Source organism: Lactuca virosa, chromosome 4, assembly GCF_052849685.1.
Source record: "Lactuca virosa cultivar CGN04683 chromosome 4, Lactuca_virosa_CGN04683_v6, whole genome shotgun sequence".
Lineage (NCBI taxonomy): Eukaryota > Viridiplantae > Streptophyta > Magnoliopsida > Asterales > Asteraceae > Lactuca > Lactuca virosa.
Window position 1 is genome coordinate 68792815 of NC_136429.1, and position 72089 is coordinate 68864903.

The following is a 72089-nucleotide window of genomic DNA, read 5'->3' on the forward strand; positions in this document are numbered from 1 at the left end:
TATAGATTCATTATACTTTTAATGAGGAAAGGTTTTCCCGATCCTACCCGTTCGGTTAACGACCCTCCACCAATCAAGGAAGCGGTGGGTGAGAATGGACACCCATTAAACGGCCATTTTATAGGCCATAACCTTATACCCCCCTTATAGATTGGCTTCGTGAATGAGGCCTACTAACGGTAAGACTAGCATTTAAGTTATACATATATATATATATATATATATATATATATATATATAAATCTTATAATATTATAAGTATAGGGTTGCATTTTAAAACTTGTAAAATTCTAAGGTTTGAAATTTAAATTATTCAAATTAAACTTTTAATCACAAAACTTAAATTTCAAAAACTTGAGGACAAGTTTTGAACTTTTCAAAACATAAAGGATCAAATAGCAAATAATATAAGTTAACTAATTAATTTAATGATTATCTAGATTTGACCTAGTCAATATTACTTGCAAGACAATTTACCAATCAATTCAAATAATCAATTATTATCATATAAGGAAATTATTATTTAATCAAATGGTAATAATCTTTTGTTTTGACAAGGATATATTCAAATATATGATAAAATTCGGATTTAATTGACCCAAAACAATTAAGGCAAGTATCCTCAAGCAAAACAGCAAGAAATCCCGAAATCTACTCTGACAGACGCTTGGACTCGCCGAGTTCATACGACTCGCCAAGTTCCACAATGGGACTCGCCGAGTCTGTCAGTCAGAAGGCAAAAAAAACGAATTTTCAATGCAAGAACAATCAAACAAAGCATCAATTCAATAGAAATCAATCTAAGCTCTGATACCACTGATGGGTTTGAGCCATAAGAACTTTCCTATGTGCACATGCAAACCCTAATGCTTGGATCTAGGTTTCTCTAATTGAACATGCAATGTTTCCAAGGCTTATAATGCTAGATCTAGTGTAAACAATTGAGTCATAACATTATGAAATCAGATCTAGAAGAATACCTTAAGTTGCTTGTTTGAATCTTCTTGTTCTTGGAGCTTAGAGTCACAATTGTCACTCCTCTAATGGCTTACAAACACCAACTAGCAAGAGGATGATTTGGAGAGAGGAGAGAGGTGAGGAAATCGGCTCTAGGGTTCCCAAGGAAGCAAGGTTGGCCGATTTCCCCAACCCATAGGGTCTATTTATACCATGAGCTACTAGGGTTACATCCTTAACCCTAATTGAATAACTTAGGCCCTAAGCAATCCAAGGATCCTTCTAGATTAAGGCTTGGACGAATTCAAGGTGTCCATAACCCTAAATTCGGCCACCCTTAGATCTATAAGGATTCATAGCCCAAAACTCAACTATCACACATTTGACAGTTTAAGCCCTTTTATTCAATTAATCTCTTTTAGTCATTTAATTCTTAATTAATCTATGACTAATATTAATCAAATAATATTATTATTCCTTTAATATATCATTCTCATAATATATTAATATAATAATATTTCTTCTCTCTTTATAAATCACCCTGTCAAGTTGCTATGGTGAAGGCAACCCAAAAGGACCATGCAGAACCGGGTCAAGTACTTACCAAATATAGTTACGGGCTTAGACACTAATCCAACATCTAGCACCTCCCTCAGGTGCTTCTCGTGCTACTCCTCAGTCTTGGAATAAACCAAGATGACGCTGTACTCTCCCAATCCCGTAATTTGGGGAATTGCTCTATCACTATTCGCTAATGCTTCTCGGTATGCAATTGGCATATGACATCTCTTGAAAATATAATTCTGACACAAACCGAGGATAACTCAGGGTTACACTTACTGAACCCTTGGAACAAAAGGCTCCCTTGTGCAGTTTTCTGCAAGTGCTGCACCGAATCTGGTCCTGCTGGTCTCTCGAAAGCTAATCCTAAATCTAGGGTCTCCTCTCGAGTCCCTTCAATATAAGCAAATGATCTGGTTCCCTCTTACCAATGTGCTCCAAGTCCATATCCCGTTCTCAAGCTCTAGAAGTCATATCATTCAGGGTCTTGCACCCCGAGATACTCACGATCTCCCTGCTATCATTCTACAGTATGTTCTGATAATTTACCTTCTTCATTTCCTCATCTGATGCATACTGTGGCACCATATAAGCTCTTTCCCGAGACTTGGCAGTGATCTCTTCCACAGTCTCAGTCGTCTGGTGGAGGTCTAACAACTCTTGCGCCAACTGCTGCGCCTCAATCGCCTGGGCACCCTCTGCCCAAAATCTGGTCTAAAAGTCATCCCATGACAGTCTGAAGCCTCACAAACTCTGAATTCCCGAACATCAACATATGGGTCCCTATCATGACTGCTATCTCAGTGCAGATTGCACTCGGCCTCTCATCACAAATATCTATAATACCCTCCTTGATCATACTGAGGATCACAAGAGTCTGGTCAATGATACTGCGCGTAATCTCATATGGAATGAACTCCCTCATCTGATTATCGAGCTGCCCGACTACAGAGTCCGAGCCTGATCCCTTGTCGACACCAGAACTACCATCTGGTCTACCACGTAGCGTCACTATACTCAGTAATATACCATCACTAACATCACAATACTCATCAAAACTCGAGGGATCTCACACACTACCAGATCCCTGGTCTTATCTCAGCCTTCCTTGATTCGAGTACGGATCCTCTACTTTCAGTAGTACGGGCCCATACTACCTTTTACATCTATCCGTACTTTCCTCAAGTACTGCCTCGACTCCACCAAGTCCCTTCTACTACTACTGTTGATCTCATGCTAATCTCATCCTAGGCTTGCCCTGGGTAATCACCAACCCACTCTCTACCATCAGCTGCATAAGAAGTCCCTGCTTTCTTCCCCTAACTAGCTCACAAATACTGTTACATATTACTCAGACTAGATAATTCTTCGAATGAGAGATCCTACTTTATAATGGTTGGACTCAAACAAGAGCTGCGAAATAGAGCTAGAACTCCTAAAAGTACAAAGCAAGCAGCATTTGAGCATTGAGTACACATAATCAAGCATATACTACTCTAGCTATCATACTGACTAATCTGTACTAGCATGCAGTTCTCAATAAGCTGGTACACATATAACAGGCACATAAGGCATCCTTCTTAGATCCTTAGCCCTAAACTAGCATGCAGTTCTCATAAAGCGCACATAAGGAATCCTTCCTAGATCCTTAGTCCTAATCTAGCATGCAGTTCTCATAAAGTTGTTAACCATATCATAACATGAACTTGTATGGGTAATTTGGGAGTACTTACTTGAGCTCGGCTGATTGCATGCACCACACCCTTTTCTCTTTTCAAAGTTCTTTTCTTTCTAAAAATTTGTTTCGCTTTTTCTAAAACACTTTTCTTTCCTCAAAATCCTTCTTACAAAAATTGATTTTCCTTTTGAAAAATTGTATACCAATTCCTTAGTTTGAGTTCAGACACACCCGAAAGTGTGCCCGAATCCCTCAAACCAACGCTCAGATACCAACTTGAAACATCCACAAATACAGTCTAAAAATTTCGTTTTAATTTAATAATAAAAACCATAAATAAGTTCTTCACATAAAAATCATAAGTCATGTATCAAGTCTCATGTCAAAATATATCAGAGTATAAACATCCCAAGCTAAACAAATGGTGTGTGCACTGCAATCTTCCCGAGCTCCTATTTTGAAAACTGAAGTACCTGAAACCAAAACTGAAAACTGTAAGCACGAAGCTTAGTGAGTCTCCCCATACTACCAAATACCGTACACATAATCTCATAACTTGGGCCTAGCCCACTGCATCGGGACCTGCCCGGCATCAGACCGTAATCTGGTACACATATAAACATATCAACAATGTATATAACATAAACACATAATATAACTCTGGGACTACTCCCAACTGCATCGGGACGAATCCCAGCATTGGCTTACCCGGCATCGGACTCCTGCCCGACATCGGGCTCACCCCGGCATCCGACCGCATCGGGCATCGGGCTCACCCCGTCATCGGGCTTACCCCGGCACATACACAGCATAACACATATCGGAAACACATAACATAATCACATGATCTGCATCGGGCTTTCCCCGGTATCGGACCGAAGCCCGGAACATATAGTCATAACATATAAACTAACATACATCAGGCTTGCCCAGATCATATAATGCATGGCAAAATAACTAACATACATCGGGCTTGCCCCGACATCGGTCTTACCCCGGAACACTTAACACATAACATATAACATAATCGCATATACTGCATCGGGCTTGCCCGACATCAGACCGAAGCCCGGGACACATAACACATAACACATATACATGCATGAATCACAAAGACATAAAGCATACTTAGCTACTTCTCGGGACCGCCCCGGCATCGGACTGAAGTCCGAAAAACATATAAACTGCATCGGGCTTACCCCGATATACTACAACTACTTAAACGGGCCGGCCTTGGTGCCTTAGACCCGTTCCTACTGGAAGAGGACTCACCTCACACTGCTGAAGTCCCGCTGACCAAACCATAGCTGCTGGATGACAGATTCCCGATCTGTCAATATCAAAATAACACCCAATTAATAATTGGGATCCAACTCATAACCATAAGTCCATACTTGGGTAAAAGACTACTTTATCCCTATCTTAGCTTGACTCAATCCCAAGGCCCAATCTAAAGGCCCAAAAGTCCAATAATTGACCGAGGCCCAACTATGGCCCAATTTTCTAAATTGGGCCCAACCTCCACATGGTCTTGTCTTAAGGCCTAATCATTCATTCTTGGTCCAACACTTGACATTCTCATGGTCCAACATCTCATAATCATCAAGGCCCAAACTATGGCCTTTCTATGGCCCAATTTTCCAAATTGGGCCCAAACCCTCACATGGGTCTTACCCTAGGCCCATTAAATTATTCTATCCCAATTGCTTGTTCTTGGATGGCCCATTATCATCCCATTCATCAAATCCCAATAGAAAGCCCAACTCAAGGTCCAAGTGAAACTAGGGTTTCACATAAAATGACAATTAGGGTTAAGTGTTTCTCACTTAACCCATTAAGGACTTAATCCATTAAGTCCATCTCTCTACTAGATAAATCATATGGTGTAGTTGGGCTTAATACACAATCCAATCCCCAAGGCCCAAAAGTGGGTCCAAATAAGTCTAAGGCCTAATTACTCACAATTAGGGTTTTCTAAACCCTAATTAGGGTTTCCACCCAACCATGGCCCAATAGGCCCAAAATTAATCTTTAAGCCCATTAGGGTTTTGCTAAGTCCATTAGGGTTTATTGGTGGGGCACCATCCACTACCACCTCGGGTAGTGGTGGTCAATGGCGGCTCACGGCGGCGGCCATCACCTTACGGTGGTGGTTATTATTATCTTTTTCATTACTCAATGCTAATTACAGTTACAAAGCTTTAATCCAAAATAACACACACACACACCCTCACTAACACACACACACACTAACTAACACACACACAGCCACACCGTGGTGGCCGGTGGTGGCGCTTGGCGGCAGCCACCACCTCACGGTGGTGATGGTGGCCTTTTCTGTGAACTCCGGCTAAACACAACACCCAAACACACATATTGCTAATGGAAATACAACTACACAAACCTAAACACGAAGTAAAACACGCACACAGCCACCTCCCACGGTGGATGGTGGCAGCGAGAGGTGGCAGCAACCGGCGGCGCAACAAAAAACCCAATGAAACAGTTGCAGCGGCGGCGGCGGTGGCTTGGCAAAAGGGACGGAGGAACACGTCCGAGGGTGGCAGCATACCGACATGGCGTCGTCTACAGCACCCTTGGCCTCGTCAACAGCACCAGCGACGACGATAGCGGTGGTTTACGACCACCATAGCAACAACATCCACCCGATGGCGGAACATCGAGTCCTTCACGATGCAAGAAGGCAGAAGGAGAAGAATAAGAAGATACGGAGGGACGGAGGGACGGTGGCGGCGGCACTGCCGTGCTTAATGTCCGGCGACGATTCTCGGCCTCACCACCCGCCGGAAAAAGGCAACATCAAGGCGGCAATGGCTCGTATGGCGGTCACAGCTGACCGGAAAACGGGCATGGTGGTCGACTTCGGCGGTTTCCGGATTTACGGCGGCTAAGAGGTTACGATGGCTGGAAAGGGAGGTGAGGTGAGGGTGGCTGACGGAGGGCTTCCGATTATGGCGGCTGTATAAATGGTCCGTAGGGTTAGAGTTTCACAAGGGTTTTATACCCGCCTGCAAATAACAACTTTCCCATAATTACAGTTTTGGACCCTCCCCATGGAATCTTTTCAAATTACATCCAAAACATACCAAACAGACCCTGCCCTCAGAAATCTTTATAAACTGAATCCAAAACTTACCTTTGAAACCATGATCCCATAAATTTCTTTCATAATAGATCCCTAAATTACCAATAAACCCCTAAGCCTTCAAAACTTTTCAATTTAAGTCCATTAATTACCAAACGCACCCTGACTTCTGTAATGATGACTTTTAACTCCTTGAAACTAACGCCTTGCTCAATTATTATTCATTTTAGGGCTTCTATACATTTATTGATTTATTTTATAAACGGGGTGTTACATCTCTCTCTCTCTCCAACACACCACATACCACTCCTTTAAACATGGAAAGAGCATAACAATATAATGTGGAGCTAGGTGAAGTGGTTGCCATTGGTACCACTCTGCTTAGCCTAAGGGCTTGTTCGGCAAAACTAGCTAGTAGCGAGTAGTGAGTAGCTGGTAACGGGTAGCGGGTAACTAATAGCGTTTTGTTAAACGTTATATGAAGTAGATTTTGGATTTGGAGCGTTTTGTTTAAACTGAACGCTAGAGACTTGTAGTGTCAAACGATGTGTTTTGTTTAAAATGGAGCGCTTTGTCAAACGTTAAAAGGTAGAAGCTCCCAAACGTTCTATGTCGAACACGCCCTAAAGGTTGTAACTTTTTAAAAGCTAACATTTATTTCTCTCTCCCATTTTTCCTTCATCGTTTCATCCCATGATTCCTTCATTAACTCCTCGTTCTTCAAAACCTTCTACCGAAAACTAAGAATGAAATGTTTTAATGGGAAGAGACTATAATCATCACCATATCTTTTAAAACTAGGACCTATGTCCAACACTTTTTTACCGAGACAATAGCCACAAGATTAGGGAACATCTCCAACATATCCTCCTTGAGCAAAATGATTGTAAAAACAACAGTTTTTAGTCATACACAATAATTTGTGTTTTATATATGTTTGTATTGTACAACTCCATAAAGCATAAATTGTTGTATATGGCAAAAAATTGTTGTGTACAGATCACTACCCATTGTAAAATGTTAAATATATCATTTACCATACATATATAATGTGTTTATGAAAGATTCATGCAATATGAAATACAATTACCTATGTATTACTAAACAATAAATATTTTTTTAGAAAAAGAGAATTTTGTGTATATCTTTCTTAAACATCAAAATATCATATTTGTCCAGTTTAGTTTAATTTCAGAATATCATATTTATCCTTCATTAACTTTCAAAATGTCATATTTACCCAAATTTAATTTTTTTTAACATATATAAACATTTTGTAACGATTTTAAATCTTATTTTTACATATTGACTATTATACCCATCCAATATAAATTTAAAATATCGTTTATATCCTTTACAAACTTTCGTAATATCATATTTACCCAAACAAACATACAAATATTAAGTTCTTATACTTTAGTTTTCTATATTTTATAAATTATTGTTTCTAAATTACTCTCATCGGAATAAAATATATTCCACTGTGCCGGAGGATTCATCGTGCGCGAAATGTAGCAATTGTTTTCAACATATCTTTGGCCTTCTTTGTCTTCACCATGGCTTGTTTTTCTTTTTTGCTTATGACCTAAAATTTATTCAACAACAGTCATTGTATTGGCCTTTGGAAAAATCTATTAATAATTAAATAATCGACCTAAAAATTTCAATTTTATCCAACAAATACATCTTAACTATCACCGACCTAAAAATCTTTGTAATCAAAAGTTTAATAAAAAATCACGCATCATGCGAATTTACATGCATAGACTGCATACTTGCAATATCATAAATCAATATACCAAACGACCAGTTTCTAGAAGATGGTTTTTACGATATCAGTTTTTCCCACAAAAGTGGGTCAGTAAAAACGTCATAAAACCTTGTTCGCCCAAAGAAAGATGAAGGTTCGATGTTAAACTGTATTCGCACAACTACAAAGGGATATAATAGCCAATATATAAAAAGAAGAATTTAAAAGCATTATAAAATATTAAAAATAAGAATTTAGACAAATATGATATTTAAAAATTTTATTAAGGATAAATATGATATTTAAAAATTAGGTTGTACAAATAGGATATTTTAATATGATATTTACGAAACTATTCCAAAAAAAAAGGAGAAAAGTATGATGATGATGGTCTCATGATCCTATGAAATTATGCAAAAAGAGTTGTTGCAGTGTTCATTAGATGGAATGATGGATGATTAACAATTAAAACTTATGTATATGTATCGATTCTATATTGGGTATAAGTTATAACGATTTCGTAAAGACGAAATAATTTACGAAATAATTTATTTCAGACATGATCAAATGGACATACACAATAATTTAAGTAATGGGCTAAAAGATGCTAGTTTTTAAATACATCAGCATATTCAAATTTAGCAATTCAAGAAAACATGGACGAAATGGCTTCGTGTCGGAAATTATTTTCATTTGACTATCGTATTTTTAGTATGTATATATATATATATATATATATATATATATATATATATATATATATATATATATATATATATATGAAACCGAACTGAAAAAAACTGAATAAGTAATTTAAGATCGTATCAATAAATTTTATCAAATTATTCTTTCTATTAAAGAAATCTAAGAAAACAACCAATTTTCCAATCAATATCATTTAAAATAACCAAAAATATTACGATATTCTTGGTCCTTTTTTCAAAAATTAAAGAGTTAAATAGATATCTTTCCATTAAAAGCCTTTGGTTTTATTTTCTTCATTAGCATTATTGGCATTTGACATGCATGCAACTTCTTAAAGTAATAAAATCTATATGGATCCAAAGTCATGAGATAGACGTACACGGAAACTAGGATATACGTACACACACTTAAAACATGTTGTAAAAAAATACAAACTTTGTTTGAAAAATAAAAAATACATATTATTGTAGTACTACATACCTAATCGAAACTTTTTATAACATAAACATTTCATGTATTGATATTTGATATTTGAGTCCGACTCTTTAGATGAGTATAATTAAAGGCCATGAATCTGAAGTATTATCATCTTTTTTTTTTTTTGTGAAAAACCTAAAAGATTACATAAACCATATAAAGAAAAAGGCAGCATATGAACATATGCAAACATGACAAGTAACCCAATGTGATATTAAAAGCAGACCCATGTTAACATTTAGACACCATATAAGTATCCACATGTTTTGTTACACTAATTTAGCAATTAGCATCATTTCCACATTTTATACATAAAAAAAGTTTACCATAATAAAAAAAAAATGAAATCACAAGATGATTACGATTTCATGACATGGGTCCCACAAGACATGATTAAGGAGCAATGTGGATAAACTTATACTTATTTCCTACTTAAGTATTTTGTTACATATAACGTATCACAAACAAATACACTAACTTTATAAATTATCTAAACAGACATTACCATTTACCACTAGCCATTTTTTCATACATTTTCTTCTCGTTTCTAACATATAACACTATTACCAAACAAAAAAAACAAGAAAAAAGGTTGTGAATTGAAGCATATAAAAAAAAGAAGATTGAATTTTAAAGAGAATTAATAATACCTATAATATCTCACAAAATACGTGTCAATGTGAAGATGAAGTTAATGTCCAAAGAGGTTTTGTAGCCACCAAGATTCTGTCTCTTCCTTGTGATTCCGGTTCTTTATTATGGATAGTTGATTTCCATCTTACGGAATCAGCAATTCTATTGATTTTTGTGAGCAATTCCGGGGAATCACGGATTACAACGCTTCCTTGGGGTCGTAGTAATCGGTCCATTTCCACCATTACATCCACAAGATTACATCTGCATCAAAAACCATCATCCATAACAACTAGATTGATAAATAAATAAATAAATAAATAAATAAATAATGAATTTCAAGTTACCTGTGCTTTCCAGTAACAGGATCTTTAATGAGGGATTCAATGGCAACCACATGGATGAAGTCATAAGTTCTAGGGTAACTTGAAAAAGGTTCACACCTGATGACATTACAAGAAAATAATAGTTTTAATCAAAAGATAAACTACAATAATCATTTTATCCAAAACTAAAAAACAACAACTTACCAATCATGATAAACACCAATTAGGCCTCGATCATAAATCACACCTAAAGTTGAAGGCTTTTTATCTGCAACAACATTCATCACCCACAAAGGATCAGAAGTCAATCCAGCAGCAAACCCTCCAAAAAACGCGTTCATATCCATCACATTTCGCACTGCAGGAGTCCCAATTTTTAGGTTTAATGAGTTTTTATAATAAAAAATCCTCCTTTCCCATCTTCGTGTATCAGCTTCAAATATATCATATCCATTTTTAATCAAAGTAGCCCTTGATGGAGCTTGTTTTAGCCTTTGTGGCCACTTTGGAATTGTCCCAACAGCAATTTCTTCTCTTATAACAGTCGTTTGACTCACACATTTTTTCAGCTTCACATACCTGCATTAAAAAAATACATTGTTTCAAGTTTCAACACATTGTTCAAGCTTTCAAGAAAGGGCAAAAAGTTTCAAGTTAATAACAAGATTACCATGCAGAACTTGGGTCATCAGACTCATCACAAGATTCAAGTCCTAATTCATTTTGATTCTGTAGACATGAATCACCAATGGGTTTTTTCCAGATAACAGTATTCCCATCTACAACAATTAACTCATAGCATAATGCTCTAGCAACTGCTTGAAGATCAGCCCATTCTTTATCTTGTTTGGGCCACTGGACAGGTGGGCCAGAGATGACTAGGTACCCACCAGGGCGTAGTAAGCGGTCAACCTCCATAAAATATGTTGCATCTGTGAAATAAAATGTTGTTTCTTTTAGTAAAAAGTACAAGTATTCAAGTACATGATATGGGAAATATTATAAAAAGGTAAAAGTAGACTCACTATATGCAGTGAAAGGGATCAAACAACGAGAGCAGTGCATTAAGTCAAATGAAGCTGCAGGAAAAGGGAGTCTACGAGTGCCAAGCATCAAAACAAATGCGGGAATTCCTCTTTCTAAAGCAAATTGTATTTGTGATTTGTGTGAATCTCTTGGAGCAAAAGAGAGTGTCAAGATGCCTTCTTCTAGTAGGTGACCTCCAAAACTAGCAACCTGAAAAAAAAAATGGTTTTTTTGATCAAAACTTGAAGGGTTTTGGTGACAGAAGGAAAGAGATGATACAAGGTTTTTTAGTTGTTGGTTCTTACCCCACATCCCATATCAAGAGCTGTTCTTAGGACCCCACCAGAAATAGGAATGTATTGTTTGAGTTTTGCAATGTATTGTGTGGCTCCATCTGGAAACATAGTGCCACCACCTGGAAAGATGAAGTATGGACCATCTTTTTTCATCCATCCTTGATGGCCTTTCCTGTCTGCTATTTTGTTATATGGCATGTTTTCATGCCAAATCTGCACAAGAAAGATAAAGGGTTCTTTATTATAGGTCATGTATATGTACAAATTTGAACTATATGAAACTACTCCACAAAACCACAACATGTGCTCTCCAATGCAGCTTGAGAAGACAAAGAGGAACAAAGAACTTTTCAAAAGATCATATCAAATGGGACATGAAAGCATGATCAAATTATTATGCAATAGTTTTGCATCACACTATGGTTACAAGGATTCATTCAAACATTGCTCCTTTTTCATTCTGGCACTTCATTGTCCACGATAACTCATTCAGACAATGTATGCATCTCTTAACATGATCAAATCTATATCAAAACCCTAACTTATTAGATATTCATAGACGATGTGTGGCATCTTATGACTACTGGTATATATACATGTTCAGGATAAGAACAGAAAATGTAGCTACTCAGGCAACAGTTTGACAAAACTATCTTAGTGAATTTGCTAACTCTGATGTTCAAATCTGAGATACTAGAAAATCTCTAATATGATGCTACAGCAACCCTAATTAGAATCAGATAAGCAGAAATCGTAGATATGCTAACTAAATTCACCTTGTGTAAGCTCTCAGGCCATTGAATCGGGACATGATAACCTTGAGGCGCAGGGATCAAGCACAACGACGTCTCATCCGGCGACGGACAATGCCTTTCCCGGTAGAAATTCATCTCCCTGCTAAGCTGACTGTTCCTGGTCGGATCTTCACAGGGCATGTAATCCACAGTGTCGGCAGGGCATGATTCAATTTGCGGATGTTTACCGGCTTCAACCAGAGCAATGAGTCGGTGGCGTTGCTTTGGATCGGCGGTGTTGGAACGGATCAAAGCTTGGCTACCAGAGGCGGCAAGGGAGTCACCGAGAGGGGTGAATATGAGGAGAAAGAAGAGGATTACGACGGCGAAGAAGACCATGGATACGAAGTCGAGAAGTTGCCATTTTCGGGTGGGAATGTTGCGTTGCTTGGGTGAAGTGAGATTGATATGCCCCATTGATTTTGAGAGGATTGTGATAAAGCAGAAATTGAAGATTGGGAAGTATAGAATCAAGATCTGATCATAGATTTGTGAGTAGATTTAGTGTGTGAAGCGAGTGTGAAAGGGGACAGAAAGGGAGAGAGGAAGAAGGAGAAGCGTTTCTTAAGCAAATGTCCATATTTTCATCTTCATGTGATCTAGGGAAATAAATGTAAATACTAATCACTTTTTTTAATGATAAAATCTCACACCAAATTTAATATTTAATTTGATTTATTTTTTGAACTTTGACGTGATTAATTATCTAATAAATGTTTAATTATACAATTAAATGTTTAAATACGTACAAAAGTTTCAAGAACAGTGATTAAAGCTTAATTTATAATTTCAAGTAATGATTTCTATTGGTGAAGAGAAAAACTAATGTTGATCGAAGAAAAACAGAAAATGTTAAATTTACCAAAACTTATCATCTTATTATTACTAAGGTAGGTAAGAAATGGTTTATGGGAATTAGCCTAATTTAGGTATATATCAACAGATATCGAAAAAAAGTACCACTTTATATTAAATAAAACAATATTTGACTTATAATAATGATATTTACTAATAATATATATTAATTAAACATACAAAAATATAAAAAAGAAGCGTATGACCAAAACAATCAAATTCAAGTAATGATACTATTAAAATAAAATAAAAACTAAACTAATATTCAAAGTTATTTTCTTGAATATCACTATATAATGTTTACCTTATTTAGCATTAGGAGTATTTGACAAAATATCATTATCAATGATCTTTTCTCATTAAAGGTAATCGCAATATTACATGTATTGGCCGAGAATGACATGAGCCAATATACAAATTACATAAGCGGCTAATACTATATATTAATTTGCTACACTAACATCCCCCGCTCGCAAGTTTGCTACCATTAGATATTATGTGGCCTTCTAAATATCCAACAATCTTCAATTGTTGGCCTTCCAAATCTTCTATTATGAATACATGTAAATATATAATAGGCTTGGAAATCCAAGTGAATTAACTTAGAGTTATCTTTTGAAGGATATTGAATGAAGGCAACAATCCAAGTCCAAAGTAAAACGCCGAAAATGCCACAAATAATGGGTAAGAAACATTTAAATAGTAACCATTTCAAACCAAACTAAACTACATCACATAGATATATAATATTTATGCTTCTAGATTCCCAAATTCCAAGTCTCTACAATTAAGCAAAGTCTTTTTTCTTTCTAAGGGTAAGGAGTTGTTTGGCAATATCTGAATTTTTAAGATCTGAATTTTTAAGAGGTCTAAATTTCTAAGAGAGTCTGGATTTTTAAGATCTGAATTTTTAAATGTTGTTTGGTTGGAACCTCTGAATTGTTGTGTTGAATGATAAAAATGATCATTTTACCCTTTGTATCATTTTCTTTCAATTACAACATCATACCTTTGAAAAAATTAGATTTCCTCAAACTAGGATGCTACAAATGAACATCATACATGTGAAATATATTTTTTCATCAAAGTAGGATGCTAAATATAAACATTACACCCATGTAAACAATGTACCCATCAAGGATTCAATCACATCCTATGTGTTTATACATAACTTTCATATTAACAGCAAAATGATGGATGGATATCAACACTGAAGTTACCAAATATCAATAAACCCGTCATTTTAGTCTTCCAAAAGCTCTGGCAACGGATATCTGCCATTAGCCTTGCAATCTTCTCATCTTCTTCATCCACCATTTATGTTAATTAAGTTCTTCATACATACCTTGAAATCATCTCTATAAAAATGATTGATTACAGATGCTTAAAACAGTTGGAAGGACGTAAGCACACATTCAAACTATAAATCAATAACCAATTTGGAAGCTTACCTGCGATCGTGAGAACCTAGAGCTACAAATTGATTAAAAAAGGAGGAAGTGTGATTTGGGGTGGGTGTCGATCGGATTCTGGGAACAGGAAAGAACTAAACGCAAAAAGGGGAGGCATCAATTTCGTACCTAAACAATAGAGGAGATCGGAGGACGCATGGTGGAGACTAGCGTTGTCGAGGGCGGCGCTGTCGGAGCTAGGCGTCGGAGGTCTGACCTTGGTGGTATGATTCGATTGATATCAGAACGTGGGGTCGACGATGCGAGGCGGTGATGTCGACGATGGGGGCGGCGATGCAGTATGGGTTCGACGATGTGAGGAGGTGTTGGAGGGTAGCGACGGCCGGAAAAGGGTTTGTGACTGGATTCGGAAGTAGAGGCGATTGTGGGAGGCGAGGAAGAGATGAACAAGTATGGGAGGACACGAGGATAAGCGCGTCTTTTTTTCAGATGCCCTTTTAGATCTTACCAAATCAGATGCATTTTTAATTTTCAGATCGTTTTTTAAGAGCTAAACAAACAATCTGAATCTTTAAGATTCAAACATAGCCTCTTTTAAGAGGCATTAAGTGGTAAACAAATAGCCCCTAAGATGGTTCACCTGAAGTCTAAACAAGATAATAGCATCACACCTAAAACCTTTCTTAGAACTTCTAGTACAAAATTTAGGATCAAACCTACAAATAGCTTGGCAGGAGGGAAAGTGCTCATATTTATCATACAATAAATATCAAGCATTCTTAGGAACAATAACAAGTATTGAGCCTAGCCAAACCACTTTTCCTTTGGTTGGCTGGTTTGGAGCCCTGTCTTCTGTTCAAGCTGGCTTGGGTTTTTGGAGTTGCGGCTACAGTTAGCCTTGTCATCGGCTAACCCCATTTTATGGCTAAAAGTATTGTCTCCTTCTCATACGTGTCTCGCATTTGCCTTATTTCTTCTACACACCGTCATTATCCTCCATTCAATTTCTTCCACATGTTGTTATGTTTCCCACCGCCTTGCTCTCATTTGTACCTCCTCCTAATCAACATGTTCCGATCAAGAAATGGTAAATTCAATCACTTGAATGTGACCGCTATGGATATGATTCATCGTACCTTGGCTTATATTCAAGTCGACTTGGGTTTTTGAAGTTGCGACTACAATTGGCTTGTCATCGGCTAACCCCTTTCATGGCTAAAAGTATTGTCACCTTCTCATACGTGTCTCGCATTTGCCTTATTGCTTCTACACACCGTCATTATACTCCATTCAATTTCTTCCACCTATTGCGATGTTTCCCACCGCCTTGCTCTCATATGTACCTCCTCCTAATCAACATGTTTCGATCAAGAAATGGTAATTCCAATCACTGGAATGTGACCGCCATGGATATGATTCACTGTGCCTCTCCTTCAATTCCATTAGTCGACTGTGTCAAATAAACGATTATCCCAAAATGATTTCCACCTTCTACCTCTGACGACGGGATTGACGAGGTGACTCCTTCAAATCCATGATGCTATTTCTGATCAAAAAGCCCTAATAGCCCATACCTTCAGCTTCATTTTTGTCTCCTTCTCTCTCTCTCTCTCTCTCTCTCTCTCTTAGAGATGAACGTGTCTCAAGATCAGCTCCTGTTCGTGTGGATATTGACTCACGTAATACATATGTACTCTCTACATGTCCATTCTATTAATGCTTAGAAGCAATTCCCTGTTTCGATTTTTGATGAATTGAATGGTCGAATTTCAAGTACTTTACCAGCTTTAGGTTTGTATTACGCCGTCAACACGCAATATCACGATACGATCTCGAAGTCGTTGTCCATGTTTGTCTTCTTCTTCTTCCGTCTCTTCATTTTCACTCACTGTCTCCGAATCCGATTTATCTCTTTCGTTTGACAATCCTCATGCCATATTCTGCCAATGTATTCCTCTTTTTTAACTTAATTCCAATTGGATGTCGATTACTTAATTTTTGGATTGATTTTGCTTGAGTTTCAATTACAAACTGTTAAACCACACTTATTTCACCTTGATTTGCTATGATTTCAATCTCAGTTATAAATTCAAAGATATTTCAACCAATTTTTCCCCAATTTTGACATGATAACATGATATTCAACCATGAACTTCTTTATCTCACCGATTATTTTGGGGATTTTTACCTTATTTGTCAATTGAGTTCAAAATTCTAATTCTTGATTGTTGTTTATTCATGAATGTGATAATCCAGAGACAATGAAGATAAAATTTACTTGAAAATATTTAGGTATCTAAAGTTTACCTAAAAAATTCAAAACCGTTAAAATTAGTGTTTAAACCTCTTTTTTTTGCCGAATTTGAAATATTGTTAAGCTTGAAATGGGCTTCTTATGTCAAGGATGCAACAAGGCAAAAAAATACTCAGAAGGATGCAATCTTCAGGACCTAAACCTTCTGTTGTAACATATGAAATAATTCTCAAGATATTTGTTGAGGTATGATATTCTTCTGTTATTTTTTTTCTTTTTATTCGTGACTTGGATTTTTAACTTCATCTATGGCTTTATGGATTTTACAGGCATATAAGTTTCACGAGGCTAAAGAAGTTTTTGAAACCATTTTAACAGATGAGGTTTCATCTTCGAAACCGGATCAATAGATGTTTCGCATCATGATTTATATGTACAAAAAGGAAGGGAGCAATGATAAGGCTCGAATGCTACTTTCAATGATGAATGAAAGAGGAATCCAGCAAACCTCAGTGACTTATAATATCTTGATGTCATACGAATCTAATTATAAGGAGGTTGCCAAAGTTTATGATCACGTAATATAAAAGGAAGTTAATGCATTTTTGAAGTATTGTATATTTATAACTAGAATTACACTTATCATGTAGATGCATAGAGCTCTGGTCCGCCCTCATGTAGTGACCTATGCCCTACTCGTTAGTGCATATGGAAAAGCCGGAAGCGAAGAAGAAGCAATAGTTGTTTCTGAAGAAATGCAAGGTATGCTCATGAGCTCATCTTCCTTCATTAACTCTTTTAATATAGACTTATTTTTTATATCTTATTGCATACATTTTATAAAATCAATTTGATTCCATAGGTGCTTATCAAATTAGTCTTTTTGATCAATTTGGTTAAAAAAATTAATGTAATTTAAAATTTATTTCTTATTTGCTAATTGGAGATCGTAGGTTTCGTAATATGCTTATCGAATTGGTTAAAAACTTAAAGTGAATTATAATTTATTTTTTATCTGTTAATTGGAGATTGTAAGTTTGATACATATGTTTTATTTCGGAAATTTGAAGTTTTTGAGTTTTGATTGCAGGTACCATCTCTAGCAATTAGCCATTAAGAACCACAAAGGTGAAAAAAGAACTTTTTGCATGTTGTAGTATATGATGTATTAAGGTATTAGTATTTTCAATGGGATTTGTAGTCCAAATTTACATAGTTCTTATATGAAGAAAGTTGTTGGAAGACATGTCAATTTCTTACACATAATTTTTTTGCAGACAATGACGACTCAACAAAAATTGGAAAAATAGAGAGGCTACATGCTTCTAGATACCGTGTCTTTTAAGTTTATCAATTGTCTAACCTCATTTTTTTTAATAGAAAGTAAAATAAGTTGCATTGTGATATGGTATTAAGTTTATGGATTGTTTTGCATCATTTTTTGTAATAGAAAGTAAAATAAGTTTATATGTTAAATTAATAGAAAAACTTCATCTTCAAAAATATGCATTCTTTCAAAAAAAACTACACCTCTAAAACACCTCCACCCCATGCATAGCATGGGTTACATTTCTAGTTGTCAGATAAGCCCGCTTTCACCTTATTAAAATGGAAAGTGTTCCCATTGTCCAATACACTCACATCTAGCTTATAAAATGGGAAACTATTTTCATTATCCAATAAGCTTACATCTACCTTATGAAAAAGAAAAGTAGTCTCATTGTCTAATAAACTCGCATCTAGCTTATTAAAATGGAAAGTGTTCCCATTGTCAAATAAGCTCACGTATAAATTATTAAAAAGGGAAAATATGTTCATTGTTCAATAAGTCCACATCTAGCTTATAAAAAATGAAAGTATTCTTATTGTCCAATAAGCTTGCATCTAGCTTATAAAAAGGAAACTGGTTTTATTGCCAAATATGTCTACATCTAGCTTATTAAAAAGGAAAATATTCACATTGTCAAATGTTCGGACAACACACACCTCTTAACCTATTCTAGTATGAATTCATATGTTCGTGATAGATATCATTTGCAAATAAACGTTTTATTTCCCCATACTTCAAACATTTTTGAAAAATAAATCTTCATGTACGCATAAAATTTACATATAGTATCCCAAGTAATAGCACAAATATACTATCATATAGTGATTTGATTTTAGATCACAAAAAATATGGTTAAAGACATGTACTTGTGGTATTTACTCGCATCCATGTTGATTGAGGAATCAACATAATTACTACATCTCAAATCCATGAAAACATCACCACTTAACACCTTCTTTCATTCTTAAAGTGTCTTTGATCACATAAGTCAATACAAACGAATATAAGACATACATCCTTCATAAGTAAACTTCACTTGAAAGTCACTTCTCTACAGCATTTGTATGGTTGTGAAATGAATTTGTAAGGTCATGTAATATTTTATAAGGTGTAACATTCCCTAAGAAACATACAACAATATTGTCTATTTTGGGCTACACGGCACAAAAACTTCCCACATGCCACTCATCCTGAAATTGATATCGTCTGAGCACTCTTAACTGTAGAGTTATCATGGGATATGTTGCCCTCACGACTTTAAATCGCATTGTAATAGGGAAAGTATCCACACCCCTTATAAAACAATGCTTATTCTCCTTCCCAAATGATATGTGATCAGATATCCCTCCCTCATTCACCCCTCACTACAAGTCTACAAGGTTCAACCTCCCCATCAAGCACATCCCGTTCTCAGTCTCTAATACAATTTGTAACATCCCTAAGGCACTTACTATAATATTGTCCATTTTGGCCACTCGACACGAAAAAATTCATGAGGGGTCACCATCCTGAAATTTCTCTCCCTAATGGATTATCAACATGATTGGTTTGATTGTGCTGATTTTGAACCATATTCAATCTTTGTTCTTCAAGGAGAAATACGGATCTGGTTTCCAAGAATGTTGGAAGTGAAGAATAATGACAAAGGAGACTCGCAACTAGGGTTGTTCACTATTTGGATAAAACCGAATAGACCAATTGGACAATTTTGATTAGACTATCTGGTTAGATTTTTGGATTGGTTTTCAACAAAACCAATTATTATTTTGGATTTCGGATTGGTTTTGGTTTATAAAATAAGAACCGAATAGCCCTAAAAAAACCAAATAACATTTTATTATTTATTTATTTTTAATATATCTATAATTATTTTTTAATTTTATAATTTATTTTTTCAAATAAGCTAAAAAAGTTTCACCTAATAAAAAACATTAATATGCATTTTTTCTCAAAATATTTTTATCTATTAAATATTAAACTGTAATATATCTTCTTAATAGTTGTTTATAAATTTTAAATCACAACTAAATAATTTGTTTTTACTTCTTCTATAAAAAAATGATAATATTATAATTATATGTCGTTTAAAATGTTTTGGTTTTTGAAAACCGAATTATAAAAACCGATCCCATCGAATTATAATTGGGTCGGATCGGATTTGAATTTAGTTTGGACTACTCTGATCCATATTTTGAAAACTGAAATTAATCTGGATTTACTTAATTGGATCGGATCAAACCGATCCATCCAAACAAACATCCTTACTCACAACATAACTGAATTTTGGAGAGAGACCATTGATTGTTATGTAACCATTTACAAACAAGTGTATCGATGTTGTTTAGGAGATATGTAATCGTTTTAAAGTATGGTACATTAGTTTGTGATTATATAATCACCAATGACTGTTGTGGAGTTCTTTGTGAAGTTGAATCTTTATGGCATCTATATCAATTCTTAAGAGTGTTTCAAGATGTTTTAAAATGTGTCTAGCAGTGACTTTCTTTTTTCAAGATCATCTAAAGAAGGGTTAGGATATTATACCACAGGTCCATATTTTTACAATGGAATTGATATGCTTCCATTCGACATTGTCAGAAGTTACAAGAGCTTTTTCGTTTGGTTCTTCAAGTTGATCGGATACGTCAAAACCATTTCAATGTGTTTTGATTAATTCTCGTCATGTATCATAGTTTAATTGTAATAACAAGAATACAAGGGATGAACAATTTAATGTTGGTGACATATGGTTTTACAATATTGGTAGCATCCATGAAGATACAAAATGTGTAGATTTAAGAGTAGGATTAAATGGTTGTGTGTTTTATCCATTCTAAAAAAAGATAGAATTGAGATAAGAAGAATGAGAAGAAGTAGAGTCGAGATTGATGATGATCGATGGTATTGCTATAACACCCGGTCCTTCAAGTAAACTTCTTTCCTTATTTAAAATCTAAATTATGGGATTTTGGCCATTACGCAGGGCGTAATGTGGCCTCCTACGCATCGCGTAGGAGGAACTTCGGATTTAGGTATTTAATGAGCTACGACCTGCGTAGCTCAAGCTACACAACACGTAGCAGCCTAGAGCACAAACCCTAATTTCAGGGTTTTGAGCCCTATTTAAGAACTCTAATGTAACACCCATAAAAATCAAGCCAATTTAAAACTTTTTCAAACATCCAAAAGCCATTAGTTATTACAAAATGTTTTCAACATAGTTTCATATCAGAGTATCCCAGAAACCATAAGTCCAAAACGCGAGGATGTGTACGGTCATGCCTTCGCCTTGCCGAGACATCTGAAGCACCTGAAACAGTAAACTGAAACCGTATGCATAAAGCTTAGTGAGTTCCCCCAAAATACTCATACACACAACAATACACATATAATCACAAACAACATACTATGGGTCCAATCAACCATCAATTTGGAATACCCCAGGCCCTCAACCATCGGGTTGGAATGCCAACATACTTTGGGTCCAGTCATCCTCGGGATGGTATACCCTCGGCCCACAACCATCGGGTTGGAATGCCCACACACTATGAGTCTGATCATCCTCGGGATGGAATACTCTCGGCCCACAACCATCGGGTTGGAATGCCCACACACTATGAGTTCAATCATCCTCAGGATGGAATACTCTCGGCCCACAACCATCAGTTTGGAATGCCCACACAATATGAGTCCAATCATCCTCAGGATGGAATACTCACGGCCCACAACCATCGAGTTGGAATGCCCAGGTCTGTTGGCTCTCGCACAAAGCAGATGAGCCTCAACCACCAATCAAACATGTGCACATATATCAGATAATCACATAGCAGTCTATAGACAAACAAATCGATCTAACAGATCATACTAGCATAACATCATCATATCTATCAGGATACTGATCTAACATAGCATAACAACATAATACCATCCTATCTGCCAGGATACTAATCTAACAGCTCATACTAGCGTAACATATTAGGATAACAATCCAAAAGGGTCGGCCTTGGTGCCTTAGACCCTTGATTATAGTGAGGAAAACTCACCTCACACTACTGAAGTCCCGCGGACAAAACCCTAGCTATTGGATGACAAATTTCCCGAACTATCAACATCAAACAACACCCAATTAATAATTGGGTTCCAAGCCCAAGGTCCAACTCACACTCCAAAAGCCCAAAAGTCAATCAATGGACCAAATCCCAACATATGTGTAACATCCCAATTTTCACGACCAAAAATTTTGTTTTTAATTAAGTAATTTATAAAATTGTTTACTGAAAAACATCATCGAATCATATCAGTTCATAAAACCATAGTCATATGTCCCAACCATATCATCAAAATAGTAATAATTTCAGAGTACAATCTCATGGATCTCAAAATGCGAAAATCATATGTGTGCGATGCGCTGCTACGGTGCCGGCTCCCTCCCCTTTGCAGAATAGGTACCTGAAACAAAACTAAAAACTGTAAGCACAAAGCTTAGTGAGTTCCCCCGTCATACCACATACCATAAACATATACTGCCTATCCCTCGGTATCTTTCAACCGGTATCTGACTGGCATAACCGGAAGTTGGACTTCCCCTTGGTATCTTTCAACCGGTAGCTGGGAGCTCCCCTTTGGTATCTTTCAACCGGTATACGGGGACTATTTCACCCCTACCACTACCATATAATAACATATCATGAACATACTGACAGGCATGTATGGGTGCTGTCTACCCCTTCGGTATCTTTCAACCGGTATCTGGGGGCTATTCCACCCCTCCTACTACTAACACATCTAACAGAGCATCATAGCACATAAGGCATATCAGATAGAGGCAACCCAGACAATTATCACAAAAACAATCATCTAAATCAAACAACTCCTACTAGCGGGCCATCATTGTGGCCGTAGACCCACTCGTACTGGAAGGTAACTCACCTCAATGACGTGAAGTGTCCGAACTGTCCTCGATGCTGGGATCAACTCCTCTCAACTCCTACACATAACAACCTTCCTTAATTACCATTTCATACTCTTAACCCTTTCAAGGGTCAACTCAAATCAAGTCAAAGTCAAGGTCAACACCCTGGTCAAAGTCAACTTTTGGTCAAAGTCAACATCTGGTTTACTCAACTCGTCGAGTTGGTCCACCAACTCGTCGAGTTCCATAATCCACTAACATCTAGGAACTTCGCTCCTACTCGTCGAGCCTTTCAAGAACTCGTCGGGTTCTTCTTTATACGGAAATGGGACCTTTAGTCAACGACTTGCCGAGTTCGTCCTTGAACTCGTCGAGTCCTTATTCATGCAAGTTGGAACGTAAGTCCTTGACTCACCGAGTCTTTCCTTGACTCGTCGAGTTCTTCTTCATGTTCATTGGTACATTGCCTTGAACTCGCCGAGTTCATCCTTGAACTCGTAGAGTTCCTCGATCTTCAAGTCCATATTCCAGTCCATCTTGTTGAGTCCTATTCTATACTCAACTAGATCGATCAGAAACAGAAAAGGTTGGGGAACTATAACCCGACTCGCCGAGTCCTAGAAGCGACTCGCCGAGTCCCCCAAAGTCCAAGTCTACCAAGTCGATTTCAGTCGGGCTTAATGCATCCAGAACATAGATCTGACCTCCTAGGGTCGATATCACACGTAAAGTCACGAACTTTATGTCCATGCATGGGTCTTCAAGCTCAAAAGACCCAAAAATGAAGTCTACAAGATCCATGGGGCTCTCATGGTCATAAAGTTGGCACCTTTATGCCATGAGAACCCTCCAAGGTTCAAGATCTGAAGTCATCACTTTACTATACACACTACACTCGAATGTGACTTAAAAATGCCCCAAAATGACAAGATTCAAGCCCTAAAGAGGATCTAACAAATGGGAAGTCAAGGTTGAATCTTTTTACCTCAAACAAGCTGGAAATGCAACCAAGACTCTAGATCTACTGCCTTCTTCTTGAACCTCCAAGCCTTTCCTTCCTTCTCCAAGCTTCAACTCACAAAAATGGCACCAAAATAGCTCAAGAACACTCACAACTGATTAGGGTTTCGAGAATGGGGTCTGAGGGTGATGGAGGCTGGAGTGGAGGCCAGTTAAAGTGTTTAAATAGGGTGCAAACCCTCAAATTTAGGGTTTCCTCCAGACAGGTCTGCTCGTCGAGTCGGGGCTTCCGACTCGGCGAGTAGATACTTCCAACCTCATCCAATCAGTCGTACCTACTCGACGAGTTGGGCCTCCAACTCATCGAGTCCCTGTGTAAATATGCAAAAACTTGTAATAAAAATACGTATCGGGAACCGGGTGTTACAATATGGCCCAATTTTCCAAATTGGGCCCATACCTCTACATGGTCTTACCCTAAGGCCCAACCATTTAGTCCAGTCTAAACATTCGGCATTTGAGTTGGTCCAACCTCTCATAATCCTCAAGGCCCAATTATGGCCCATCTATGGCCCAATTTTCCAAATTGGGCCCAAACCCTCACATGGGCCTTACCCTAAAGCCCATCCAAATATTTTAGTCCATTTACTTATTCTTGGATAGCCCATCAGTAACCCAATCACCAAAACCCAATAGAAAGGCCCAACTCAAGGTCCAAGTGAAATTAGGGTTTTCACATGAAATGACGATTAGGGTTAAGTGTTCATACTTAACCCATTAAGGACTTAATCCATTAAGTCCAATATTTCCCTAGGTTAATTTCCCAATAATTATTAATTAATATTTTAAGTTTATTAAATAGTTCCAGTACGGGTCCCGATAATTTCCCAAAATTAGGGTTTCATGACATTAGAGTTTTCCAAACCCTAATTAGGGTTTCCAACCCAAATACTAGCCCATTAGTCAAGTGGTTAGGATTTTAGGTTAATTAGGGCTTCATTAGGCCCATTAGGGTTAAACAAGTCGGGCACCACCCACTACCACCTCGGGTAGTGGTGGTTAATGGCGGCTCACGGTGGTGGTTATGGTTCTAGTCCATTTTGTCCAAGCATCCCAAAAGCAACTAAATGCAAGCAAAAGCACACCGCCACCCAACACGGCGGCTGGTGGCGGCAGGAAGCGGCAGCCACCACCTCACGGTGGTGGTTATGAGTTTTCTTTTTATTATTCCTTTGCCGATTACAACATACAACACAAAAACCCGATTAAACACACACACATACTAAGATAAACACACACACACACACAGCCGCCCTGTGGCGGCAGGCGGTGGTCGGAGGAGCTAGCCACCACCTCACGGTGGTGGTGGTGGCTTTTCCGTGAATTCCAGTTACACAACACACACACGCTTAACTCAATGCAGCAACAGTACCCACACACACCTAGATACATAGCAAAACACACATACATCCACCTTCCACGGTGGCTGGTGGCGATGGAAAGAATGGCAGCAGGCGGCAGCCACCATGGCTGGCGGCCATGGTGGTTCTTTTCCTCGGTTTCCGGCCAGCAACACTCGCACAACGTATCTCGGGTTCACAGCAACACACATCCATATTTTTGCTCGGACAAATGAACACAATCACCCATCTCACGGTGGCGTACAGAGACGGCGACGATTTGGAGTGGCGGGCAGCAGCAACAGTTCACATCGTAGGCGGCGAAGTTCCTTGGAAAAGCAACGGCCATGCTAGACGATCCCGACGGCCCACAGATTCAACCTCAACGTGAGGTTCTTCATCGTTTCCGGCTGAAGATGGAGAAGGAGAAGGACGGCGGACGTCCGGTGGTCATTGTCATCGTCTGCCGATCGAAAACGGGAGTGAAGGGGGGTGTTGGCTGCTGGAGGGAGGTCACATGTAGAAGGTGGCGGCTGCAACATATTATTAGGGTTAGGGTTTGAACGAGGGGGTGACGGTTATATACTTGATCCCTTCAAACTTCGACCCATAATGACAGAAATGGCTCTTCATTCTCCTTTTTCTTTCAATTTAAAACCTTAATTTACCATTTAAACCCCTCCTTCTGAAAACCCTTACAAATCAAGTCTGAAACTTTACCAAGTAGCCCCTGGTTGACAAATTCTTTTCAACTTAGGTACATAATTTACCCTTTTAGCCCCATCCATCCAAAATCCTTTCATATTAAGTCCAAATGATACAAAACACCCCCTGACTACTGAAAATCTTTACAAAATAAGTCCCGAAACTACACTTTAACCCCCGAAACTCTAAATCATGTCATTTGACTCCCCGAAACTAACACCCCGATAAATATTATGGATTTTAGGCTACAATGCATTCACCAATTTTATCTATTTATTTTTTTAACAAACGGGATGTTACATCTAACTCTCTTCAGGCCTTCTATTGTCATCCTCCATTCCCTTTAAGCAGCCACCTCGAAACCCTAATCTCCATCTGTGAGTTTTTGAGCTATTTGAGTGTTTTGTGTTCATCTTTGAAGGAAGGATTCCATTGGAGATCACTTGGGAAGCTTCGAGCCTTGTGGATCTAGAACTTGCATCTTATAAGCATTCTCCAGAAGGTATAAAGTTTGTACCTTTATACTTATTTCATTAGATCTAGCTAGGATGTCAAGTTTATGCCTTTTTGGTCCCATTATTTTGGTTCATTTGAGTATGAGCTACTCTAGACCTTGTAGAGTGCATTTCCAGATGTATTTGAGTGTATTAAGTCATAAAAATAGTATCTTGGCCATATCCAACCATCCATGCATGATTTTGAGATCCTTAGAAGATGTTATAAGGTTAGGGTTTGTTCTTGAGCCTTGATAAGACATGCCAAGGCATTAAGTTTGGAGCTTTATCACTTAGGAAGTTTATTAAGAGTAGATATGAGAGTTGGACTTGGTATATTTTTGTATTAAGCACTTAATGATTAAGCTGAAGTTCCTGGGAGCAGGGTGTAACTGAAGGGTTTTAAGCACTATAACACTCATATGGTGCACATGCAACCCTAGATGCTTTGGATCTAAGTTTTCTCTAATTATACATGCAATTTCAATTTTCCAAAGCATACATCCTAACTAGCATATAATTGAGGGTATACAACATAAAAAACAAGTTAGATGAATACCTCTTGATGTAGCATGTAGTTCTTGGCCTTTGAAAGCTTTAGCACCTCAAGTGTGATGCCTCTAATGTGTCACAAACACCAAATACAAGAGAAGGCTTATGAGAAGAGGCTAGATAGCTCAAAATTGGTTATGATTCTTCTTAGAATGCATGGGGGCCGATTTTAGGGGTTAAGGGGTTGCTTTTATAGTGTGGCAAAGACTAGGGGTTCATCCATGCAAACCCTAATACACCATGACCCTTCATATTTCTTAGGCCCCATGGGTTAAACCTTCATGGACTATCATATAAGTTTAGCCCATCCTAATCAACCATGGATCATTAGCCTATACTATAAGTATCATTGATTTACTTAATCAGTCCTTGTAAATTTATAGTCTCTTTTGATCACTAAATTAATTCCAAATTAATTCTTGATCAATACTAATTAAATAATATGATTTCTCAATTAATATATTATACTTATAATATATTAATAAATCACAAATAACCTCTTTCTCAAAAGTCCATCCTATCAAATTGCTCTGGTGAAGGCAACCCAAAAGGACCATGCTACTATCGAGTCAAGTACATACCAGTTATAGTTATGGGCTTAGAAACCTAATCCAATAGTTTCCCACTTGGATAAGTCTAATAACTATAACTGCCAATGCAACTTCAAAATCCGATTAGCAATCGTAGCTCTCAAAAGCCGTTGTCGAACTCTGACCTAGTCAGTGATGCGTCCTTTAGATAAAGGATCATATAATCCTCTGTTCTTCAAGATATCATGCGGACAAATATATGGAACATGGTCGTACTTATTGTCCTGCAGTTTGTTTCCCGATTTCTGATTTTTCTGACATAGAACATAATTGAACACATCAATTGAGTCCTGACCGGGCCCGACACATAAGCCAAAACAAAATCATCGAGGGGCTCAAGATATCACTTTTAATCCTCTTAGGATAAAAGGAACAGATAAACTTCGACTTATATGCTTGTACTAACTACTCGTTAAATCATGCACAACGATACGTTTTATAACATCAAGTTACTGATGCGTTTTCATACCATCAATGCACAACCAACTCGTAGTCAACAACTCATATATCTTGGTTTGAAGACTATATGATATTATCGTCTCATAATCACTCGTGATAAATTCCATGAAGTGATTCATGTGATCGTGGGTTTAATCCAATACTCAAATCTTATTTCAAGAGCACTCATGAATGTTGTAGCAACCTTTTGTTATGTCTAACACCTTAGACAATCTACAAGCCAATTCACGACAATCTAACCTCATAACCTACTTCCAAAGTATGATCAACTGTGGATAGTTTGAATAATCTTATTATTCCAGAAGTCAAAACATGCAAAAGTGAAACAATAGTAAACAATTGACACAAGAGAGTAACTTTACTTATAAATAAAACTCCTTTTATTCAATCATCAAATGTCAATTACATTTTAGCTATTACAAGTTTCTAAATATTTATCTAATCACTAAAACTAATATCGTCCTTCAGCCCGATACTCTTAGCATGCTGCAAGTGCTTAAACCTACGCAGTCCCTTCGTAAGGGGATCTGCTGGGTTATCCTCTAACGATACCCTCCTAACTACGAGGAGTCCTTCTTCTACTCGATGTCTTATGAAGTGGTACTTTTTGTCGATATGCCTGGATCTTCCATGATCTCTCGGTTCCTTGGTTAAGGCGACCGCCCCTTCATTATCGCAGAAAATCTCCACAGGCTCCTTTATGGATGGTACAACTCCAAGGTCTCCGATGAAGTTTTTCAACCATATCGCCTCTTTCGATGCTTTGCTCGCTGCTATGTACTCTAATCCACATGTTGAATCAGCTACAGTCTCCCGCTTGGAACTTTTCTATGTTACTGCTCCTCCATTTAGGGTAAACACCCAGCCCGACTGAGAGCGCAAATGATCTCTGTCGGTCTGAAAACCGACGTCACAATACCCTGTCACTCTCAAGTCATCACTCCCACCGAGGGTAAGTACCCAGTCCTTAGTCCTCCACAGGTACTTAAGAATGTTCTTTACTGCAGTCCAGTGAGCTCTACAAGGGTTCCCTTGATATCGACTAACCATGCTCAAAGCAAAAGCCACATCATGGTGAGTACACGTCATAGCGTACATGATTGAGCCAACAATGGAGGCATATGGTACTTGACTCATACCCACTATCTTCTCATCAGTTCTCAGACTCTGAGCCTTGCTCAGTTTGGTATTGCTCTAGATAGGTAAGTCGTCTTTCTTGGAATTCTCCATGTTGAAACGTTTCAACACCTTATCCAAGTAGGTACTTTGACTAAGTCATATTAGTCTTTTACTCCTGTTTCTCAATATCCTTATCCCTAGAATGTAAGTAGCTTCCCCAAGGTCCTTCATAGCAAAACACTTCCCAAGCCAGGACTTAACCTCCTACAAGGTTGGGATGTCATTTCCTATGAGCAGTATGTCATCCACATACAACACCAGAAAGCTAACTATACTCCCACTAGCTTTGACATATACGCAGGACTCATCTTCGCTTCTTGAAAAACCAAACTCTTTGACTTTCTCATCAAAACAAAGATTCCATCTGCGAGATGCTTGTTTCAATCCATAGATGGATTTCTCAAGCTTACACACTCTATTAGGGTACTTTGCATTGACAAAACCGTCTGGCTGACACATGTAAACAAATTCAGCCAACTTTCCATTAAGGAAAGCGGTTTTGACATCCATTTGCCATATTTCATAATCATGAAATGCAGCTATGGCTAACATAATCCTTATATATTTAATCTTCGCTACTGGTGAGAAGGTCTCATCATAGTCAACTCCCTGAGTTTGAGTAAAGCCCTTCGCAACCAGCCGTGCGTTTTATGTGTGTACTTTCCCATCCATGTCGGTCTTCTTCTTGAAAATCCATTTGCACCCGACTGTCTTGCGACATGGTACATTGTCAACCAAGTTCCAAACTTAATTGTCATACATGGACTGAATCTCGTTGTCCATCGCCTCTTTCCATTTAGCAGACTCGGGGCCTGCCATGGCTTCCTTGTAGTTAGATGGCTCATACAAATTTACGAGTGTGTTATCACTAATAAACGTATCACCTTCAGTAGTAATATGGAAGCCATAAAACTCACGTGTCATCCTAACTCGAGAGGAACGTCGAAGAGGTAATGACTCGTCAATAGGTTCATCAGGAGTTTCCTCCTCGGGTTGAGTGCTAGTGTTTGTGGTTCCTTCATCACTTAACTCTTGAAGCTCTTCAAGGTCAATTTGCCTCCCACTGTCCTCTTGGCATATGAGTTCTCTATCTCGGAAAACCCTCTCCTCGCAACGAAGACAACATTGTCACTCGGTCTGTAGAAGAGATACCCAAAGGACTTCTGTGGGTAGCCGATGAAAATACATCGCTCACTACGAGGTTCGAGCTTGTCGTGAGTCTCTCATCTTATGAAAGCCTCACAACCCCAAACCTTGATGTGTGCTAACGAGGGACCCTTCCCTGACCACATCTCGTGAGGTGTTTTGGCAACCTTCTTAGTAGGGACTAGATTAAGGATATGGGCGGTAGTCGCTAAGGAATACCCCCAGAATGAGATAGGTAACGAAGCTCGACTCATCATGGAACGAACCATGTCCAACAAGGTTCGGTTGCGCCTCTCAGCCACACATTCAACTGCGGTGTCCTAGGTGTCGTCAACTGTGAAAAAAATTCCACATTCCTTAAGATAGTCGTGAAACTCGATACTAAGATACTCACCACCTCGATCGGATCGGAGCATCTTTATCTTCCTGCCCAATTGATTCTCCACTTCTTGCTTAAACTCTATGAAATTTTCAAAGGTTTCTGACTTATGCTTGATTAAGTAGATATAGCCATATCTGTTGTAATCATCAGTAAAAGTCACATAGAAGCGGTTAGCATCCCTTGTAGCAGATCTGAAGGGTCCACACACATCGGTGTGTATAAGATCCAACAGACCTTCACCCCTTTCACAAGAATCAGTGAAGGGTGACTTGGTCATCTTTCCAAGCAAACAAGATTCGCAAGTGTCATCCGACTTTAAGTCGAATGACTCCAACACACCAGCCTTTTGGAGTTGGCCTATGTGCTTCTTGTTGACATGTCCAAGACGAAAATGCCACAAGGATGCCTTGTCCAAACCATTGGACGAATCAATATTCAACACATTATTTCCTAAGTTATCTACCACCATCACAGTTTCATATATACCATTACAAGGCAATGCTTTAAAATAATATACACCATTATATAAAGCATTTATAGAAACAATTTCATTATCAAATGAAAATCTAAAACCTTGTTTATACAAACCATGAAAAGAAATAATGTTTCTCGCCATATCCGACGAGTAACAACAATTATTCAACTCTAAATTTAACCCACTACTAAGCAATAAAGAATAAACTCCAATCTTGGTCATAGGCGACACTTTCCTATTCCCCATGATTAAGTTTATCTTCCCGTGCTCCACATCCTTATTTCCTTTTAGTCCCTGCAAATAAGAACAAATGTGAAATCCACAACCTGTATCAAGGACCCAAGAATTAGCATGTGAGGAGTTATTAGATAGAATAGTTTAAATACCTGCGAAGGTGGGCTTTATCTTCCCATCCTTAATGTCCTGCAAGTATTTGGGGCAACTTCGTTTCCAATGCCCTTTTTCATGACAATGGAAGCACTCTGCTTCCTTATGATTGGAAGAGGGTTTAGCAGGACCACCTTTGGTTCCACTAGAAGATGATCCATCATGGGACTTTCCCTTGTGGCTCTTAGAAGGAGCCTTCCTCTTCTTTCCTTTCCTATGTCCAATTGCCAGAACAGGGGCAACAACAGTAGGAGTAGGTACAACAGCCTTGCCTTTCAAATTGCTTTCTGTAGTACTTAGTAGGCCTTGAAGCTTGCTCGGAGTGACTTCCTCCTTATTCATATGATAAGTCATTCGGAACTGATCATAACAAGGAGGCAAAGAATGTAGGATGATGTCAATAGCCAACTCTTCATCGAAGTTCACATTTAACTTCAGCAAGCGGCCACAAACCTCTGCATCTTTTGCAAGTGGGTCGTGATGGACTCTCCATCGTTCATTTTGGTTGTGATCATGGAGGCAATGATCTTATACCTTTCCTTCCGAGCACTTTGATGGTACTTTTCCATCAAATCTTGGTGTATCTCGAAGGGCCAGAAGTCCTCATAGGACTTTTGAAGCTCGGTAGTCATGGTAGCAATCATAATGCACGACACCTTTGTCGCGTCCCTCTCATGAACCCTGTATTCCTTGATTTGCTCAGGAGTAGCAGTTTGTTCATCAATCTCTTTTAGCTCTTTATCGAGGACATATTCCTTGTCCTCGTAACGAAGGGCCATACGAATGTTCCGAATCCAATCATTAAAGTTTGACCCATCGAAGATAGTTCTCCCAACCAAGTTCATGAGGGAGAATGAGCTAGAAGGGTTGGAGCCTGAAGCATTGTTTAGGATATACATATGAAAAAGAAAAAGAACAAGTTTAGATTAGATAAGAGTCCTTAATATAACACTCAAATGAAATATTAAGGCTAGGACCCAACACAATATTTTACAATTCGGAAGAGGGATGTCGTAATCCAATTGCAAAATATTTGAAGGTAGGTAAATGACAATTTACCAATTTCCACCATGAAAAACAAAATTGATTATTAAGTTTTAAATTGGATTGAAATTCCTAGATTCTTTTGAGATTCATTGAACTTTTCAATGGCATGTTTAAATCTCGATTATTCCCTTCAAGTTTGTGACTGGGATACCGAGGATCACAAACAAGGTGTGAATAACCATGCAAATTGCTTGGTACTCTTGGTGTCACTTATCACCTAATCAATGTGCCGGTTAACCACACACGATTCATTGATCTATGACAAACATCAAGCTTCCCTTTGCCACCCTTGTTAGTCCCAAATTAGTGTGCCGGTTAACCACACACGCTCCACTAACGACTTGGCAAGGTGCAAAGTGCAATTTCATGTAATAGCACCATTTTCACATTTTTCCTAAAGTAACTAAGATTGGGAATTTAATAAAAAATTTAGTTATTTTTATAATTATCATTATACTTATAACGAGAATTAATGTCCTATCCTACCCGTTCTGCTAACGACCCTCCACTAGTCAAGGAAGTGGTGGGTGAGAGTGGACACCCATTAAACCACCATTTTATAGGCAGTAACCTTATACCCCCCCCCTTATAGACCAGCTTCGTGAATGAAGCCTCCTAACGGTAAGACTGACTTGTCTTATATATATATATATATATATATATATATATATATATATATATATATAATTATTAAACTTATAATATTATAATAATATAAGGGTTGAATTTTAAACTTTTAAAATTCTAAGGTTTGGATTAAATGTTTCATAAGTGAGACTTAACAAATTCCAAAACTTGAGGGCAAGTTTTGAAACTCTTCAAAACTCTTGGTTCCATAACTTATGAGTTAATGTATTTTAATGAATGAGACTCTTGATGTTCCATAACTTGATGACAAGTTATGAAGTTCATTAAAAACATTTAGATCAATTTTAATTAACAACATTATCATATAATTTACCGTTGATCTAATCTAACTCATATAACAAGGCAATTCATAGCAAATAATACAAATAATCATCTTATTATCTTAAAATTTGACAATTGTCCTTCAATTGGATGTGGATAATCATTACCATATCAGAAAACACAAATTTTATGATACAAAACAGTGTGGTAATGATCCTAATCCAATTCTGGCCAAAAGGCTTGAAAATCTGCAAGCAGAATGTTCTACTCGACGAGTGCATGAACTGGACTCGTCGAGTTTCCCTTTTGTGAGTGAACTCATCGAGTCAAATCATTGGACTCGTCGAGTTCATCAGTTAGAGGCCAGAAAATCGATTTTTTCAGCTTTGAAAAATAACCAAGCATCAATATAACAGAAAACAATCCTAGGCTCTGATACCACTGAAGGCTTTTAAGCACTATAACACTCCTATGGTGCACATGAAACCCTAGATGATTTGGATCTAAGTTTTCTCTAATTATACATGCAGTTTCAATTTTCCAAAGCATACATCCTAACTAGCATATAATTGAGGATATACAACATAAAAAACAAGTTAAATGAATACCTCTTGATGTAGCTTGTAGTTCTTGGCCTTTGAAAGCTTTAGCACCTCAAGTGTGATGCCTCTAATGTGTCACAAACACCAAATGCAAGAGGAGGCTTATGAGAAGAGGCTAGGTAGCTCAAAATCGGTTATGACTCTTCTTAGAATGCATGGGGCCATTTTAGGGGGTAAGGGGTTTCTTTTATAGTGTGGAAAAGACTAGGGTTTCATCCATGCAAACCCTAATACACCATGACCCTTCATATTTCTTAGGCCCCATGGGTTAAACCTTCATGTACTATCATATAGGTTTAGCCCATCCTAATCAACCATGGATCATTAGCCCATACTATAAGTATCATTGATTTACTTAATCAGTCCCCGTAAATTTAATCAGTCTCTTTTGATCACTAAATTAATTCCAAATTAATTCTTGATCAATACTAATTAAATAATATGATTTCTCAATTAATATATTATACTTATAATCTATTAATAAATCACAAATAACCTCTTTCTCAAAAGTCCATCCTATCAAATTGCTCTGGTGAAGGCAACCCAAAAGGAACATGCTACTATCGGGTCAAGTACATACCAGTTATAGTTATGGGCTTAGACACCTAATCCAACAGTAACTTCCCTTACGCAGGGCGTAGAGTCAAATTTCCCCATGTTTGTCATCTAAGTCTCTACGCAGGGTATAGAGTTGGCACGTTGGGCTTACTCGGTCTGAATGTTGACTTTTGACTTTTTGACTGATGACTTTGACCAAGTTTGACTTTAGGTCATTTGGGGTAATCTGAATAGTAGATTGAGGTTGGGTCCCTATTTATTGTATAGGTGATCTGTAGAGACAGTGTTTGGAGTAGTGATAAGTTCAATTGTCTTTCATACTGTGAGGTGAGTTTTCCTCATTGTACTTATGGGTCGAAGACACCAATGTCGTCCCACTAGGTTATGTATCCTGGTATATAGGATGATGCTATGTTGGTTATATGTTAGATTGGTAGATTTGTATGATTACCTGTATTAGTTGGTTATATGTTAGATTGTTAGATTTGTATGATTACCTGTATTAGTTGGTTATATGTTAGATTGGTAGGTTTGTATGATTACTTGTACTTGTTGTTTATATGTTTATATGTTGTATATGTATACATAATGCGGTTGGGTTGAGGCTTTACTGCTCTGTGTTGTAAGCCAACAAACCCGGGGTAATCCAGTCCGATGACTGTGGGTCGGGGGTAATCCAGTCTGATCACTGTGGACCTGAGGGTAATCCAGTCTAATGATTGTGGACCTAGTGTGTAGGGCAATCCAGTCTGATGACTATGGGTCGGGGGTAATCCAGTCTGGTGATTGTGGACCCAGCATGTACGCTTATCTGTCTTATTGTGTGGAGTATTTTGGGGGAAATTCACTAAGCTTTGGCTTATAGTTTGAATTTACGATTTCAGGTACATCTGAGGATAAGGGCAAGGCTAAGGCGAGATTGTGCACATCATCCTCGATATTTATTTGACCTATGATTTTCGGATACTCTGATTTATGATTATGACTTTTGGAAACTATGATTTGTATAATTTATGGATTTTGATATGGTTTTAAAAATGAAAAATTTGTCATGATTTTTGGGTTGTTACAATTGCTCCAACAGCTAGGGTTTAATGATGGATGATGGTCGATAGTATTTTTATGACAGCTAGGGTGGAGATGGAAATGAGAACGGGGAATACAGGGGATCCCAATCTCCATTCATATTCCTGAATCCTCATTCCAATCCCCATCTCTATCAGGAAATATAAATGAATCCTCATCCCCACCCTCAAGGGACCGAGGATCCCCAACAGGGAATTGAGAATTTATTTTTCTATTTTAATATGTAAACTTTTACGTAAAGAAAAACTCTAAATTTCAATTTTACGAACATAAGTTTAAAGATTTTACAAAACAGAAAGATATTCATAGATTACATAAAAACTATAAACAAATTTTCTACCAAATTTAAATACATACACGAAAAATCAAGTAAACAATAATTATCAAAGTGATATTTAAGGTAACAATAAATATACGGTATTAAAAAAAAATACACGATGTTAAATTAGGTAAATTGAGAGGAAAAATAATAATTTCAACCAAGTAATTACTATTGAGTAGGGTTACTTGGATCAAATTTTAGGTATAGTAAATTTTACTATAAATATATGTTTTGTATTGTTTGTATATATCGATATTTACTGGGACAGAGTCAAGGGTCAAGGACTAGGGGTATCTCTACCCCATCCCCATCCTTGCTTTTTTATTTGGGGATTCATCATCCCCATCCGTAGGGGCGTTCGTTTGGATGGATCGGTTCGATTTGATCCAATCAAGAGAATCCAAATTGATTTTACTTTTCAAAACATCGATCTGAATAGTACAAACTAAATTCAAATCTGTTCTGATCTGACCAAATTAAAATTCGGTTGGATCAGTTTTTATAATTCGGTTTTTTCAAAAACCAAAACATTTTAAAACTATATATAATTAGAATATTAGCTAAATTTATATAGGAAATAAAAACAAATTATTTATTTGTGGTTTAAAATTTATAAACAATTACTAAAAAGTATATATTATAGTTTAATATTTTATAGATGAAAATTTTTTGCGAGAAAATGCAAATTAAGGTATTTTATTAGGTGAAACCTTTGTATGGATTTTAAGGAAAAAATTACTAACTAACTAACTAACTATATATATATATATATATATATATATATATATATATATATATATATATATATATATATATATATATGGAAAAGTGAATATGTGGCTGTTATGTACCTAAGGTATAGAACCTTTTAAATGACATAGTTTTAAACAAAACAAATACAGTTTCATTTTCTCTTAATTTTGTTTTAGGAGAATACCATTGAGTTGAGTTAAATTATGGAATGAAAAAGATCAATTATATATCTTTTTATTGCAAAACATCATTGAAGTTTATAGAGAAAGTAAAAAATCAATATCTTTTAACGAATATAACTCAAGCGTTTTGTCATTCAATTGAAAAACTATATCGAATGATTTGTGAAAAGCTTGATTGACGTATTGAATGTTCTTCTTTTAATGGTCATGACTTTTAATGCTTTAAGTTCTTAGACACAATGAATAAAAAGAACATAAATTTAATCGGTCTAGTATGTCACATGATTAAGGAAGAATAGTAAACGAGATAGCATGATTAGTTTGGATATATATGGATAAAAACTACATACTTTGGAGGGTTCTATATATAAGTTTATGTACATAACAACCACAAATAGTGAGTCTTGTCTATCATCATCCCTGGTCAACTTGAGGATTCCTTTGTCTAACCAGGTGTTGGTTTCGGGTTCCCATCGGCCCTCGGGTATGAGGTTTTTTTTTTTCCATTCGCTAGGCTAGGGAATGGTAGAGGATTTTTAAGAGGAGATCTAATGCTATAATACCATGTTGTAAGAATATTGTCCCGTAAATGATCCTTAATTCCTTACTCATTAAAGGTAAATGTATATTAATATTATATGTATGACCTGGGAATGACATGGGCCGACACATACAAACTACATAAATGGGCCAATAGTTGTTGTAAGTGTGTTGCTCTGCTCTGGCATCTGACTCATGCATTAGTGAGACTAAAGTTTGATTCGTTATACAAGCGATGAATGCACCATATTATAAGGTTTTCATAATATTATTAAATTCACATTTTTTTGAAAGTTGAATAACTTCTTTTAATTGGACAATTTTGAGTTTTATGAGTAAACAAACATTTTAAATAAGATGAAAGATACCATCACAATTACAAAATCATGCTTCAACATTCACAAAATGTTTTTTCATGAATGAATGAAATTTATCCAGGTATTAATGTGTTATGATTCACCATCAATAATATTATAAGGGTTGCAAATTCTCAATCTGAATATATAAACAGCACTCTTTACCCTCAAGATCATGATCATGCATCACATCAGTCTTATCCAATCTTTTTACAACATTAACATCATAAAAAACAACCACCTTAAACCACCAAGCACCATGAATTTCCATTTCTCTTTTTTTTTCATATAATAATTCTCAAAAAAAAAAAAACGTGATGATTTAGATTTTCCTTGAAGCCTTGAGATTAAAATCATGCTTGAGAAGATTCGCCCTCAACAGCATCCCCCTAACATCTCGATCAAACTCAATTCCAGTCTGCAAAACTCGCTGGAATGTTGCTTTCCTTTGATCCGCATGCCGAGCATAAAGAATTTTGTTGTGTGAATCAATTCTCGCCTGTAAAAATTATAAAACCCTTACACAAATGAACGCTTTTAAACAAAAAAAAAAAAAGATGATATATTTTATTACCTGTATTTGGTTATCTGTGATTAAAGCCTCGAGTTCTTTCTGTAGTCCAGCTACAGTTGTTTTGAAAGCATTTGCCATCATATTCAGATCAACAGATACAAATGGATGAGTATACTGAATCAGAGCTTTATTACGAATTTGAGTATACAGCATCTCCACATGATCATGCAAATGAATATCCAGCAAAAGGTTTGCTTTAAGGTTCCCAAGGTACTCCAAACAAGAAGCATAATGGCTGCAACAATAAATACAACACAAATAAAACCATTTCTTTAATTACTTTTTATAAAAAAAAAAACATTAAAAAGAAGTTACCTTGAATAGAAATTATGAATAAGCTCCCTCACTTCAGGCACTAACTCTAGAAAGTTACGAAAGTTAATATTGTCTATTACTTTTGCCTGCCAATTCATAGTATTAAATTAGAATTATATATATTATATATAAAGTACAGAACATTATTATATAAAGATAATATTTTTTTTTTTGCCTTGAGTTCTGCTCGATCAAAACTTGCAAGGGCACAAAGTCCACCATATGTAGCAACATCTTGAGCTGCAATAACTTCAGAGTAGTTGTTTCCCAATTCTGGAGCTGTTTCCAAGAACTGTGAATGAACACATAATAATATATACAAAATATGATCAATCGACTTAGAAAAGGGTAAAATGGGAAAGTAGCATTATTATATGAAAAAATGATAAAAAAAAAAAAAGAACCTTGCGAGCAGCATGCTTGTACTTTTTAGCCTCAAGATGGGCGAGTCCAGCAGCACATTGTAGTTTTGCAATTGTGATGGGATCAAGGTCATTTTTGTTTTGTTCTGCTTTGCTGACATAGCTTGTAACATGTGCAAATTGACCCATTTCAATGCTGACTAAAATTGCATTTAAACACATGTGTATGATGTGTTTTGCAGTTGTGCAATAATCACGGGTGCGTACATAGTTCTTGAATGCATCTCCAAGTGCACCATGAGCATAGTAGAAGTCTCCAAAGTCGTTGTATCCCATTCTTATGCTCTCTTTAATTAAGTTTGTCTGGAGAAATAGAGACAAGTTAGGTGTTATCTACTATCTTCTAAAAGAAAATGATCACTGTTTGTGTGTTTGTATATATATCTACCTAATCTTCGATTCAGAGAGCCATTTGTACCAAGAAAGAATCTTGTAAGTACTATCATTTGGATGTTGTTCAATGATTATATTTTCCTTTAGAACTTGTAGCTATTTGTAAGCTTACTCATATTCAGGCTCCATTTCGATTACAAATCACAATCACTAACAGCCTTTAACAGACAACAGTTTCTAGTTTTATCATACCATGTACTAATTACTAAAACCCTATGATCCTAAACTCAACCTTTTAAATTTAGAACTTCCTAATGCACTAGGTTGCTAGACCAATTCAGTCTTGTGAATGTACCAAAAACCCAAGGTCCATTACCTTTTTTTTCCCTTAAAGAGGATTAAGATAGCAACAAAACACCTAGATATGCTACCTGAACGATAGCAAAACCCTACGATTGGCAAAAATAAATAAACAGAAAAACTTCAACGATACTGAATTGTTGATAACCTAAACAGACACGCTTATAGATAATGGATCATAAAATTCGATACTAAAACGGATAATAATATATTACCCTGTAAGGTAATGCACTAGGTTGCTAGACCAATTCAGTCTTGTGAATGTACCAAAAACCCAAGGTCCATTACCTTTTTTTTCCCTTAAAGAGGATTAAGATAGCAACAAAACACCTAGATATGCTACCTGAACGATAGCAAAACCCTACGATTGGCAAAAAAAAATAAACAGAAAAACTTCAACGATACTGAATTGTTGATAACCTAAACAGACACGCTTATAGATAATGGATCATAAAATTCGATACTAAAACAGATAATAATATATTACCCTGTAAGCATTAAGCTCATTCTCAAGTTTCTCCTTCCTCTGGTCAGCCCTACGGTCCACCGCGTCCATCCAACCAGAATCCGAACTGTAATTCGGACCCAATCGTCCATCGATTTTCTGAACAACTTCCCTAAACAACTGTGTGTTCTCTCCCTTCTTAATCTCGTCATACGCCATTCGAAGCGCCTCTAACTGCATCGAAACATTGCCACATTTGTCGGCGATGAATATCAAGCGCGAAATTTTAGTACGACCTGTGTATAAGGCGGCGTACGCCTCGATGTCGAGTTGCTCGCCACTGATAATCGGTCTACGTTGCTGCTGCTGCGACAACGACTCATCGTCAACGCCGTTCGTGTAGATCTCGTCCGTCATCTGTCCAGATGCTTCCTCCTCTGTCTCCATAATCACAGCGTTTCGTAGGGTTTCGTTCCACGAAGGGATTTCGAGTCGAAGCTTTCAGTCGCCCTCTTGAGAACTCTGCGAGTAGACTGATTTCTACAGGCAATAAATACGGCACCACTTTTGCTGTTGGGCTTAACTCTTAAAGTTAGATGGACTGAAGGCCCAAAACAGTATTGGGCTTTATAAGACCCATAACTTCTCCAACTTTTTGGATTTTTGATTTTATGCTCAAAAAGCCCCTTGTTAAATACTGTATTAAAAAAAACAATGGTCTTTTTTTTATATTTTTAAAACTTCATTATCTTTTTAAATCATTTTCCTTTATATTTAACATGTTAAACCTTACTCTTAGTCTCTTAGATGTTTGTCTAATAAAAAGTTAATGATATATAAATCAAACAAGGCAGAAATAGAAGGTTCCATCATTCATGTCTTCATATATATATGATTTCTTTGAGTCTATCGTAAAAAATCTGAAATTAAATAATGAACTTATATACCAAAACGAAAAGGAGTCTTCAGCAATTTAGGTGCTGTTTGTTTTTTCGAAGCGAAAATTCATGAAGTCTGCGGACCACCTCTGCAATCCTCTGTAGCAGAAGAGGTGGAACAAACGACTGCAGCCTATAATAAGAAGCATGTTTGTTTTTTAACATCTGCAGACTGCTGTAGTAAACTGAAATTTAAATAAACTAATTTTATAAACTGAAAATAGTTCTCAACACCGAAATTTAATAATTCTAGTCTTAAAACATTGAAATAATAATAAAAAGAACATGTAAAAAAGCAAAAATATAAAACTTTTTTTTTTTTAAAAAAAAACTTAAAAAAATGTAAAAGAAGCTAATAGTTTTATTCTAAAAAAAAAACTAATTTTAAAAAACATTAAAAAAGAAAATAATAAAAAAACTAAGAAAGTATTGCAAACGATATCTACAAAGTTCGTAAAAAATTACACACGTTAAAAAAGATGCAACTGAAATTGAAAATATTATTAATAAAACGGTAAAAAAAATTAAAAAAATCAAGTTAAAAAAAAATCATGGAAACTATAAAAATAAATTCTATCACATCCGTAAATAAAAATTTAAGAAAATCAAAGTTTAAAAAAAAAGTTAAAAAGAAAAGTTATACAAAAATTCTTAAAAAAACACTTGGAAAAATGAAAGTTGAAGAGGTTAGAAGAGGCAAGTCAAGTGTTGCGTCACGCAGCACACGCGCAGAGGTTTTGTAGTCTGAAGTCTTCCAAAAAACAAACTGCTGCGAGAGGGAAAGTGTTGCGCGTGTGCTGCGCCGCGCAGCAATAAGTGGTTTGAAGAGGTTTTTATAAAAAAACAAACAGCACCTTAGATAGTTTGCCTTTTATGCACGAATTAAAGAGTTACTATGGTTTAAAAAAGGATAAATACAATATAGTTTAAACATATGTAATTTAATGGATAAAAGTATTCCCATGTTTTTATCGACTATGTTCACTTCTTCCCTTGTAAGTTCAATATAATATGTCATCTCATCAACCATTGTGGTCTCCTTCAACGTTTGTTATAAAAAACATGGGTTAACAAAGTCATCTTCAATCCATAACAATATCTTTTACACTAAAATCTATAATTATAATATAATAGATAATGTTAATATTAAATATCTCCAACTCATTACACTATAATTAATACTAAAAATAATATATTATGTATATTTCTATTTATCTAGTTTTTCTTTTTTTATTTTACAAAAACAAGTCTTCTATTTATTAAGCTTTTACAAATTTAATCCATATCTAATTAATATAGCTATATAAATTATATTTTTAAAAATCTACAACTAAGATCAACAAACTCCGGATACATCTTTATCATTTGGACCATATTTTAATGATTTTGTAGGTTTCATATTTGGTCTATTACTTTATTATATTACTAGCACTGTAATAAATATGACGTATGTCAATTGTGTGGTTTTTTAATTTTCTAAAACTGTAATTTTTTTTTAACGCTCCTATGATTATATATATATATATATATATATATATATATATATATATATATATATATATATATATATATATATATATATATATATATATTCAAATGTTTCTCACATCTATTATGTGATAGATTGCACTAATAAGAATTTAGTAAAAATTAAATTATTATTTAATCAAATAAATATAGATATTAAATGATTTCCATAATGTATATTAAATGATATCTATAATTATAATTCTCTTTTTATACAAACTAATTAAATTCGTTATTAATGTCAGCAATAATATTCTTTGTAGAATGAATTTGTATCAATAAGAATAAGATTGTATTCTAGCAGAATGAAAGTGTATTCTAGTAGAATACACTATCGTTCTTCATATTCCATGCAACTTTCTTATATTTTAAGTGAGTGTGTCCTGAAACAAAACACGAATCCATACATAAAAATCTAAATACGAATTCATTCTAAAAGAATGTTATTACTGACATTAATAATGAATTTAATTAGTTTTCATAAAAAGAGAATTATAATTATGGATATTATTTAATATACATACAATTATGGAAATCATTTACAATATATCTTTATTTAATTAAATAATTATTTAATTTTACTAAATTTCTATTGGTGCATTCCAGCACACAATAAATGTAAGAAACACATTAACCTAAATATATATATATATATATATATATATATATATATATATATATATATATATATATATATATACACACACGTGTGTGTGTTTGCACTAATAGGATTGCAATGTATATCAATTACGTGTTTTATGTAAATTCTGTATTGCATTTTAGATTATTAAATATAATAACATAGATGATAATATTTAATATAAATTATAATTGTATGAGAAATAAACTAAAAATACATAAGTTCAAAGTTCAAAGGCTAATATATATATATATATATATATATATATATATATATATATATATGTTAGGTTATAATGTGGATGTTATCTATTGTGTGGTCGTAGGAACAATTCTGGACCAATGGATGTGAGGGTCTATATGATATTACAGTGAGATAACTATCGTATAATCACATAAATTTCAGCATAGGGTATTTTAGTCAATTAAACTATATTTAAAAATGAAATATTAGTATCTTAAGGGATAATTAATTATCTTAATTTTAAAAATATGAATTTTTTAATTTAATTGAATTTCAATTATAACTTAATTTTTAATCATTTAGAATCGGTGTAAATTAACAAAAATTCAAATATTCTAGTAAAATTTTAGTTTAAACATTTCATTTTTAAAGGATATGACGTTATTCAAACAGAATTTTAAGAATTGACATTCTTAAAGAATAATATTTGTATATATTATACGGAATAACAAGTTTTTATCAAGGAAGTACAATTTTTTATTGAAATGACATATCCTCTTGAGAATCAAGTACATATTGTTATTCAAATGACATATCCTCTTAAGAATCATGTAGAATGTAATTCCTTTAAGAACATATGTGTTTTTATATTAAAACAAATAAAAATGACAAAGAACATTTTATGAGAATAATGTATAAATTTAATATCAAAGTTGATAATATATTATGTAGATTCTCTCGTACAATTCTAAACGAATGATGTTTTGTACGATGAACCACAAAATTCTGAAAGAATGTTGTTATTTTTGTAAGTTGGACCCAAAAATTCTGAAAGAATGTTGATGGACCTTGAAATTATTGAAAGAATGGTGTTGTTGTTGTAAGGTGAACCCTGAGATTCTAAAAGAATGTATTTGTTTTTCACATAAGTCTAAACCCTAAAATTACTTCACTCTTCTAGAATGAAATAGTGAGCCACACAACACTTTAGCAATCTGAATAAGAAAAAAACAACCCTAGTCAGAACAGATATAAAGTGAAATAGTGAGCCACACAACACTTTAGCAATCTAAAAAAAAGGCAGCATCGAAGCAAAAAACTCATGAAAATAAAGCTCTGTGTGAACATATAGAATGCATCAAAATAAGTACACAAATAAAGATAACATTAGAAAAACAAACAAAAAAAAACCTTTCAAACACATCAACGATTCACCATTTGAGACAACTAGATATTCAAACTGGAACGAATTAACCAAGAATACATAATGTATTACTATTGTAATCAAACAATTATAATTTTTGACTATTGTATCGAATGAAAAGAATCATTACTTGTATATGAATACCTCATAAACAACAGTCTCGCGCGTGCCCTTTTCTATAAAATGTGGTTTGATGATTTAACTTAGCAATGGTTTCAGGATTCATTTGTATGAGAGGATTTGATCGGAAACTAGGCCTCCTTACGTGTGATGGCTAGGTTACACTTTCTAGTAAGCAAGTCGATCAATATAAAGAATAAAGACAAATAAATGGGCTATGAATTATTAAACAAATATAAAGTTCCATGTGATATCCAAATTAATAAGTTAGGTTACACTTTGTAGAAGCTTTCAATTAATATAGTTTACGGTGAGCAATTGTTTTCTGCAAGTGATATGAAAATTAATTTGGCTTTCACTTTCCAGAAATTTCACATGTGAAAAATACTGAGATACATTCCATATAATAATAAAATAACTACATACCAATAATACTTGGTTGATTATAAAACGAATGAAATTTGTAACACTAAAATATATGAGTTCTTGCAAGCAATTTAAATTTGTGTATGCATCGATGAAAAAAGCATAAAAACATAAACGAAAATCAATGATGGATTCGTAAAAAGGGATATTTGTTACTTGTTAATGATTGAAATTAGAAACCTCGATTTTAGAAAAAAAAAGAGGAGGCTGAATGTGTGGAGACGGATGTTCATTTTTCCAATGATTTTAAAGAAAAATAGGAGGTAAAAGTGACGGGGACGAGGAAGAAGTGGCGGCAGACACGAGGAGGAAGGCGGTCAGAACTTTGATTGATCGATTAAAAAAAATGAGTTTGATAAAAGAAAGAAAAATTTACAGATTGACTGGAGAAGGATAACCATCTGCTCATGGGTTTGGAATCTTGATGATCAATTGTAGAAGAAGAAGAGGTGGATCAGAAATGATGGTGACTTCGATTTAGGGCTAAAGGCTAGTTTTCATTATGACGTTGATTGTTCAGATTTTATCTGTGCTTATTGTGACTTATCAGGAATACAACTAATATCCTATTATATCTCTATTATACCATAATTAATTAGTAAGATTACAATAATACCCTTATATTATTTATTAAATGATTTAATTTATCTAAAATCTGATTGGTGCTTACATCCACACAATAGTTGATTATCTACATATAAACCTACCTCTATATATGTTAGGGCCAAGATCCTCAATCCTATCTAGGATCCCGGATCTCAAAGATATCTAAGGATCCTTAAACCTATCCAGGATCATGGATCTTAAAGGAGTCTTAGTATCCCTAAAGGAGTCTCAGGATCCCGAACAAACATCAGGATCCTGAACATCACCATTATTATTTCTGTAACATCCCAAAATTTCGAGACCAAAAATTTCATTTTTAATATAAGAAAAGCATTTAATAACTTTGTTCCAGACATTGAAAACATCCCATTTAAACAAATATCAGAGTTCTAATCCCAAATATCATATAATGCGGAAATCATAGTGTGATGCGCTGCGATCGTCCCGAGCTCCTTCCTTTGAAAACATGAGTACCTGAAACAAAAGCTGAAAGTCGTAAGCACGAAGCTTAGTGAGTTCCCCAAATACCACATACCATGCATATCAACTGGGCCATACATGTCATACATACTATGAGCCATACATATCAATCATATATCAAATAAGGTGCTATGTGTCGCACAAAGTCTTACTGTTATGCCACGGGCCGCCACATGGTCTTCTTGCCAGGCCGGGGGCCACCCCCTGGGTCTTAGAGACAAGTGCTAAGAGCCACCTCCTGGTCTTCCATGCAAGTATCACAAAGGCAACTAGCATACATACCACTATACTTAGCTAATGAGCATACAGTGTGCCAGGAACCACCTCCTGGTCTTTCATACATATTGCCTAGGGCTAACCCCCGAGTCTTCCTGTCATTCATAATAACATACTGGGTGCCAGGAGCTACCTCCTGGTATTTCATACATATTGCCTAGGGCTAACCCCCGGGTCTTCCTGTCATTCATAATAACATACTGGGTGCCAGGAGCTACCTCCTGGTCTTTCATACATAGTGCCTAGGGCTAACCCCCGGGTCTTCCTACTATACATAAACTAAATGGGTCGGCATTCTGGCCTTAGACCCATACACACAGTGAGGAGACTCACCTCGCACTGCTGAACCCTGCTGATACTCCTCTGGCTGCTGACTGGCAATGCCCGAACTGCTGACCCTTCGGCTTCCCGAACTACCAATACCAAAGTATCACTTAGTCTAATTCATTAACTCTTCATAGGGTAGAATGACCATTCTACCCCTAGGACAACTTGGTCCATAACTAAGTCCCAAACCATAATGAAAAGGCCCAACACTAGGTGAGCTTCCCAAGCCCACTAATGGCCCAAATTTCTAAATGGGCCCAATCCCTCTAATGGGCCTTATCCTAAGCCCAAACATTTCCTTGACCCATATTATCTGACTTCTGATGGCCCACTAAGGCCCAAAAACCCAAAGCATGGCCGAAACTGAGGCCCAATAATACAAAGTCCAAACTAACAGAGTACGTGGGGCGTACTCCTATGTACGCTAAGCGTACTAGCCAAATGATGTGTACGCTGGACGTACATGCATGTACGCTCATCGTACTCCCCCTATTAAGTCACTTTCCCAGTAAGTGCTTAATATGCTACTCCAGAAGCTACAAACACAGATCCAAGTCCTTTTCCACGTCATAATCCATAAAGTCACTGACTTGGTGACTCTACTTGGCCCAAACAAACTCAAACTCCAAAAATGATGTATTACTTCGATGAAGATGGTCTTATCTCTTGCATGAATCCTTTAAGACCATCAAGATGTCAACTTTCGGATGTAGAGAATCATTTAGCACCAAGGGTGGCAACCCTTGGCCTGGAAATCGGATTTAGGCTATATGGCTTCCACCTTTTGGACCAAAATTACTTCAAAACTAAACATCACTAGATCTAAGCACCCTTAAGTAAAGTTTTGAACTTTATACCTCAAATGAGTTCCAAATGATGATGTGATTCCAGATCTATGAGCTCCAACTTCCCAAGTTCTTCCTTGCCAACTTCCTCTTTTCTTCTTCCAAGCTTACACCACCAAAATGAGCTTCTTGAAGTCAAAATCACCCAAGGATGAAGAGATGAGACATTCTAGGGTTTCTCTGGGGTTGGGAGGATGATAAGGAGGCTAGGGTTTGATCCATTATGTTCTTTATATAGTGGCTCACCCTAAAAGTTAGGGTTTAGGCGTACTTCTCGTACGCTGGGCGTACGCCCCTCCACACCCGCAATCATTTTCCTTTATATGATGGGCATACCCCAGCCTACGCTGGGCGTACTCGAGTGCTTAACACCTTGCATGCATGGTCCCTCCTTTCCATTTATTTCTATTAGGGTCCATTTCTGCCAATAACTTCAAAGTGTCAAAACTCCTTCATTCCAAGTCCGTTTCCGACGAACTTTATATCCACGAAAAGGTGGCGAGAATCCCTACGCTTCTAACTACACACCTCGGCCCAAAACCTCCCAAATAAAAACTCAAGACCCATAAAGTACCAAAACGCCTCTAGCCTTGGCCTCTAAAATCCATAAACGGATACTTCCAGAACAGGGTGTTACAACTCTCCCCCACTTAAACTAGACTTCGTCCTCGAAGTCCAGGCCACCCAACTATCCTGCAATTTGCTCACAACATTCCTGCACGATGCATACATCACCTGCTGGATCCGGTTCTCGAAGGACCACTTCTGTCGACCTTCCGGCCGATCACTCAACTCAACCAGTCCCCGAAGAAAATAATCTCGATAGCACTCTAATCACCAACGATCCTGGAAAAATGACTCTCACCCAACTGACAATCCTTTTGGTACTCCCCGAGTACTTAAGCTGGACATCCTAGGGGTTCACCCTTTCCTCCTGCGCGTTCACTGGCCTTCCCGAGGCAGCTTCCCAAAAACAACAACTTTTCCTTTCTTTGTGAAGGACATACCCTTTGTTGTATCTACTTCTCCAGCCACTCCCAGTGCTGGTCACTTCACTGATACCCACTGAGTGCTTTCTCGTTCTATGTCCAGATGTTGAACACTCAACTCAGCGTGAAAATCAGATAATCCTTTAAGTAGAAGGTTCATCCCTGCAACGGTTAGACTCATACGAGAGCTGCACAACAGTGTCAAATCCTTTACTCTGAGATTATTTAATCCAGCTGTGAGTGACTTAGAACCTCTCGGTCAACTAGCCATTCCACTCCAGAATTTTCTTATCACTACTTGTCCGAAGATCGTGCTGTCTCTTATCCGCTTTTCCGGATGAATTGGGACCACCCTGGTCCCAACTGGTCTGCCATCATCTGGGTTACTGGACTCCCACCGGTTACTGAACCCAAGCTCAATCACTCAGTCGCTCCCAACGACTTCCGAAGAAACTTCGGCTATCTAAATCTGATCTTTCCACCAAGCCACTCATGGCTCCATTATTTCGGCCGATCCTCCCGATCGCACTGTCTGACCATTCCTTGCCAGCATAATCTACTACAAGGGTGAATGCTACCCGAACTGATGTAGCCTTACATCACTCTTGGTCTCCAACGACTTGCCGCTTCCCGAATCCAATCATACTGTGCGAGTTGTCCTGCCCTGGTCTACGCTACCTGAAGAAACCCACAAGCGAGTCACGCAACTGATACCTTCTCACTGCTGACTAAAGGCCGTCGAATGCTACGGGCCACCCCGCAGTTTGACGTTCCCATACCATCTGACCACTAATGCATGCTACGGGCCACCTCGTAATCTTACTATGCCAATATACTAACGACTAACTGACGAGTGCTACGGGGCACCCCACAATCTTACTATTCCAATATATGAATGCTACAGGCCACCCCGCAGTCTTACAACGTTCCTACTCTATTTGCCAACTAGTGAACGCTACAGGCCACTCCATAGTCTTACAACACCTCTATACTATCTGCTAACTAATGCTACGGGCCACCCCACAGTCTTGTCACACTTTTCATGCTATCTGGCCACTGGTGAATGCTATGGCTATCCCGTAGTCTGACAACTCCATTCACACCAGCTGGCTGCTAGTGAATGCTATGGCTAACCCGCAGTCTTACAACACTTTCCACACTGACTGTCTACTAATCCAAACCTTCCCATAACCGAGCATACATGCACAATTTAATATGCCGAGCGGAACTTATGTCCTGACTGAAATCCTCATCCTGATTTCTTAAAACCTGCTATCAATCATCACAGGAACATGACCTCCATGTTGGCGAGTTTTCCGAACTCCCAACTTACACTACTCTCACGCCACACCGCCGCTTGTGCCACCTTTCTTCCTAACCTGAAAACGAAACTTATCCCAGTTCCAAAACCACTCCTGCTCCCGCAATATGATTGTTTCTCCCCCACTTAGATTTGACTAAGTCTTCACGTCACGCAAGTTGGAGGATTCTCATTCCTTCCTTCTTCATCCGATAGATACACTGACTACCAAAGCTCAGTCTTGCTAGTGATCCATTATTAGTCCACTCTAAAGATCGCACAATTACTGAAGACTAGATGAACGTCTTCTGAAATCCCAATACTAATGACCCCATAAGCTTAACCTGATGTCCCTCTCAACCTTAAAGTCCAATTAGCAGATGCTCGGAACAACTTCTTTAGCGATAGACTGCTTCTCTTGATGCTCCCACGAACTACTCCTGGCATAAAGACTGTACTTCACCGAATCCTGACAATGGCGGATAACTACCCTGCTGAATCCTGACCTCGGACCGTCACGTAATGCCCCTGAACCGATCTCGACCATACTCAAAATAATACTGAATGCTTCCAAACCAGAAAGGGAATTGATCCTACGCTAGCTGCTAATAATTCCCGGTATGCAATTGGCATATGACATTTTTCACAATATAATCCGAATACAAGCAGGGAGATAACTCGTACATACTCTTACCCGGACTGAGGCAAGAACAACCATAATATAGATAGAATCGAAAAGAAGAAATTGATACATACCTGAAACATTCCATGTTGTAATCCGGATCTCCCTTGTCTGTCACTGCAAGGCCCTACCCTCTCGCTCATCTGTAATCCTCAAAGTAGTCGGGGCAGACACACTCCCTGCTCCTCTCCTCATCGTCGGGCAGTCGGCCTTCTTGTGGCCCACCTGATTGCAGTGAAAACATAATGGGCTTGCCCCCTGTGGGCAGTCCCTGCTGACGTGACCATCACTGCCACACTTGTAGCAGCCTGAACCCCTGGAACGACAAACTCCCTCGTGCAGTTTCCCGCACGTGCTGCACTGAATTTGGCCCTGCCGACCTACCAATCGTTGATCTGAAGTCTTGGGTCTCTTCCCGGGACCCTCCAAAGTATACATCCGATCTGACCTCCTCTTCGTAATGTGCTCCAAATCAATTTCCCTCTCCCGCGCCCTGGCAATCATAGAGTCCAGGGTCGGGCATGCTGAGAAGCTGACATGTTCCCGAATATCAGCTCTCAACATGTCATGATAGTGGGTCCTCCGCATCTCCTCATCCCCTGCATACTGAGGCACCAATAAGGCCCTCTCCTGGAACTTGGCGGTAATCTCCGCCACCGACTCCGTCGTTTGGGGAAGATCCAGAAACTCTCGCACCAACTGCTGCACCTCGATCGTTGGTGCAAACTCAGCTCGGAATCTGGTCGAGAAGTCATCCCACGACATAGCGTCGACCACATCATCCCCCAACCCACTACCGACCTCTTCCCACCAATCACGTGCCCGATCCTTCAACAGGCAGGAAGCAAATCTGACCTTTGCCTCTTCGGGGCCAAAACTCGTCCTGAATGCGTTAGCCATATCTGCTAACCACCTCCTACTGATAATGGGACCCCTCTCCCCATGAAACGCAGGAGCTCCACAAGCATGGAACTCTCGAAAAGTCAGTGTGCGAGCTCCAATTATAGCCATAACCTCCGTACGGAATGCACTCAAGCGCTCATTCACTATCTCTGAAACACAGCGAGAAATCTCTGATGAAATGAACTCTCGCAACTGCTCGCTAGTCGGCTCGGTGTCTGCACCTGAACCAGGACCCGATCCTGAACCATCTCCCTGAGAGCTCATCTCCGACTGAAATACAACATTCCAAAAGTCAAAACATAACCAAGGGTCCTTTCCCATAAGCTTCTTAGATTCTCCAAGACTTTCACCGATTCGAGTATGGATCCTGTGCTTTCAGTAGTACGGGCCCAATACTACCTTCCACACCTATCCATACTTTCCTCAGTAATCATCTCGAATCCTCTAAGTCACATTCTCAACACAAACCCCAAAACTCACTATACTGCACTGCTAGGCTCATTGAAACATATCTCAGGCTTTCCTAGGTTCCCAAACCCACCCAGCCCTCAGCTGCTGAAAGACTTTTCATAATGCCAATTAACCATTACATGAATACCATCACATGTAAAGAGGCTCGGATAATCCTTCGAGTAAAGGACTCGTCCCTACAACGGTTAGACTCAAACGAGAGCTGCGCAATAGGGTCAAATCCAACACTTTGAGATTATTCAACCCTGTTCACATGTGACTTAACGTATTCATCTAATAGTTAACTCCCATTACTCGAAGTCCCACAAAGCACAAAGCAAGCAGCATTCAGACAAATGGAAAATCTAACCAAACAAGCAATTCCATCCTCTTATCAGGAATATATACTAACATATAATTCAAGGCTCATATAATCAGGCATAACCCTGATTATATGAGCCTTGAATTATAGCATGCAATTCTACAAGCTCATATAAACATACAAAGGCATCTTTCCTAGATCCTTATCTCTAATCTAGCATGCGAATCACATAATCATATCATATCACATAATAAACATGAATTGGTATTTTGGGAACCACTTACTTGAGCTCGGTCGATTGCACGCATCACACCCCTTTCTTTTCAAAGTTCTTTTCTCTTTTCAAACTCCTTTCAAAATTCTTTTTATATATATAAAAAATGATTTTCTTTTAAAAATTTTCATACCAAGTCCTCAGTTTGAGTCCAGACATACCCGAGAGTGTGCCCGGATCCCTCAAACCAAGGCTCTGATACCAACTTGTAACATCCCAAAATTTCGAGACCAAAAATTTCATTTTTAATATAAGAAAAGCATTTAATAACTTTGTTCCAGACATTGACAACATCCCATTTAAACAAATATCAGAGTTCTAATCCCAAAGATCATATAATGCGGAAATCATAGTGTGATGCGCTGCGATCGTCCTGAGCTCCTTCCTTTGAAAACATGAGTACTTGAAACAAAAGTTGAAAGTCGTAAGCACGAAGCTTAGTAAGTTCCCCAAATACCACATACCATACATATCAACTGGGCCATGCATGCCATACATACTGTGAGCCATACATATCAATCATATATCAAATAAGGTGCTATGTGTCGCACATAGTCTTACTGTTATGCCACGGGACGCCACGTGGTCTTCTTGCCAAGTCGGGGGCCACCCCTTGGGTCTTAGAGACAAGAGCCAAGAGTCGCCTCCTGGTCTTCCATGCAAGTATCACAAAGACAACTAGCATACATACTACTATACTTAGCTAATGAGCATACAGTGTGCTAGGAGCCACCTCCTGGTCTTTCATACATATTGCCTAGGGCTAACCCCCGGGTCTTCCTGTCATTCATAATAACATATTGGGTGCCAGGAGCTACCTCATGGTCTTTCATGCATAGTGCCTAGGGCTAACCCCCGAGTCTTCCTACCATACATAAACTAAATGGGCCAGCATTGTGGCCGTAGACCCATACACACAGTGAGGAGACTCACCTCGCACTGCTGAACCCTGTTGATACTCCTCTGGCTGCTGACTGGCAATACCCGAACTGCTGACTATTCGGCTTCCCGAACTACAAATACCAAAGTATCACTTAGTCCAATTCATTAACTCATCATAGGTTAGAATTACCATTCTACCCCTAGACCAACTTGGTCCATAACTAAGGCCTAAACCATAATGAAAAAGGCCCAACACTAGGTGAGCTTCCCAATCCCACTAGCGGCCCACTAATGGCCCAATTTGCTAAATTGGGCCCAATCCCTCTAATGGGCCTTACCCTAAGCCCAAACATTTCCTTGACCCATATTGTCTGACTTCTGATGGCCCACTAAGGCCCAAAAACCCAAAGCATGGCCCAAACTGAGGGCCAATAACACAAATTCCAAACTGACAGAGTACTCGGGCGTACTCCTATGTACGCTAAGCGTACTAGCCAAATGGTGTGTACACTGGGCGTACCTGCATGTACGCTTAGCGTACTCCCCCTGTTAAGTCACTTTCCCAGTAAGTGCTTAATATGCTACTCCAGAAGCTACAAACACAGATCCAAGTCCTTTTCCACGTCATAATCCATAAAGTCACTGACTTGGTGACTCTACTTGGCCCAAACAAGCTCAAACTCCAAAAATGATGTATTACTTCCATGAAGATGGTCTTATCTCTTGCATGAATCCATTAAGACCATCAAGATGTCAACTTTCTGACGTAGAGAATCATTTAGCACCAAGGGTGGCAACCCTTGGCCTGGAAATCAGATTTAGGCTATAAAGCTTCCACCTTTTGGACCAAAATTACCTCAACACTAAACCTCACTAGATCTAAGCACCCTTAAGTAAAGTTATGAACTTTATACCTCAAATGAGTTCCAAATGATGATATGATTCCAGATCTATGAGCTCCAACTTCCCAAGTTCTTCCTTGCCAACTTCCTCTTTTCTTCTTCTAAGCTTACACCACCAAAATGAGCTTCTTGAAGTCAAAATCACCCAAGGATGAAGATATGAGACGTTCTAGGGTTTCTATTGGGTTGGGAGGCTGATAAGGAGGCTAGGGTTTGATCCATTATGTTCTTTATATAGTGGCTCACCCTAAAAGTTAGGGTTTGGGAACTCTGAGCGTACGATGGGCGTACTTCTCGTGTCTGGGCGTACGCCCCTCCACACCCGCGATCATTTTCCTTTATACGTTGGGCGTACCCCAGCCTACGTTGGGCGTACTCGAGCGCTTACCACCTTGCATGCATGGTCCCTCTGTAATGCCCGTGTTTCTAGGCTAGGCATTAATATTGACATGATAGTCTAGGTTAACCTTTGTGACTCATTTTGAAGAAATGAAAAGGAATTATGTGAAAATTATGTGTTTTATGCTTAATTATTAGGGTTTAATTAATTAAGAATAAAAATGAGCGTCGAAAATAAATATTAGATAAAGCCGATATCTATTAAGAAAGTTGTAGTGGTCGTGACAAGGATTACAGATATATAAAGAATACCAAAATCCGAGTTATAACGAAGAAGTTATGACATGTCGAAGTTTCGCGACAAAACCGGCATGGTGCCGAATGTCGTAAAAAGTGAGTTGTTGATAAACTACTTTTTAGCCTTAGTTATCTAAACGAAAGTCGTAGTGTTCGTTAAACCGAGAGTATGTATAAAAAGAACGTCCAAATCTGACTTCGTATGAGGAAGTTATGATTTTTCGAAGTTTCAGCTTAGCAGTAGACAACTAAAAACTCGAATTTTAGATCGAGTGATTTTTAGCCGACACGACCTAAACGAGAATCGAAAGTCTCGTCAATAGTAGCACAACAGTAAAAAGACAGACGAAAACGGACGTCGGATAAAGAAGTTATGAATTTTTAACGGATTTCCTGTCCCGGTCTGTTAAAAATAATAATATAAAAATTAAAGTCAAAATTAGCCGACAAAGTCTAAACGAAAGTTGTAGAGCGTAATTTTACCTGCGTGTGCATATAAAGAACGTCAAAAATGGAGCTCGTATGCGAAAGTTATGGATTTTAGAAGTTTTGGCACAAAAATTGAGAAAAATTGTCAAAACCGGGAAATTTCGCATACGTGGACTTTGGCCACGTCACCCTCGCTCAAATCGTGCCACGTGTCCAAAATCGATGATGTGTCCAATGCGCTGGAACCTTGCATGCGTGCCCCGTGTCGCCTTGATCCATCCGAGCTTCGCAGGAGCCACGAACCCCCCCCCCCCCCCACCTCGGACCCGGACTTCGGTCCAATCAGAAGCCTCCAGCGAGGCCCTCGCATGCGCAACCCACGTGCGAGCCAGGTGCTGCCCCCTTCGGATCTGCTGCCACGTGGCTTCTCTCCAACCGTCCGATCAGCAGCCTCCCCCTATAAATAGAAGGTTGCGAGCCTTCTCGGGTAATTTTGAGAAATTGGCAATTTTTGCCCCTTTTTTCAATATTTTGGCTATTTTAACATCCCCCGAAGCCCCGGTATCGGTTATAGCACCCGAAACACGTTCCGAAGTGCCCGATGACCCGAAAAATTTATCTTTTCGGTTTCGAAGCCCGACCTTCGCAGAGCCCGGTTTCTAAATAAAACTCCCGATTTTATTAGAAACGATCGTTTTAGGAAACGAATTGCTGCCTGATTTTCATTAAATCAGGTGAGTGTGTAGTTACTTTCACCTTACACATAGATATGAAGTATTTTATATAAAATACGTGTTGTGTGAATATATATTGTTTGTTTATTTGAGATGGGTGTTGAAGGAATGATTTATATAGGTTTTTAAATAATTTAAACTGTATATGTATTTTTATCTACAAAAAATGTTGGGTAAAACATGGGTAGATGAAATAGTGGGTGTGATGAAAGGTGAGTTGGATTAATGAGATGATCAGTGATAATAATCATGAGTTGTGGGTGAGTGGTGAAATTTGAGAGAATCACTTACCCAAACGATGGCCCTCGTCATTCAGCAGAGTATGGATGACAACCATGGACTATTCTAGACGGTTTGTGGAACACTAACAGGCCCGCAACCTGTAGGTGTGTGAACTATATGTTCATCTGCTGTACTCTAAAAACCCATTGACATGAATTGCAGGGGGGATTCCTGTGAATAATATTGTCGATAAATGAGAGCTATGGACTTAGCACATGTTGAATAAACCTTGGCAGCTATGGACTTAGTGCCTGTTGTATAAAACCTGGCGACGATGTGACTTCGTGCCTATTCCTTAGGATGAATCCTTAGGAGTGAGTGATAATTGAATCTTAGGGTAAATCCTTAAGAAATAAATAAGATAATGGGGTTAGGGTAATTTGGTTGACTGATTGATGTTTAAGCATAATAAATTTATGTATTGTGGGTTGAAAACCTTATATGCTCACCAGGCTTCCAAGCCTGACCCACTCAACTTTTTATATTACAGGTAGTGGACCCCGAGCATAGTCGGATGATGATGATGAGTGATTTTTGGATTATAGGCCAGTAGTTGTAAATAACTGTTGTAAGGCTTATAATGTCTTGTTTGTGCTTTTGATCTGTATCGGAACATGACATACCGAGGTTTTAATATGAAATGAAAATATATATTTCATAAAGAAAGGTTTTGATAAACTTTTATCATGTTTTGTTTTGGGAACAAATTCCGCAACATCTTTTAAAAGGATTACTCTGATTTTATTTTAAAAAGCATAAAATAAATCGGTCTTTTCTCGCCGAGAAAATAGGGGATGTCACACCCTCCTTGCCATTTATTTCTATTAGGGGCCATTTCTGCCAATAACTTCAAAGTGTCAAAACTCCTTCATTACAAGTCCGTTTCCGACGAACTTTATATCCACGAAAAGGTGGCGAGAAGCCCTACGCTTCTAAATAAACACCCCGACCCAAAACCTCCCGAATAAAAACTCAAGACCCATAAAAGACCAAAACACCCCTAGCATTGGCCTCTAAAATCCATAAACGGATACTTCCAGAACAGGGTGTTACAATTTCCTAACAAGTTTAACGACTATATTTCTTGTTTTTTTCTCATATATGAAGAAATGGTCAACATAAGACTCATTCACAACGAAGAAATGTTTCAATCAGGCTTAAGACCCAGAAATACCAAGTCAAAGAACGTGCAAATACCAGTTCAATAGAATTCCAGAAATATAGGACTTTTAGTTACTTAACCTAGACTATATATACACCTGTAAAACACACACAACAGACACAATCTTTTAACAGCTTACATACCTAGAGCTAGGCAAACACTTGTATTCGTATTTCTATCATCATCTTTATAATTTTTATTCAAATCAATAAGATCATACAAGGCAGGAGATCATTATCACCTCCCATGGTTTTATGTCGGAGATACTATCAAGGATCAAAGGATTTCCTTATAAACCAATTGTGCAATTTTGTTCCAATTTCGTTAATCACTTCAACTACAACACCACAACCTCTCATGCAATTTGGTTGATATGCATTTTCTCGATTTTTGACCAATACAATTTGGCGCCCACCATGAGGTCGTGGTGTTTATAATTCTCGAAAATCATGTCTACACAACCAACTTTATCTTCTTCCTCTATTCCTCCCATTTCCTCAAAAAATCTTCCACCACCTCCAAACGGACCTCCCCATCAGAGGAAAACTACAAATACCTCTTTCCGAGCCATGGTGTTTACGAATGTCATCATCTGACAAACCTGGCCTCTCCGGCCCACCAGCTCCTGAACGAGATCCTATCGTGTACCCCATACTGAAAATGAACCAAAATTATCAGAAATGCCACAATTCAAGACATTAGATCCATTACAAAAAACTAATCCTTGGGGTTTGTGGCTTCCTTGCTACGCGTACGCAGTCCCGACCCAATACATGGGCGAGTTGGGCTTAGGCCCAGGGCATCAAGTAAAAGGGGGCATAATATTTGTCCAATAAGATGTACTATATGTATATATATTTTAGCCCAAAAGTGAAGTCCAGGTGCTCCAGTACAAGAAGAAACGCGTCCGGATGCAGGAGTGAAGGCGGAAGACATGATTGAGCGGCAAATATCTTGAGAACTTCAATCGTCAAATCGGTGACGACAACCCTTGAAAATCGTATTGTTGTGTTTCGAGGCTGCAAAATCGTTGAACTATCTATTTCTCTTGCTCCGATTTCTATCCCTCTCTTATTCTCAATTGCTGTAAATCGACTAATGCTACTAGCCTGCTTGATTGGGTTCGATTCAATTGACTTTTTTTTTCTAACTTCTCGCTCGGAGTTCGATCAGCGATTCACTGTGCTTGATTGGGTTCTTTTTTTCTGCACTAAAACAAGAGGAAAACGGAAGAAAGTGTCTCAAAAGTTCAACTATTCAATTGATTTGGGAGATTAAGGTTGTAAATTGGTGAGTTCGTTTTGCCATCGTTTGTTTCTTATTTATTTCTAAACTTCCTGAAATCAATCATCATTTGTTCATTATCTGATTAAGTGATTAGTTTGAATACAGGATAAGGAGTTATATCACATATCTGAAAGCTGGATGAAAAAGGACTGTTGGATTCGATTTTGTCTTCTTCTGATTTGGGTGACTTCTCTAGTTCTCTACTTCCTTTCTTATGATTTCGATTTTACTATCTGATTATGATTTATGTGTTTCATTGTATTTGATTTATTTCGATTTTTTTGATTATGATTTAACATTAGTTGCTATTTCTGATTTTGATTTTTCAGTGAAAAGGAATTTTCACCTTTGTTTGAGCTTGTGTTTTGCCTCTGATTAAGTTCGAAATCTGTTTCCTTTAATCTTTATCCTCTATTTGTTGTTTACTTCAGGTAAATTTCAGACTTGATTACAAATTACTCAAGTTCCATTGATCCTTTCTATTTTTTTTTTGTTTTTGTTTCTTGTTTCTGTAATGTTAATCAGGAGGCTGCTTTGTATTGAAAGTTGACATTGTGGTTTGCTCAAAATCTGCTGCCTTGTGTTCTTGACTTCATGTTCAGGTTGTATCTTTGTTCGTATCAAAAGACAAAAGTATTATGACTCAAGAAAGATTGAATGGATAGCAATTTTAAGTATTGAAAGTGAATTTTTACAAAATATTGATTAATTGTAAAGTAAGAAATGTTTTTGCTACAAAAAATGCTCGAAAACATCGTTTTAGGTGATTTTTGTAGGTTTTGTTTGTATTGTTTGTTTGATTATAAAATTCAATGCACTTTTGATTTTCTAGTTTTTTTATATATAAGGGCATAAAAATTCTTATCTCGCCCTGGGTAGTAAAAAACAATGGACCAGCCCTGCGCGTACGAGTCTTGTGCTTCCAGTAATACAGGCCCATACTACCTTCCACACCTACCCATATTTGTCTCAATGGATCATTACATACCACCCGAAAACTAAATCCCACCACTAGGATACACATACATATTATACTCACTCTCTCAAGAGTGGCTAATCACTCCTCAAGTGGGCCTACTTCAACCACATTCACTCATGAAACTTCCTCCAACTCTGCAGTCGCTCGTGCATGCTAATCATACATAACACTGGATTCCATAGGCAGTCGAATACTTGATTCTACCCTAATCCCAAAACCAAAGAAGGAACATGAAATAAGGCTAAATCAAACATTCTTAGGCTATAGAATCTTAGTTATGTCCAACTATGATGCACACACTAAGCAACTACAACAATGATGACAATTCCATCTAGCATACATAGGTTATCAGGCATCACACATCAGGCAATTATATCATGTAATTCATGAGGATCCCTAGCCTACAAACTAGCATGCAATTCTATCATAATCATCATAAGCAATAACAGTATGGGTATCTTGAGGCATACTTTCTTACTCTGGCTGATTGTACACATCTCATCCTTCGTTGGTTACCCTTTAAAACAATGTTGAAAACAATTTTGAAAACTTTTACAGATCCTTAGTTTGAGTCTGGATTCACACGAATGTTCATCTAATTCGCTCAAACTAGGGCTCTGATACCAACTTGCAACATCCAAAAACCACAATAAAAAATTTCATTTTTCAAATTAGGTAAAATCATTGCTTCAATCAAAACTTAAGTCATAAGAAACCAAGTATCAAATACAAATATCCCAAAATCAGTCTATCATAAAATCTCCAAAGCATATCACCGAAGGATGTTTACAATCACGCCTTCGTCTTGCCCCGATCGTCAGAAGTACCTAAAACATATCACTTAAATTGTAAGCCAACGTTTAGTGAGTTTTCCCCCAAATACCACCACACAACATCTAACAAAATGCATACTGGGTCCACAACCATCTGGCTAGATTACCCCTGAGTCCACAACAAGAGTCTGGTTTGCCCACCTGGCCTACAACTTATGTATGGATTACTCTCGAGCCTACATCATAAGTTTGGCTTGCCTTTCTGGCCCACAACTTATGTATGGTTTGCTCCCAGGTTTGTTGGCTTCTGTACAAAACAGTATTGCCTTAACCCAACCGCACTATGTCAACATATGCAACAGATAAATATATAATTAGCAAACAAATAATCATGCAGATCTAACAGGTCACTACAACATAGCAACATCCTATATACCAGAATACATAACCTAGTGGGCCGACATTAGTGCCTTTAACCCATATATACTATGAGAAAAACTCACCTCATAGTCTCAAAAGATAACTGAACGAATCACCGCTTTGAATACTGCCTTTATTGATCACCTATACATATAACAAGGACCCAAGCTTCAATCTACTACTCAAAATACCCCAAATGACCTAAAGTCAGACTTTGTCAAAGTCAACGGTCAACGGTGAACGTCAAATTCAACTACAGCTGGTCGTCATGCCATGACCATCCTTGGCCATGTCGTGGCCATAATTTGCTAAAACAGACGAGCCTTAGCCCAGTCGCCACATCATGGAAACTAGGCCAGGCCATGGGCATTGGGCTCCCAACAGCTTAATGGATTAAGTCGATTTCTTTGATCCTATGGGCTCCAAAGCCCATATCTGGTCCATTCTAAGGTCCAAGTGGATAAAGTAACTTTATCCTTTTAGACCATCTAAGAGATAGAGATCTCATTTCCTAGTTCTAAAAAGGGCAAAACATAACTTGGCTTAACTCATTAAGCACTTAATCATGAAGACTTCTAGATCCACATTTCCAGAAACGTTTATAGCATCATATAACAACATAAAAATCTTTACTTTTCAGACATGTATGTCAAATGCATGTCTTGGACTCTATTTGGTCAAAATGAGGGGTTTGACCCAAAGATCTAAGGGTGTTTGTATGGATGGATCAGTTCGATCCGATCTAATTAAGTAAAACCAAATTGATTTCGGTTTTCAAAATATAGATCCGAATAGTCCAAACTAAATTCAAATCCAATCTGATCTAATCCAATTACAATTCGGTTGGATCGATTTTCATAATTCAGTTTTCAAAAACCATAACATTTTAAAACGATATATAATGATAATATTATCCAATTTTTACACAAGAAGAAAAAACAAATTATTTAGTTGTGATTTAAAATTTATAAACAACTATTAAGAAGGTATAGTTTAATATTTTATAGATAAAAAACTTTCGAGAGAAAATGCATATTAATGTTTTTTATTAGGTAAAATTTTTTGAACTTATTTGAAAAAATAAATTATAAATTAAATAAATAATTATAGATATATTAAAAATAAATAAATAATAAATTGTTATTTAGTTTTTTTGGACTATTCATTTCTTATTTTATAAACCAAAACCAATATGAAATCCAAAATAAAAATCGGTTTTTGTTGAAAACCAATACAAAAATCCAAATATTCGTACCAAATAGTCAAATCCAAATTGTCCAAGTGGATAATTCAGTTTTATCCAAATAGTGAACATACCTAAAGATCCATGCATGGTACCAAAACTCACTAATAATCTAGATCCAATGCACTAAATGCCCTAAATGGTCTGAAGATTAATAAAGTTGCAAACTTTATGAGATCTCACCACCCAATAATCAAAAACATTAAGATTTAGGGACAAAATAGCTAGATTTGGCCATGAAAAGCATAAAGATTTGATTTTGAGGACTTACAAGAGTCCAAAAATATGCTCAAGGTAGATAAGAAGAGTTTCTTGCTTGACTCCCTTCTTCTTCTTTTTCCTTAAATGGCTTCAAAGAACACCCAAAACAAGGTTTAACAAGGAGGAAGGGATTAGGGTTTTTCACAAATCTCAAAGAGGTTGAGGGTGAGTATACCCTAGCATACTCAATCCTTTAAATAGGGAGCAAACCCCGGAAATAGGGTTTTGTCATTTGCCAGCTGCCACGTCGTGGCCATATACTGCCATGTCGTGGCAGCCTTAAATGAACCCGCAATTTTTCTTGAAGCGCCATGTCGTGGCGCCTTCCTCATGTCGTGGAAACCTTGAAATGCTTACAAATAATGGAAATTGAGTTACCTCGGGATCTGAATGTTACACTTCTAGGCAAAAGATTATGTTACAGTCGGTTGTCCCCTCTAGGAAAACGAAGATAGAGTTCAGAGGTGCATGTTCCACTCAGGTTGGATGTTAGTTGAAGGGTTTGTTGGCTCATTGAACCGATCGTTATCGTTGTAGGGTAAGAGCTGTTGTGATCTATCAACTTCAGGGCATGATTGATGCATGTCCGCATGGGTTTTTCCCAGTAGCAAGTGAGTCGTTGGATTGGTTATCTATTTGTTCTGATAATGGTTTTATTCGTTCTTTGTCATCAGCTGAGGTTGTTCAAGGATTTGGAATTGTATCAAGGAAAGGTGCTTTGATGCGACAATGTTCTTTCAACAATAGTAGCAAAGTGTGTAACCTATTTTTGGGGTGTGTGTACCCCATATTGTTTGTTCATGGAGTCTTAGTTCTTGTAAGCTCAGGATGGTGGTGGTGGAGTAGTGAGCTTGTGGGATGGATCGAAAATTCCATGGTTATGAGGATGAAATAGTGTAGCTGAATCAAAGTGGGAGAGAATCGTTTGGATTAATGGGAATATTTCCAAGTGTGAATCAATGAGTAATTTCATATTCTAGGATAAGTGGAGAGCCAGTTCTCGTTGTGGTATGAGTCGAGGTTTATGCAAGTAATAATGTTCATTGTTCGGTTGTAATCAGGGAGGCAAATGCAAAGGATTCAGGTTTATGCAATTAATAGGATTGTATTTGTTAGTCGTGTTTCTTGGATTCGATCAATTCGTAGGATTATATTTGTTCGTTCGAGTTCGTCCATTTTACATAAAGGTCACATTTCTTGAATCTTTTCAATTATTAGGGTTGGATTTGTAGTCAAACTGCAAGTTTATTCTTGATTTTATCATAAAGTTGCATTTTGATTGATAGATTATGGTGGTTCATTCTTGATTTGTTGGTAAAAGTACTTTTGCTTAGTTGTCATAAACATCTAAATAGTCTAATAATATAGTTTAATTTTTAATCTGTACTAAATGTTACATATAGTGTGGAATATATATATATATATATATATATATATATATATATATATATATATATATATATCTTTATACCTTAATAAGCATTTACAAGGTTTTGCTGAATTTTAAGAGATACAACCCTATATGCGATTTGTATTGTGAATTTATGCATTGCAAAATAGATAAAACTTATACAGTCAACATCTTGAAAAAGTCAAGCAAAGTAATAAGCAGATTCAAATTGAAGTCCTGAATTATAGCTTTTTATCTTCAGCTCCTACTATAGCTCAATGTTGAACGAGTATTTCTCACGCCAATGAATCGGTCAACAAATACATTTTATATAATATCTTTCACCCAATTCAACCAGTTACCACCTACAGGCAATTCCAGCGACATGATCGCGACCACCATCATCGGTTACCACCTACGACCGCCAGTATCCTCGCCCACCCCCTTTAATACCACCACAATACATAGAGACTTGTCGCTGCCGTCCACAAACCCTAGCCAACCCCACGACCAACCACCCCTCCACCACCAACTTTCGACATCGTCATCAACCTTCCCCTCCACTTACAACGGCGAAGGTACATCAATTCTATCTTTCGGGCTCTTTAACTGTGTGATTCTTTGATTGTGTATACAGGTCTTAGTTTATGCATGCCACCACCGACCTACTTTTAATTTAGGTCTTCATGTTGATGCTTTTGAAATTTGGACCCTAGAATCGAATGTTCAGGTACTTTCTACATCTGTTTCATCTGTTGTGTTTTTGTTGATTTGTCTCATCTTTTATTTTGGTTTTAGTAATTTTGAATTTATTTTAGTGTGCAATTTGGATTCAGGTTTGGCAAGCAAATCATAAATTCTTTACCCAGATACTTTTTATTTGTGGTTCGATCTCCTTCCAATGGAAGTTCCTACAAATACTTTTGATTTTAGGGTCGATTGATACCATATTATATTTACTGATTTCTTTTTAGAACAAGAAGGCTAGAAAGTCGCCGCCTTTCACTGCCCTCATTACCCAAGTTCTCTCTCTCTCTCTCTCTCTCTCTCTCTAACCGTGTTGTGGTCGATTTCAAGTTTCTTTTTAGTTTTGATTTTTCAAGGTTTATTTTGATTGGGATGGATTTGAACGACTCCAGTGATTAAAAGGTTATTTCTTCATTCCTTGGTGATTAGACTTGGTTTTGCAAGACCACAAAGGGTTATTTTCACAACCACCGTCATTCATCTCTGTATGTACGCTTGATCCTACCGACTTCCTAAATACAATGATTTCATAAAGTATGCGTCGATGCAGGTGTAGTTCCAGTTGATTTTGATTTTTTGAAAGCTAGGGCTTGGTTCACCTTTTTTTTGGATAGGATATGTTCAACTCAAAAATATCCCACAAACCTCTTTCTATATTTACAGATTTGACTGAAATCTTGGGTCTTTGATGCTAAGGTATGTTTTTTTTAGGTTTCTCATATGCAAATGAAGACACATGTTAGAAGTATGCAAATTATCTAATTTGTCCATATCTGATGATTTTTATTTGTTTTCCCAGGTTTCTAGGTAAAGCTTTCTATTGTTTTTGCCATCGACTTACTGCAGGTGTAGGAAACCACAAATCTCTCCATGTTCTTACTTAATTCACCATATGAAACTCAATTAGTTACCATATGAAACTCAATTAGTTATCATAAACATTGAAACTTACAAGAAAACACTCAAAATGTGGCAGATGCAGTAACACTTAACAATTTAGTGATTAGTGGGAGCTAATTTAGATGAAGTGTACCAAGTTTTGGAGATTTTTAGGTGACGAAAGTAAATATCTTTCGATTGATACACATATAAGATTCTATGATTAAGTTAATAGTTGTATCTCTGTTTCATACATACATAGACATTGTAATCACTGGTTGCTGTCATTATCTTCTTAAAAAAATTTAGGTCCCACCAACTTTGTCATCACTTATACTGAAGATGCTATTGAAGTTCAGTGAAGATCCCTAAGAATGAAAGGTAACTATAAGTAAATCAACCATTTTACTAAAATGTTATTTAAGCACTATTATTGGCATATAAAAGTGGATGTTTTTTATTACGGGCTACAATGGTTTGTACATTTATAGAATTGATTCGTTTGTTTGGGGGTTGTGGAAAATTCTTTACACACCTTTTCCCTATTTAATTATAAGGTCTTTCGGTGCCTTTTAATTATAATTGTACTAAACATGTATAGTTTCATTTATTGGGTCAAGATTGTTCCTTATAAAAATCAAATTTCTTTATTTGTACTTCATTTGGGATAATATTTTTTCTTAAAGTGAGTATGGTTACCAAGCATTTTAAAATGGTTTATACTAACTGTGATGGGGTGTTTGTAACAGGTTGATCAAGGAACCATTGAGCTCTTTGATTGTTTTGACTATAAATTTGAATGATGACTTCTTTCAAAAAAACAAGGGCTATCGATTGAATGTTTAGTTTTCTGTTATTTTGTCTACTATCAGGTTGGGTTCTAATCATTTGATCAAGTTTTGATTTGGGTTTTCAACCATTTGGTTAGGTTCCTTTTCAAATAATTCAAAAAAGAAAGAAGTGTAGGAAGGCTTTATCTTTAGGGTTTGTTTATCATAATCTCAAAAGATTAGGAAAGAAATCTTCTTTGATTTGAATCTTATACATGTATTTTCGTTCCTTCATATTTATGCATTATAAATCGTGGGATTCAGGTTTTGAAATATGAATTTCTCATCTCCATTTTCTTATAAAACACTTTTTCTCTACTCTATTAACCATGTTTATCTTTTTCCTAATTCTTTTCCTAATTCCGAGTCTTCTGACCAAGCTATTGTTCTTGATTTTTCTAATACAGGTGAGCTAGGAAGGGACATGGAGGTTCAAAGACTGCTACGGTGGATGTTAAAATGCCTGTGATTTTGGATGATTTGGATTTCTATATATTTTTGAATTTCTCTCTGAAGGAGATCTGAAAAGAAATATCACGATGAAGAAATAGAAAGTGTTGATGATGGAGATGATAAAATTTTGATGGACCCAAAGGTGAAATTTCTTTTGGCCTTAAGGTACAAAATTTATTGCTTGCTACTTCTCTAAGTATTCTTCCAAATAAGCTAGCTGTTGTGGCCATGAATGGTGTTGTAGCTAATAAGAAAAAAAATATTATGTTGTTTAATAACAAATAAACTAATGTTAGTGTTTGTTTTGTTATAGAGAGAGATCAACGGGAATTTTCTACCAAGTTTGATTTTAAAAAAACATAAAGCTTTTAAGTGCATGCAACTTGTTTGTTTTGATGCCACAACGAAACCCACTTCATGATCACTTGAAAAATGCTTTTTAGCTTTACTAGCACTTTTTTTTATAAAAAAAAAATCAACAAGATCTTTAAACTTTTCAGTCCATAGACCATAATCTTGTAGTTCATATGCAAGTAATTTTACTTCTGAAAGACATTTCGACGGTTGTACTCAATTTTTATTAGTGTTTAGTGATATGCATATTGTTGGTTGTTATGTATTGAACCCTAAATATATTAAACTTCTAGAAACTAAATTTAAAGACTTGCAATTAGATAGCGATAATAAATGTGCACAATAATAATTAGATCACATAAAACCTCAATTTACAATATATGAGCTTCGATAATGTTCTGTTTCAATCTTAAAGATGACAAGATTTTGGACATAAGATTGGTTGTAGATATTCAGTTGCTGCATGTTTTGACCAATGTGTTGTTTTTCACAGGATCAATCAGTTGTGGTTATTGGTCATGACAACTATGTTGTTTCAGAAACTGAGGGAGATCATAAATTAATTGTTGCTGATGATTTTATTAAGTTTGATGAACTGTAAGTGTGTACAAAAATTGAGGTCAGTTAGTGTATTCAAATAGTTTGTTTCGTGCTTACTGTATTTATTCGTTCATAATGTCACAAAAAGAAATGAAATATGCAATATAACCCTTGAAATACCAAACAAATAAAACTCATTCATGTTATGTGGTGTATATCTTTACATCTCTTGGATTTGTGTGCCTCATTTGATGTAACAGTTGATGACATTAAGCAAAGCATCATGTATGCTCATGAAAAACTTCATCATGGATCAGTTTTTGTAGACAAAGGTAATATGAATTTCTTACAAAAATATATTATCTTAGTTACCATTATAAAGTGTCACATTTAATAATTTTGTAATTTTGGTTCAAAACTTGCAGGAGAGATCTTAGACGTCGCCTGGGTGTTATTGCATTGTACTTTATAAGTACATTGCTAAAACTGCTAAAACTGCTAAAATAGTTGGTTAAAAATGATGACATTATATCTAGCGCCTTTTTTTTAATCTAAAACCTACCCCTAACTTCCATAACGATAACCGATGGTTTTTCATATTTGACTTACCCATTTTATTCTTACCAAAGATAACAAATAAAGGGGCCTGATCGTTGGAATCATCACTATGATTATGATAAGTATTTCTATTATGGTATTATCATTAACCATAATTACTTTCTAATAAACAAAAACTATACATTTGGTGTTTGGATGTAGCATCTATGTTATTTTAAGTTTATGTGTTGTATATGAGTTTATAAGCTACTACATTAAACAAATGAATACAGGGGTATAATGGTCGTCCATAAATCAAATATTCACTTAGATGACTTGATAAGTTATGACTTGATCCATTAAATTCATAAACAATAATCTTATATATTTCTCTTCGTTAGGTGATGTATCCATTAATGTTACTAGGATAAAAGGAAACATATAAATCTAACAACTAATTATTTAATGGTAATAAGAAAATATCAATAACATACCACAATCATACCATTATTTAATTTACTAAATGACATAGTTTTATTAAATATAAATGAAAAATATATTTTATATGACATAATTTTATTAAATATAAATGAAAAATATATTTGCAATAAAAAACAGATTGTATACAAGGCAACTCGCATTCGATTTTATATTATATGTAAAGTTAATTAATAACAATCTTAAAATGATCTATAATTGTAATTTTGACAAAATGTTAAAAAAATTATTAAAAAATATATATTTTTCGATTTTTTTATTGAAAGTAAGAAAAAAAAAATGAAAAATACATAATCTATGTTATTTCAAAGTATAGGCACAAGATAAAATAAAAGAGTTATTCTTTAGAGTGACATATACAAAAGTCTAATATACCCAACCAACTAATTTTCAAGTTTTCACAAAAATCAATGGTTTATTTTGTGAAAAATGGTCAACTAAATGCACATGAAATAGACCCTTTATGAAGATAAAAAAGCTCTCGGATTTTGATCGCAAATTCACGAATATACCTAAAATTATGAAATTTTGAAAATTTTCCTGAGTAAAATTGTTTCCCCAGTGTGTTTTTAGGATTATGACATGTTTCGTAAAAAAACTAAGCTTCTTAGGATTATGACATGTTTCGTAAAAAAACTAAGCTTCTCCTTGAAAATGATAAATCCTTAAGACGTAGACTATAAATCAACATAAACCTTAAACGCCCACCGAAAGGAAATTAATCGCCTATAGAAATTAATTTTTGAAAAAATTATTCGTACCCGTCGCTTAGCGCGGGTAAACGGCTACTGTATATATATATATATATATATATATATATATATATATATATATATATATATATATATTGTTGAATATGCTTAAATGTCGTATTTTATTTATTGTGACATATATGTAAATGATCTTAGATTTATTTATTTATAATGCATTTTTGTAGCTTTGGCTTGAAAGAGGATCCTGCCATCATTGAAGAAATGTGTGTTGTCGAGAACTTGTGGGTATTTGTAAGAAATAGAAAATACATTTTTCTTTGTTACAGTCGTGTAGGTTTTAAAATTTTGTATATAGCTATGTGTTCATGGATATGGGAAAACAGAAAGGATTTACAATAAATAGCAATGTATTTTTCTCTTGATGTTAATAACTAAACCTTGTTAATTTATTTTAATATATCTTATTTATCTTATATTTTCTTCTAAAGACAGTTGGTTCCGAAGTTTAGTTAACATTCCTAACCTTGAGATACATCTCCTTGATCTTGAACAAATGTCTACTGTTGGGAATGTTTATCAAAAACTTAGATGTATAATCCATGCTTAAATTTCCAACATCAAACGCATAAAAGAAAAAAATACATAAATTCAAGGGGTCTTAATTTGAATAACTATATAGATAAGAGAGCGTGAGAGTGCCAATGAAAGATCTAAGGCTAACACTAAAAGTTCATTTAAAAATTTTCAAAACTTCATTGGTATGTAAAATAGTAAATCAACAAATTTCTACTCTGCATTCACTTAATTATGAAGCATTATGGCCTTGAATTAAATTTCAAATTTTAAATTGGTGATTATTAAACTTCTAAAATATAAACAGTAGACTTAATACACATATGTTATGTGATGTATAGAGTTACTTACTTCCATGCAATGGTTATGCAAGGTAAATGATTGCCACTTAATGCTTTTGTTACTAATTAAAAAAAATTAGTGATTTCCAATTAAAAGTAAATAAATTAAATATACATATCTAATTACCATATGCATCTATTTCTTTAGAATAGCAACTGAAATGAAGAGTCTTGTGGAGAAAATAAAATAAAGTAAGACATATCCATGTCATGTTAATTAAGAAAACCAAATACGAAATAAAAAGGTTTCTATTTTTATATTAATTTTAAGGCGTTTAACCCTTTTAGGGATATTTACCGACCTAACTACTTTAGTTAATCATATTTAATATTTTGATCATTTTTTAGAAAAAACGACCACAATTTTCAAAGCGTGAAATACCTTTTTTAAGTTGTAAATCGTATTTTTCTGAAATACATACATTGAAATTTATGAGGTGCAAACAATGTATGAGTTTCCAAATAACTTTTTCTGAAAACAACCTTGTAAAAATAAAACAACTTTTTTTTTCTGTTATTTTGAAATTTTAAGAATAATTTCACAACATATAAAAACAATTTCGAGATTACTAATAAAATGTTAATGTCTTACTAAAATATCTCTACACAAAGAATGTAGATCGAATATACATAACAAATTTAAAAGTATATATATATATATATATATATTTATATATATATATATATATATATATATATATATATATATATATATATATATATTAATTTTAACTAATCATTATAAACTAAAAAAAAACTTTTATCTTTGTAGAATAATAATTTTTTTTATAAATCTTTAATTACTCATTACGAATTGAATTATCAATAATTTTTTTTTCCTAACTGTTATTTTTATAGATCTAAAAACCATGGTTTTGATGGATTTAAATATCACGCATATAATAATATAAATAGTCCTGTCATCATAATAACATGGTGACTATGTGACTTATGTAATGGAGGATGTGCATAAACGCACTTGTGGCGTAGTGTTTTTTGATGACTCAGCTCCACGTTCGCAACAATTTATGTATATCCATCTTACACGTGACACTATTCCAGAGGCCCTCGTTCACTAAACTTTCCTCTTTTTCAGAATTAGAAACAAGAACCATCTTTAATATTACTTTTTTAAAATTTTAATTTA

The 72089-nt window shown here is 36.5% G+C and overlaps 2 protein-coding genes and 1 long non-coding RNA gene across 3 annotated transcripts; 1 reads left to right on the forward strand and 2 right to left on the reverse strand.

The window, feature by feature from the left end:
* Window positions 1–9640: 9640 nt before the first annotated feature.
* On the reverse strand, window positions 9641–12900 carry QUA3 (S-adenosyl-L-methionine-dependent methyltransferases superfamily protein). The gene is made up of 7 exons (XM_079042378.1): window positions 12292–12900; window positions 11525–11728; window positions 11219–11429; window positions 10864–11125; window positions 10398–10772; window positions 10215–10310; window positions 9641–10131 (listed from the first exon to the last, which is right to left on the reverse strand). Exons 1-7 carry the CDS (start codon window positions 12724–12726, stop codon window positions 9909–9911), a joined length of 1806 nt encoding a protein of 601 aa, XP_078898504.1. The 5' UTR covers window positions 12727–12900; the 3' UTR covers window positions 9641–9908.
* Window positions 12901–38296: 25396 nt separating this feature from the next.
* On the reverse strand, window positions 38297–41140 carry FUS6 (COP9 signalosome complex subunit 1). Its single transcript, XM_079042379.1, has 6 exons — window positions 40648–41140; window positions 39450–39770; window positions 39221–39337; window positions 39046–39131; window positions 38731–38965; window positions 38297–38655 (listed from the first exon to the last, which is right to left on the reverse strand). The coding sequence occupies exons 1-6, from the start codon at window positions 41050–41052 to the stop codon at window positions 38479–38481; spliced, it is 1341 nt and encodes a 446-aa protein (XP_078898505.1). The 5' UTR covers window positions 41053–41140; the 3' UTR covers window positions 38297–38478.
* A 25085-nt stretch (window positions 41141–66225) lies between these two features.
* LOC145104027 (uncharacterized) lies at window positions 66226–66910 on the forward strand. Its single transcript, XR_013706981.1, has 3 exons — window positions 66226–66286; window positions 66413–66484; window positions 66853–66910. It is a non-coding gene; the product is annotated as an uncharacterized LOC145104027 (long non-coding RNA).
* Window positions 66911–72089: the final 5179 nt, after the last annotated feature.

Excerpts from the sequence above, each read along its gene's own strand:
- QUA3 (XM_079042378.1), bottom strand. The coding sequence starts at position 12,726 with ATGGGGCATATCAATCTCACTTCACCCAAGCAACGCAACATTCCCACC. Across the intron at positions 11,126-11,218 it reads GATCCCTTTCACTGCATATA|ATGCAACATATTTTATGGAG; the intron begins GTGAGTCTACTT and ends TTTATTTCACAG. Across the intron at positions 10,773-10,863 it reads GATGACCCAAGTTCTGCATG|GTATGTGAAGCTGAAAAAAT; the intron begins GTAATCTTGTTA and ends TTTTTAATGCAG.
- FUS6 (XM_079042379.1), bottom strand. The coding sequence starts at position 41,052 with ATGGAGACAGAGGAGGAAGCATCTGGACAGATGACGGACGAGATCTAC. Across the intron at positions 39,132-39,220 it reads TTGATCGAGCAGAACTCAAG|GCAAAAGTAATAGACAATAT; the intron begins GCAAAAAAAAAA and ends ATGAATTGGCAG. Across the intron at positions 38,656-38,730 it reads TCACAGATAACCAAATACAG|GCGAGAATTGATTCACACAA; the intron begins GTAATAAAATAT and ends TAATTTTTACAG.